We start from the raw sequence: 72,089 nt of genomic DNA, 5'->3' as shown, positions 1-72,089 counted from the left end.
TGTAGTTCCAATATAATTTGGCGGCCCTCTAGTCTGAAAGATATCCCGTCTCCCCCACCTCCCAGAATGCGGGATCCGAATCCGACAGTCCGACTACGATTACTTAAAAAGGATTCGAAACATTTCCGAAATGTGTTTGATAAAGATCCGAGTTCGGAACTTCGGATCCAAACTAGGAGTTTGAGTTAGATCCGAAAAAAAGTAATCGTCAGGGACTCATAGAGATCCGAATACCGAATCCTGGCGACTACTTTAAGAAGTAACCGATTACTCGATTACTAGTAATCGGATCTGCCCAGCACTACTGTGCAACAAGATGATAATAAACAAGACGGCCCAAGGGCTCGTAATAGTAGCCATATCGTACGAGTGAATAGCCCTTCTATACCCTACCCTAATGAGTGGATAACCCCTCTATACCTTACCCTAATAGCGCTATATTTTTCAATGCTTAAATGATTTACCGTGCATAAAATCAGAGTGAATAGCCCCTCGATTCCCTACTCTAAACAGTGATTAAATTATAACTGTATAAATTTACTTATGCTGTAATTCTAATATTCCGGCGAATCGAAGAACAGATAGTTTTTAGTGATAATCCCCTCGATGAGTTTACAACATAGACTTATGCCGATGCACACTTATTGCATCTTATAAATTTCTAACAAGGACTTATGCCCAGAAACTTTTGAAAGAGAAAGTTTAGTTATATTGATTACGCATTTTAGTGATTATCCCCTCGAATTACCTTTAGCAATGCTAAAATGATCAAACGCATAACACTCATTTAACGCTATGTTAGCTCTATCTAAACCCACATTTGAATTAACCGCCAAAACGTTCCAGTCAAACATAACATAGATGACGATAACTACCGAACGAGAACGAAACACATGAGAAGCGCGGTAGGAAACGGGGAAAATCGTTATCTATTTAATTAGCACATACATAAAAAGAAAATAAATATAAAAACCCCAAACATACAAATTCATAATTATCCGACCCCACAGATAAAAATTCAAAAGTTTCCGACCCCACAGATTAAGAGGTACCCAACCCCACATCACCCCGACATTTTAGAGATAAGAATAAGTAATAAAAAACTCGGAGTTTCTATCAAGTCTATATGGTTCAGTTGGTAGAATGTCTGCCTAATGCGCCAGCGACCCGGGTTCTAGTCCCGGGTCTGACCTGAAAAAATTTTAATTAAAATTAAATCTCTAACCGAGCCCAGTAACCCCTATGGGTGGGTTGTGGTAATATAAAGTTCCTTTTAAGCTAATCTGACGATAACGAAGCGACAACCCCGGCCACTACTACTACTACGACGGCTCGGGTCAAACTAAGAGCCTATCGTATACTACGATATGGCTAAAAAGGACCTCGTTAATTTTTCAACACCGTGTGATACACAAAAAGTGAAAATTGGACTTGGGTTAAGCATTTAATAAAAGCACTTTCGTCCAATAAAGCCTTTTTGTTCAAAATCAGGTTAGGTTAGTAATATTTTATAAATCATTAAACATTGTTACACCTTTTCCAAAATATTGATGTTTATCTTCATTGACTTCTCAAATAATATGCCTTTTCCAAAAAGTTGCTGTTCGGTTAGGTTTAGTTTGGTTAAGAGGACGTCTCGTCCTCTTTGGGGCGGTTATACACTTCAAGTACAGTAAAACGGCTGGCTTAAAGTATTTTCATAATGACATGAGTTAATAATATGTTAGCTCCCTATAAGTTACTCAGGCTCCATAGGCGTAATGTATCCAGCGATTTCTTCTCCTTTCGCCCGCGCGGGAAAAAATCCGAATGTTGCGCTCTCTCTTGTCGAAAAAAAATCCCGCTCGTACGGCTCCTCGACCTCGAGTCGTCGGCTGCTTTTTCACCAAGGGAGTGTTTTAGTCGTGAATGTTTATGTTTTAACAATTTAACATTTAATCATGGCGTTTGTGTCAGTACTGAGACCAAAAAATGCACGAACTCAATGCAATTTGCCGAAATTGATAAAGAATGCTAAAGATAAGAGTTGTTATTGTGACTTGAAACCAGAAAATTATACAACTGAGCTAAATCCAATCCACTGATGTCTTAACCGAGGCTACTGAGCGAAATATTCGGCTGCTTAAATAGCTCCGATATTATTGGCTAGCTTCCACTACACGCGCTTCTGGGGAAAAACCGGAAAGAAGAGTAAATAAGATTTTCGTTCACGTGGCGGCCGCAGAGCGTCGCATATAATTGGGAAGCCGGCGGCGCGGGAGAAAACGCTGGAGTATAAAAATGAATTGCCTGAGTAACTTATAGGGAGCTAACATATTATTAACTCATGATAATGAATATAACATAAAAAATAAATAAATATTAGCAATTGACTTTATTATGTCATATATTGCTGATTTATTACTATTTTGTTCTTATAATCCTTAGTTCTAAAATAATAATTTAGAAAATGTTTGGGTCTAGTGTTCATTTTACGTAGGCCGTAAATTGTTTTAAGTTAATTTAATTTAAATTCCATCAGGAAAAACCCGAAGTGCGGGTTATTCGGTGCAATGGGATTGTCCTATTGGACAGCATCGTAAATCCGCCAAAGTGTGGGTTTTCGGTCTAATGGGGTTGGTTCGGTTGAATGGGATTCGGCGCAATGCTACAGAAGCGTTGACGTTCAACGGAAATTTTGTTTTCCAACAAGAGGCGGCACGTGTTTTTCTGAAAACAATGTCTCTTATTTCGCAGGAATTAATTCAACCTATGTATTTAAACCGACACCATTCAAATATTTCAAGATAAACCTGCAAATATCTTTAAAACTAAGCTTATAAATCGTTAGTCATGTTTCAAACCTAAACATATAATCCTGAAAACATGTTATACAACTAGGCATATAATCGTGTAAACACGTCTTGTTACTAAGCATTATAATATAATAACATGACATATACCACCTTAAACATGTTTAAATACTAGATATGACAAGCGATCAACACATTTTGAAATTAAACATAAGGTGTTGCAAACCTAAATACCATTCCAACTTAAACATGAGTGTTTTTAAACATGATAAAATATCTGTTGCATTTTCGTGTTTAGGCAAGTGTTCAGTTTCTAAACACTTTTTTTTCTGTGCAGCGATTACAAGGGACTCTTCGTGAGCGACGCGTCGTTTGCGGGGAAATAGAGGGGAACCGTCGTAAGCAACTTCATTAAGCAACTGATTTAAAGACAGCGAATGTTAATTTTGCGCCTTTATAAAGCAACTAGCTGTTACCGGCGAATTCGATCGCGTGGAATTAGTATTATTTTTAATATTTCATCGAATTACCTTTATCTCTAACCTACGAAATGGTTCCCAGCTGCTTGACACACGACTTGTCTCTATAATTCCAGCGATGTTTGTGCCAAATTTGATCGCAATTAACTATATGTTTATATCAGATAAAGGATAAAGCGACACTGAGACGTTCAACGTGGCAATCATAGCTTAATTTTAAAGGAAAAACGCGTTCCAGAATTTTCGTTCTTTCATTTGAAAGAGCGTATCAAACAACGGATAGCTTAAATTGATGCTGTGAATTCGTCTACAATGTTAAAAATTAACGTTTGAATGTTTCTTTGACTTTTCCTTACGTGTTTCTCTTCAATTAATCCGATTGTTATGAAATTTTGGTGAGTTGTTGGGCCCAAGTCCGTCAAGGTTTTACAAGTCCTTTGGTTCACTTACTCTAGCGATGGGACGGAAGCGAACCCCTAGCCTTTAAGCCTCTAAAGATCGTCCTATTCCAGATGCGTAACATTTTAGCTTTAAGAATAACACCTAATTTAGCATCGTTTTACTCTATTTAAAAGTTATAAAAAATTTGTTTCTTAGAAAAATCAACATCATGCACATATTTGATTGGGCGTTGTTCCAAAGAGTATTTAGTGATTAGTGTCTTCATGGATAGGAAACCTCCCAGTTTGTACTCGTTTAAAAATTCTAGTCTACAATATTAAAGACGATACCAAATGAATTCGAGGTTGTTTCGTAAAATTATATGGGATGAAGTAAATATTACAACCAGTGGGGTGTCGGCCAGCTGTCTTGTTCGTGGTCAGCTTGTACCACGTGACGGGTCCATCACACTGAAGCCTAACGCGCGTACGCTCTTGTTGATATCCACTTTAATTTTGTTAGTGAATATTCATCACTTATTTTGGACCTTCATTTTGAAAAAAATCAAAATTAAACGATGAATTTTTCCTTTAATTGATAAGATACGAGGAATTGAACACTAATACTAGAAAATTTTAATTATATCGAAAGAGTTGCGCGTATCATTAAATATTTCCAAGGATTGAAACGAGAGACGATTCTACACAGAAAAAAAGTGTTTCGGTTTGCAACATCTGAACAGGTTATAAAGTTAAACATTGGTGTGAGGTAATGTTTATTGCTTCAATGTTGATGTCTAATTACATCTTTGTTTCTCTATAAGGATCCTTAAAATGTGTTGCAAATAGAAACACTTCTTATTTTATCACGTTTAAGAGGTAAACACAGAATAATCTTAACACTAAGCTAAACATCAACGTTTGCCAGGTGTTATTTAATGTAACATGTTTTTAATACGTTGGTATATGGTTTCAATTTTTAAAATCTTTATTTTATGAAGAATTATATTTTAGAAAAACAATTAAAAAGTGGAGGTATATTTTACCACAAGGTGAATAATCTAACAACTTGTGGCTATATACATTATGTAAGCCACAATGACTTTAATTTTATATTGAGAAAAGGACTTCCTTTACTCAAATTTTGAGCAAAATATATGTTTAAAGTGATGGTTCGACATGAAGAATAAATAAGCTTTCTTGGCTTTAATAATAGAACAACATTTCTAACAGGTCGGCTAGATTTGTTTAAATAGGCATATTCCCATTGCGCAGAATTCCATTAGACCGAATCCCGCCAAAGTTTCTAATGAATTTAGCCCAACCGCGGGTTTGATATTTACAATTCAAACGACGCCATTTGTCGAATTAAGAGACCTCAATGGTAATTCGCAATAGACAATTTCGATGGAACTAAGTTCAAACATTCGAAGTTTCAGTGATCAAAGAATCGCATTTTTAAAAATACAAAACGCACCTAACCAAACCAAACCAAACCTCACGAAACCTAACCTAACCTAACCTAACCTAAAATTTATGATTTAAGGTAATTTTTTATTAATTTTAACAAAATTCATTCCGCGTAAATTATTTATTTTTACATAATTTACACGTTATTTTAGGTTAGGTTTGGTTTGGTTAAGTGCGGCGCCGCTGCGTGTATCATCACAGAGAGTCCCGGCAAAGCCTTTGGGACTGCTATATATATAATTAGTTTTTTAATGCTAATTATTGTTTGCGCTTAGTATAATGGTGTGCAATAAATAGAGGAAGGCGTAAGCTTTCATTTGGTATATGAAGTTTGGAAGAGCAGGGGCTATTCTTAAATTTAGCCTAATAAATAAGAAAAAGGTAAAGCAACCGGGGCTAAAAGCGAGCATGAGGTAAAAATTTCTTTACTAGACGCCATACCTCCAGTTCTGAGCGAGTCTGACAAATATTAACCTAACAGTAGAACTCGCAGCAGACAGCTTAAGCCTTTAGAAGGAACGTTATCCCCTAGCACCATCCCTAAACCAAGGCACCATCGCGCACTTCGGAGGAGGCGGAGTCTATTTACAGGGAGCACTATTTTTGTGCTCACTGCTATTTACTATTTTTTGTGGCTTCAACTAGAGTTCGTTCTGGTGGAGTCACAAAATAAGTTTTTACTTTAAAAAACTCGAAATCGGAGTGATGGGGATAAAAAGCCCCGAATACACGGTATTCCTGTCAGCATACATTGCCAAAGCTAGGGTAGAGAGACCTTGAAAAGACGGCGCAATACTCGTACGAGGGGCGATTATCCCCCGCACGAATAAAAATTTCTTTGCGATTAAAAAGCGTTAAAAGTATGACAAGCAGAAAAATATTTACATACCTTGAATTTCCAAATTCCATTGTAATGATTAATACATCCGTATTTAAAGGGTCCCCGTTGTTTTGTCCTACGTCGAATGGTTGGAGATGTGGCTTCAAAGATTGCAATGCTCGAAAACTAATAACAGAAGTAATATAAGAAACCTCCCTACAGTATACAAGACGCCATAGGCATAACGTTAAAACACGCGAGACATCCTCGAACCGCCAAATACCATGTTCAGACACTATTGCTCATGGACAAGGTACGGTAGATGACCGTAGATCATAGTCCTTTGATATGGTCGTTGGAAAAAGAAAGAGGAAAAAGCGCTTCAACTAGTGTAGCCTGCTTAGCCGTCTGTCGTAAAGAAATAGAAGATTCCTGATTTTGCTAATAAATATTCACATACGGTTATTTCGAAACGAAAATCTAGTTTGTTGTGAAGCCAAGAAGATGCAAATTATGAATACAAGAACAAAATTTCGAGATATATAATAACACCATTATAAAATCTATCTATGTATAGTGTTAGTCACATACCTTGGCAAGGTAAGGGTTTAATTCAAATTTTATGCAAAGACCTGTGAAAATCCTATAATCGAGTCACTGCCTGTTTATTAATGATTGATTGTCATCAAAATCTAAAAATGCTGCATGAATTATTTTATTGGAAAAGTTTAAAATTACAATGAGTCTGTGAAATTGACTTAACTTAAGCAGCCGACGCAATCGCGAGATCAGAGAATGTATTCCTACGCTCTACGCGGCGCGGCCCTATTATTTAAACTTTGTTTACGGCCGTAACGCCGTATCTGTGCGCGGGGACATTCGCGGTACGAGGATGTATCGGGAAAAATTCGCCTTTGTATACTTTCCTCCCGAAGGGAGGTTTCTTATATTACTTTTGCTAATAATTTTCATGATTAATTATAGAATTAAAGTTTTAATTTTTTTAGCTTATTTGCCTAAAAAACCATTACAAATATCTGTTGGAACGAAAGGTAAGCTAGCAGTTCAAAATCTTCACCTTACACCTTGATAAGAAAACTTATCACCATCACGTCACTTTAAATGGACTCTTAAAAATATCCAAAGGTAAAGGGTCAATTAATAATACGTTCAGGCAGAATTCAGGAGAGTTCAAGGCTCTTATCGGGTGCTTAAATCGATTAAATAACGACAAATTAATGACGATTTAGTTAATCTGAACGAGATTTAAACCGTGTTTACACTTGAAATTTTGAAATAGCTTTTTAAACATTTTGGAAAGACCAAATGTAAAGTTTTCCGGTTAACTTTAATAATCACTCTTTGGAAAAATCAGTTTTTATTTTGAAAATGGGATTAGAGTTTAGACATTTGCTAAAACAGTCCAAACCCTTTGAAAGTGCTTCACGGAGCCCTAACTTAACACCACGGATAGTAATTAGTAGTGAGCAATGGTTAGAGCATTGGGATGATTTCCTAAGGTTGTTTGTTCAATTCCTTTCTGAGTGTGTTAAGTATTTGCTAAACGGAGCCTACTTTTTAATTATATCGTGTAAACCAGCTTCATTTCAATGTTAACTTTATAATAATCAAATCTAATCATTCTAAACAATATCTGAATATTTGGCAATTTAAACTTAATATAAAACTCATATCGAAATCAACATGGTTTGGAAACTGAGACCCTCGTTACACTTACAATTACAAGGAAATATAACGGTTCACCAAGGCTAGTAACGTACTTTTTTTTGGCAATTTAAACTTAATATAAAACTCATATCGAAATCAACATGGTTTGGAAACTGAGACCCTCGTTACACTTACAATTACAAGGAAATATAACGGTTCACCAAGGCTAGTAACGTACTTTTTTTAGTTGTGACAGAGATGATTTAGAGGTTTTGTAACTTGTTGCTCATAATATCATACAGTTATAATTGACGTTAAGACAATGTTTCCTCAAGATAAATATTTGGCAACAACAGTTGTACACAAACGTTAACATGTTTTTTGAATTGAAATCAATAAGCTTGTGTTTACTTCGGCGCCAAAAAAGTGTCCATTTTCCCATCTTAATTAACATTAAATGCGCGTTTGTTGCGCTCACATCGAAACAGGCCAAAATAATCAACAACGTCGCGTGCTGGAAAGGCGAAGACACTAATATTTGCCTTTATCGAACGCATATATATATTCATAAGCTATATATATATATATATATATATATATATATATAAATATATATATGAGGCATATATCTATCAAAGTTGGTCTATATTATATATAACCAGGAATAGACTTGGAATCTTTAACAGGCCATATTCTGGATCTTTCTGCTTGACTTAAAGGGGAGGAGGTGTAGAAATCGTCACCCCTGACGTCATGCATCATGTATTTGAACTTACAAACCACGTGATATTGACATTGCTAGCGACCCGCGTCGCGATTCCCGCGAGCTATGAGCGCCAACAGGCACGTAGGAACGTTTCGAATTTAGCGGGGTATAGTCTAAATATGGATTTGGGCGCCCCCTTCCCAAAGATAAGAAAAATGTCGAAAAATATATAGTATTTTAATTACAGTGACAAGTGAAACGGTGAATTCAAAAACTGGGGTCCGATAAGTGTTGTTGTTAAAAACCTTTTGCACATGAAATTTTTATCAATCCTCTCTGGACATGTTTTAGTCATTTTTGAGTCATTGTTGCCCGTAAGTCAGGGCACCAACTCTTTTTGAGAATCTTTTAATAGGAAAAATACCATTCGTTTTGCAAAAATATAGGATTTTATAGGGACGGATTCATAAAATTATAGGATTATATTGGACTCACAAATGAGAAGACCTAGAGTGTGGATAATTTTATTTTAATGAGGATGTAAGATGCCAAAAAGAGCGTTATAGCACCCAGATGGAATCAAAGGCTAAAGGGTTCACACAGAAGACACACTTTCAGATTTACTTGGGAATTGACCGATAATTAAAAAAAACAAAAGCAAAAAGATACTTAAAAGTGATTGAAAAGTTACCAAATCAAACTATTTAAAAGGGTCAGGTAGGCATCGGGGCTGGCAGGAACCAAGGGAAAACTAGAGAGTCCCCCCGTACTTATCAATATCAAAGGAGACATAGGTGTATAGTATGCAATCATAAAGTAACTTCACTCCAAGAAAATTACTCCATCCATGGAGTAATTACCATTGGCATATTCTAGAATGCCAATGGATAACGGCGTTAATTATCGCCTGTCGGTGCTATCTAATCGGTACCAATATTCGATCTTGGAATCTACGTTGGAGTATAGTATTTTTCAACATTTATCATAAACAGCCGGATAAAAACCGTTTTTTTTTTGGTCCAGTATTTTGGATCGGTTAAACAGGCCATTTAATTTAATCGGTTAACCGAAAACTGTATCTTTTTCGGGAACTTGACATCCCTAGTTTATGTAAACTAACTATATAAATCTCCAGAAAACTTTGTGTAAATCTTCTCTGTAAATGCGATCTCAGAACGTTTTACGGTGTAGCAGTTCTTAAGCGCTAAGCGAAGCTTGGCATATTTTTGCACCAACTGATGGGAAAAAATTAGGAATTGCAAAAATATTTATGATAGGATTGGAATGGATCGATTGAGATGAAGTTAGTCTTGCCTGACCAACTAGAGCAAGGGGAGTTCAGAAATTTAACCAACACAAACTCAAGTTAAATATTAGGGACAATATTTGGAAAAGGTGGAAACGTATTAGCAAGAAGCGATATCCAATTTACAAGTGAACTAGGTATCGCTTTTTGAGATTAGTAAATAGGTCTATACACGAATGCGAGATGATATGTTTCTTTTCCGTTCGCAATTGGATCATTATTATACATAATAAAATAATACACAAAATATTTTAGTAAAATTATTACTAAAGTAATTTATTTTAAAAGTAACCCAATTTCTTTTGAAAACCAACATTATTAACACATCAGTTCAATATTTACTTGTCGTTTACAAATGTAACGCAGTGTGCCTTAATGTTTAATTAATCGTTAAGGACTTGTACCTTTAGTGCCATTATTGATCACTCTTCAAGCGATGATCCTTTATGGAAGGGTATTTTCTACGCTTGTCTTTACGGTTTCGCCGGTGTTACGCAATCTCTGTTGAAAGAAGGTAGCGCCATTTTCCACACCAAACTAGGACTGCGACTCAAATCTGCCACTATGCACGTTCTTTACAAAAAGGTAAGTTAGTGTTTTCTCTCGGATGATAGTTCATTTATTACCTTCGTCGATGCAGACATTTCGACTATCGAGCAGCGATCGGCGTGATCTGACAACTGGGGAAATACTTAACACGATGTACGTTGACGCGAATCGATTTCAAATTCTGTCGCCGCAACTGAGTCTCTTGTGGTCGGTCCCGGTACAATTAGTTCTGTGCTTCGCCTTCATGTATCAAGAACTGGGTTATTCAGCCTTTGCAGGAATAGTACCCATAATTGCATTGGTTCCACTGTCTTCTCTTAGCACCAAGCAATACAAAGATTTGCAAGTAAATATTGTCCAATTTAACACTAGGGAACATAGTGGAATTTTATAAAGGCGCATTTTCAGAGAGCAATATCGGAAAAAACCGCTTCAGTTAGGCCTATAGTTAGACCATCTTTATTTATTATATAACACTGCGAGGGGTTAGTCAATTGAATAATTAGGTGTACAATACCGCAGAAATCGATTACCTGATCTAGAATTCTGAGAAAATCATCAGTAATCAAAATATTTTTCTGGGTAATCAGAAATCTCCGATAATCACTAGAAATCACGTGAAATCTTTAGAAAATCGGAGTTAATCACATGATTTACTAGTAATCTTTTGTAATCACCTCGGTAATCACAAATTTCGTGAAATAATCACACATAATCAATGGAGGAATTTGAAAATCCAAAATTAAAATCGTAATCAGTTGAAATAGAAATAATCACTGCACTCATTGCATAACTCACGAAGAATACAGTGGTAATCACGGTATTCCCCAAAAAATCACCGAATTTCATTGGAATTCAATTTTGCTTATCTGTTAGGGTTTAATTTTATACACAGCTAAGCCGATTTATTGAAAATCCCATATAGTCGATATATTTCGTCTATGTTCCGGTTCTTGAAGTAGGCGGGGGGGACGAGAAAAGCGGATACTGTGACTAAAATGAGAGAATCAATTTTAGGCAAAAAGGACAGTATTTGTAAAGGATAGGTCGGTGTTATTTAAATACAAAATTGTTGTTTAAACCTTTTCTTACCCTACAATATTATAAAAAGTTGTAATAGCTTCTTAGATACGAGTGTGAAAAATAACTAGCTTCTTCGATTGTGATCTGTGTGCCCTTTCGTGTTTTGTGTGTGGAGTTTCGATACACTGAAAGACGACTTTAACTAGGTGTGGTAAAAACTTAACGTATCCAACTGTTGGGCCATCTCGACTATTACATTAGTGAGTTAGATAACATGAGTACCGAGGGTTAGCACATACCCACCCGACCCACAACCACATCTAGCTAATTCGAAAACATTGATTTGGGTGACTTGTTTTAATGGTGTTTTCTTGAATTTCTCATTTATAAGATTGAACTGATGAAGCAGAAGGATAACAGGATGAAAATGATGAGCGAAATCTTGAACGGAATCCGCGTTTTGAAGTTGTACGCCTGGGAAAGTTCATTCCAAAGAATCATTCTTGAAATAAGGGAAAAAGAAATTACAATCTTGAAGAAACAATCATTCTTTCAAGGAATAAACGTTTTAATCGATTCTATAATACCGCTTTTGGTATGAAAATAATTGTATAATCAGAAAAGTATTGAAAAGAATCAATATGGTTATTTTTCTCAATGCTTAGATTACTTTACCGTGTTTCACCATGTACGTATTAATTGATGACGACAACGTTCTTACATCGAGGAAAGCCTTCGTGACATGGACGTTGGTACAATTATTAGCGATGTCAATGGTTGAATTTCCGGACTTAATGAACACGTTAGTTTTGGTAAGTTTAATGGCAAACAAATTGAAGGGGCGGGCGACCAAAAGATAAGCGGTAATTTAGGCCTACATATGGTTTAAAAAGTTTTAAATATTTGAAAATGTATAAAATTCAACATTATAATTCAGATTTAACAAGTTGAGAAAACCAAAATTTTACCCGCGGTTATCGGGTCGAACTTTCATTTACCCGTCGGGCCCTCCACAGAAAAAAAAGTGTTTAGGTTTGCAACATCTGAACATGTTATAAAGTTAAACATTGGTGTGAGGTAATGTTTATTGCTTCAATGTTGATGTCTAATTACATCTCTGTTTCTCTTTAAGGATCCTTAAAATGTGTTGCAGATAGAAACACTTCTTATTTTATCACGTTTAAGAGGTAAACACAGAATAATCTTAACACTAAGCTAAACATCAACGTTTGCCAGGTGTTATTTAATGTAACATGTTTTTAATACGGCTGGCTTAAAGTATTTTCATAAAGAATATAGCATAAAAAATAAATCAATATTAGCAATTGGTTTTATTATGTCATATTTTCCTGATTTATTAGTATTTCTTTCTTATAATCCATAGTTCTAAAATAATAATTTAAAAAATGTTTGGATCTAGTGTTCATTTTACGTAGGCCGGAAATTGTTTTAAGTTAATTTAATTTACATTCCATCGGGAAAAACCCAAAGCGCGGGTTTTTCGGAGTAATGGGATTGTCCCATTGGACAGCATCGTAAATCCGCCAAAGTGAGGGTTTTACGGTCGAATGGGATTCGGCGCAATGCTACTGAAGTGTTTAAATAAAGCTAATTAGAAGTTCAATGGAAATTTTCTGTTTACCCTCTAGAAGCGGCACGGTTTTTACTGAAAACAATGTATCTTATTTCGCAAGAATTATTTCAACCTATGTATTTAAACCGACGCACGTCGTAACACCATTCAAAAACCTGCAAAAATCTTTGAAACTAAGCTTATAAACCCTTAAACACGATAGGAAGCTAAGCTTATAAACCTTTAGTCATGTTTAAAACCTAAACATGTTATACAACTAGGCATATAAACGTGTAAACACGTCTTGTTACTAAGCATTATAATATAATAACATGACATATACCACCTTAAACATGTTTAATTCTAGATATTACAAGCGATCAACACATTTTGAATCTAAACACAAGGTGTTGCAAAACTAAACACCATTCTTATTTAAATATGAGTGTTTTTAAACATGATAAAATATCTGTTGCATTGTCGTGTTTAGGCAAGTGTTTAGTTTGTAAACACTTTTTTTTTCTGTGTCGAGTCCTGCAATATCCCCAAAATTAACTTTCGAGTCCAATTTGGACCCTTGTTTTCGCGTCGGGTCCAATTTGGACCCTTGTTTTCGCGTCGGGTCCAATTCGGATCTTAGTTTTTCCTTACAGTCCAATTGAAAGCTGAGCCATTGTCCCATTGAACAATATTAATTAATAACTTGTTAGTAATTAAACTATTTAATTGTGAAAGGCAGAAGTATTGAATTAAATTACTTTTTTCTTTTTGGCTTAACTATAGCAAAACAAATACATTCGTCACTCATGGCGCGTTTCGTTGCTTTTTACCTCTCCGAGTGACGATGACGTCACGGAGAGGTATTACACCGGACGTGTTTGTGTGTCTGTCTGTCTGTCTGTCACCGCGTTCGCAGTTGGTAAATCGGTGCAAAGGTGTTCGCCATTTCCGCACTGCCTTCGCAAGTCGCAGAAATTAATCAGACCAACAGCTACCTTTGTTGACGGCCCCCAATATTGCCGGTGGATGACGTCACTATACTACATAGTAGACCTCGTATACAGGGTTTAAATAAATATGTAGCATTGTTAACAAAAGAGATGGTTTAATATGGGACATGTCTGAAGGCTACCAGCCTCGGAACTACGTGAATTCATGACTTAACCCCAAGCAACCTTATTTAACAACGTTAATACTACGATATTCCCTTAACATAACCCCATAGGAAGACATAAAGTGGGGTAAGGCCAGGAGACCTTGCTGACCACAGAATTGGTCCACCTCTACCTATCTAACAGTTATGTAAAAGTTCTTTCAGCCATTAACGAACACTGACCGCCCAATGTGGTGGCAAAGCTCACGAATTACTGCTAATTACTGCTATCGCTTCATTAAACTCGTGACGCAGGACGTCCAAGTACGTTCCACCAGTAATGTTCTCGTCGAAGAAGAAGGATCTGTTAAGTCGGTATCCATGAATGCCAAGTCACACATTTACCTTAACAGATGGTAATGGTGTCGTAAACAATAGGCTTTTTGATGGGACCAGTAATGCATGATAAGACGGTTTACCGTACCATCCCTGTGAAATGTCGCCTAGTCAGAAAATACGTAGTGCCTTTTGCCGGAATAGTGGATCGGCTGCAATTAATAGTTCACGCATGGTAAGACAAATGTAATGCCGTCTTATTAAATCGTCCTCTTTTAAGGCTTAATGGCGGTGGATATGATAGGGTAGGAAATGGTGTCGATGTAATATGGCAAGAATATCTGTATGGCTTAGTCCAACCGATCTACCACTGTTACGAGGATTTTTTTCAAAAAACGTGCTAGAATATTCTCTTCTCTGTCTTCATTACCGATTACACGGATCTCCTACGTTCACGGTCCTGCACGACGAAATCATTACTGCTATGTTGTGTACATTATTTTATCTTTAACAGGGTGTTTGTTACAATAATACTATCACGGCCGACGTTGTATCTCTAAAGGGCTGGCTATACCTCGCCATTCAGTGTAACATTACACTAAAAAACATACCAGTAGATAAGACATCCATACGATGTTTCTTTAGAAAGGAGTACTGTAGATCAGAGTTACACAGGCAATTCTGACCTACAGTTCTCCACGGGTTATTTTAAAGATCCCACGTTTGGGATCCTTATCTACGGTAGGCCAAAACGCGGGCTATGTCTATGCCCATAGCCCGTAGTTTGGCCTACTGTACTGTAGATAAGGAGACATAGACACATTCTGTAATCACAAGTGCGCGAGTTACGATGCCGCTACTTTCTTATTAGTGTTATTCATTCTGTCACGTAGAAGAATACCAGCCTATTCTAACAGCGATAAACTGGACTTGATGTTTATCTTGGGTGAATGTCGTGGTAATGTGCAACAAGCGGCAGCATTGTATGCCGAACGCTTCCCTGACCGGCAACATCCGGTTCGTAGCACCTTCGTTAACATTAGAGACAATCTTCGTGATGTCGGTACTTTCGTCGTGCACGACCGTGCACGTAGACGAGACCGTATAGTCGGTGATGAAGGTAGAAAAGTGGACATCCTAGCACGGTTTGAAGGTAATCCTCACACAAGTAGTAGAGCGGTCGCATAAGAGGTCGGACATCGTCATCACTACCGGCCATATCATATCCACCTCCATCAAGCCTTAACGGACGATGATTACTTAAGACGGCAAGATTTGTGTCTGACCATGCGTGAATTAATTCAAGCCGATCCGTTATTCTTGCGTAAGGTCCTTTTCTCCGACGAGGCGACATTTCATAGGAATGGTACGGTTAACCGACATAACGTCCATTACTGGGCCCAACAAAATCCCCACTGGTTACGACAACATTACCATCAATTTCGATGGAAAGTAAATGTTTGGGTGGGCATTATTGGCACTAGAATTATCGGTCCGTTCTTTTTCGATGAGAACATCACCAGGAACACGTACTTGGACTTCCTGCGTCGCGAATTTACTGAAACGATTGACGAGTTACCATTAGCAGTGCTTCGAGACCTGTGGCTTCAGCAGGACGGAGCACCAGCACATTGGGCGGTTCAAGTTCGTCAATGGCTAGACGAACACTTTCACATTCGTTGGATCGGCAGTGGCGGACCAATTCCGTGGCCGGCAAGGTCTCCTGCCCTTACTCCACTTGATTTTTTCTTATGGGGTTATGTCAAGGGCGAGGTGTACAGCACCGAACCGTTAAATGTAGACGATTTGAAGAATCGGATTCGAGCGGAAATTAACAGTATCACACTACAAATGCTGTAAAATGTGTTGCAGGACCTGGACAGCCTCCTTGAAGAGTGCCTTCACCACGATGGAAGAAACGTTGAACATCTACGCTGATATGTTTGCAAAACAGATTGTACTGTACGTTTCAGTGTGCGGCCTAAGTTCATAGGCTAAAGTGTAGGGCTATGACAATTCAATGTGTGTAGCATTCAGACATACTCCCCATTATCACGTTTGTACTGTCTTACTTTTTAAAATGGTGTGAATCCCAAGGCGTTGTTATTTAATAGGTCTAAATGTAGTATATTCACGATATCTTTCGGCAGTTTTGGGGGTCGTCCACAAAGGTAGCTGTTGGTCTGATTTCTTCCACCCTGTATAACACATAGACGCCGTACTCTTCTTCCTGGCTCCTATACACCACCACCTTGTACTCTTTCGTGCATTACAAATGCAAACCAGCGTGTATTTACTGGCTTCTAAACACCACCATCTTCTGGTCTTTCGTGCATTCCACATACATGCCGATCTGTAGCTTCGTCTTCTACTCTATTATCATCGTTATGGTCAAGATAAACACGGCGATCAGCTAGGGTTACGAGAAACGTCTAGCCTCCCTAAGGTGGGATCGCCACAAAGTTTTTCGCAGTTGCGCTTTTTCTTATCCCGCACTGTTAATCAATCGCCTTATATACCCTAAATTTCCAAAAGTTCTGATATAGGTGTTCCCTAGGAGTATAACGTTAAAGATAGCTATGTTTAAAATTATTTTAGGAATTAAATTTCTTAAACCGACTTAACTATAATTAATGTAAAATACTGACGATTAAAATATTTAATATCAGTTATATTTATTTAATTATTTAAGATAAACTTCTTTCTATGTAATGAAACAAGAGAGTTTATAAAGAACGAGTAATGAAGATTGCATCTGAATCGAAACACTACACGCATATCAAAGTTAATGTAAAGCGAGTAGGATGAAAAGATCTCTTACAAAACGATAATATTTTCTTTTTGCAGAACGTTAAATGGAAACATTTTAAATATTTTTCGGCATTACGATTTTTTTAGTAGTTGTGTAGCTATAAAGCTTTGTTTCATCTCAATATTCCAAGAACATCTTTTGATATTAACATTTCAAATTTGAGTTTACATTTTAATTCAGCTTTACTACACTTATATATAGTTTAAACGTTAACTTTTAGCTGCATTAGATAATATGGATGTTAATACTTCATCTCTCCAAAAATGTTGAAACGATTGGGTCCATGAAATAAGATACTCTAGATTTAAACCGGAATTGACCTGGTTTCGTGTCCTCTTATAGGAGGTCTTAACGGTTCAGAGTGAGCCGAAAGTAAAATACACTTTTAATATTATTATATAATACTTTAGATATTAGGTCCTCATTAGAATTATAGAGGATACACACATTACAAAGTAAATTGTTAAACGCTTTAACCGTTATAAATGACCTTGGTAATATCTCGCCAATTTGAACTATGTATTTCTGGTTTTTCTCATTGGCTGATGAACACCGTGTTTAGAAAGTAAATATTTGTTTGGAAATGTAGGCCCTCGGCTCGGAGAGGTTTATTTTTGTTTCCCAACTTGTTTACTCATGTTTTAACTAATTTATAGCGTTTTCACTTAGCGTAGTTGCCACAAATAATGGTACAAAGGCTTACCAGATAAATTCTTAATTGCACCAATTTCGGCCAATCTATTGTGCATTATTTTTTTGGCCTTCGTAATTTTTGTGTCCCATATCATAAAGATGTGGATGGTTCCCAATCTCTAAATAAAAACTTTCAGCATTGAACTTCGGCATTCTCAATGATTTGTACTAGTAACTGAATCGATTTGGAACTAAATAAATAAAAACATTGCGGACAGAACATGTGTGGTCGAAAATTACGTCACGAGTCGAGCCTATTGCTGATTGGCTCGCGCAGAGCGTAAACGTAAAACGTAGAGATGGGCCGATACCAGTTTAACCCGATACCGATATATCGGTTTAGCCAAATATCGGTATCGGCCCATCTCTAGTAGAACGCAGCCGAAAAAATAGAAAGCTAATATCGCCACACTCAACATAATTTTGGTCCAGTGTAACTATGTTTTTATTCGGTTGTCGCTTGACGTCGGGAAAAAACGTCTGATTTACGCCAAGTGAAAACGATGCGTAAGTTATTCAATGTGATGGACCAACAAAAACCCCATGGATTTTCTACGGGAAATTTAGCGAAAAACTGTGATTTTTCTTTAACATTGCGGGAAGTTTTGGCTTTCTATCTAGGAGGGCCTTAAAAATTGCACATAATTCTAGAGTTATGTGCAATTTTTTAGCTCTGTCTAAGTTCGGATTATGCGTAATTTTGTAGCATTGTCATAGTTACTATTTTGACGATTATGCTTAATCCTTTAAAACCATCAAAGGTACCACGTGTACACCGATTACTCTGAGTTGCTAGCCCTGGGCATTGCTTCGTTAAATTCTCAAAATGAAAAAATTACCTGTGCAACGGAATTTGTTTCCAAAAGAATCCTTAAAGGGAGGGTGGAGAGGAAAATGAAGTGATTTTTTATCGATTCTTCCACTAATTATAAGACGAATATTTTGTTAAAAGGAAAGCAGGGCGTTACGCGATTGGTCGGAGGTCCTTTTTTCAAATTATCCATAAAATCTAAACCTAATTATATAAATACGTCTTGGTTTGGACCAAGGCCGAAAAAACAAACGATATGTGTGAGGTTTATCAATTGACTGAAGTTCAGATATTGAAATTTTTTTCTAGTTTTTTATCCACTCAATCCTTAATCAATATTTAATTCAATCAACTGATTTTACTGTTAATCGATCTAGTCCCTCTAAATTAATTGAAAAAATTACATATCTACGCTTTTTCAAGAACAATTACATTTTCGAAAACATTTTATCATGAAATTAATTGTTCTTGAAAAAGCGTAGATATGTAATTTTTTCAATTAATTTAGAGGGACTAGATCGATTAACAGTAAAATCAGTTGATTGAATTAAATATTGATTAAGGATTGAGTGGATAAAAAGAACTAGAAAAAAATTTCAATATCTGAAACTTCAGTCAATTGATAAACCACACACATATCGTTTGTTTTTTCGGCCTTGGTCCAAACCATGACGTTTTTATATAATATCTGTCACTTCAGTCTTAATGTAATTAAATTTTGAATAATTATGTTTGCTTTACCGTCATACATTTGCACTCTAAAATATAATGGTGCATTCAAACACCATATATACTGTTTTTTCCAGTGCCATAAAAGACATCATTTAGGGTGTACTTTAACCCCATTTCTATGATCAATTCACGCCATTTACTAATTAATCAAAACTGTCTTTGTACACAAAGACGCGAAAAAGTAAGAGATAAGTGTAGAAAATTAATTGTTTGAAGTAACAGATATTCAAATTTTCATTTTTGAAGACGTGATTATAAAACATCAATTATTTGAAAAAATTTCTTATCTTAGTTTTTTTCAACAAAATTCCTTAAGTAAAATATTTTATCCTTAAACATGTGCATCATTTTAAAAATAGAAAACGTATGCATTTTATTTTCTTTTTAAAATTTAGAGTTAGTTTGAATATTCGGGCCTATAAGGAGAATAAAATAGGCAGAAAATTGTAGATAGCAGACAAAATAAAACAAGCATGAAAACTTAACAAAACGTGTTCGTTTATTTTAAAGTTTTCGAGGTTTCAAAAATTGACGTTTTGTATATCTCTCAAAGCTACAGATCCTTTTGACTCTAATAACTACATCACAGTCAAAGGGCGAATGTAATTTTCGGTTCGCAATATTTTCAATTTTGAAATATAAAAATAAATACTTCTAGCTCTATTTTTCAGATATCCGAGTATTTGAACTTCCTCGAAGCAAATGTTTCTCGAATATAAACAGTAGTATCAAGGTAGTTTCTCTGAAATTTTTGTGAAAAAACTAAGATAAGAAATTTTTTCAAATAATTGATGTTTTATATTCACGTCTTCAAAAATGAAAATTTGAATATCTGTTACTTCAAACAATTAATTTTCTACACTTATCTCTTACTTTTTCGCGTCTTTGTGTACAAAGACAGTTTTGATTAATATCTGCCACTTCAGTCGTAATATGAATTAAAACTGTTCAGAAACTTTTTTTTTAAAACGTATACTGAAAAGCAGGCGCTCCATTAAGTCTTGTGGTGTTTCGCGTATATTAGTTACCACGTTTGAACTAACAAGGCCCTAACCATCTATTATAGAAGTATTACTCTTGATTGCTTCAACGCCCAGTCCAACTCAAATTGCCTTCTCGTCGTTTTCACGTGCAAAGCACAGTGGATGCAATAATACAAATAGATTCCGAAGACTTAGGCTAAAAAATTATTACGTAGACCTGTGTACAAAAACAATCTATACACCTGTGCACAAACATATTCCATAGACCTGCGCTGGGTGACCACATTTCCTAAATTTTATAATTTTTCCTATTTTCGGATGTCTTCCTATTAGTTCCTATAATTTCGATAATTTTCCTATATTTTCCTATTTTTTGAAATTGTAGATATTTTGTGGGCTCTCACTTTTGGTTTTGTTATATATCACCAAAGCTATGGAAGCCTCTAAAAATATTTGTCACGGAAGTCTGTGGTTTTAAAGTTATAGCATATGTTTCTAAGATTACGTTCCATAAGTATGACTCTTCCTATATTTCGAAATGCTAGAGACTTAATGAGAGCTAGTTCGAGAACGACGCGAGAATTGACTACACTCGATTTTCTACTCCATCTTCCTATTTAGTCTGTACTAAGCCTTTGACAGGGCCTCATCAGGCGTCGCTTTACGAGAATCTATGACGTTTCATTTACGTCACTTCGAGACAAGCTCTCAGGTTCCAGTGACAAATTTATGTAACATATCTTACGAACTTATGGTTATAATTAAACCGAAGCTCCTTTGTAAATCTTGTCTTATTACTTTCAAAGCATTTGCAACCTATATTTTGCTATTTTTTCAAGAGTAGTTCTCTTGTCTTTTCCTGTTTTTTTAATTATACATCTATATCTATATAAATCAAAGTCCTGACTGATAATCATCGCCCAGCCCAAACCGCTAGCCCCAGAAGGCTGAAAATTTGGAGGAACGTTTTTCGTAAGTAGTAGGCGCGTACTAAGAAAGATTTTTCCAATCCGCCCCCATCTTCATAAATGGCGCCCAGAAATGTAACAAATCTTCTCTTTGTAAGAAAGTCCGTGAGTTTCAACCGAATTCACAAATATTTAGTACACTGGATTCCTTTAACCTATAGACGGGCTATATGGTCTTTCGGGATCGATTTGTTGCCATATTTTAAATGGCGGCCAGATATTTAAAAACCTTTCTTTATAGAATGTCTGCGTGTAAAGTAATAAAAAATGTTTCGACGAGCTGATGGGCGACGCCGAGTGCCTTCGCTCCTAGGATGCTACAAAAATATTAGTCGAATCAGTAAAATGTACCCATACTTGATGGAAGTTCTTACTACACTCAAGCGATGCCGCGGGTAACAGCTAGTCTCCTATAATTTCCTGTAAATCAATTGTAAATTTCCTATTTTCCTATAACTATTACAAGGTTATTTGTGGTCACCCTGAGTGCACAAACATATTTCGTAGATAACATAGACTTGTGAAAACACATGTCATATAATTGTGTACAAACAGATCCCGTAGACTTGTGCACAAACAGATCCCTTAGAATTGTGCACAAACAGATCCCTTAGAATTGAGCACAAACTGATGTCATAGATTTGTTTCCATAAAGATTCCATAGCCATTCCACGGACTAGTGCACAAACAGAAGTCTTAGACTTGTTTACAAACAGAAGTCATAGACCTGTTTCCATAAAGATTCCATAACCATTTGCACAAAACAATTTCATACCCAATTGCACGAAACGATTCCATACCCATTTGCACAAAACGATTTCATAGACCTGTGCACAAAAATATTCCATAGACCTGTGCCCAAAGAGATTCCATAAAACTGTGCACAAAAGATTCCCTAGACCTGTGCTCAAAAAAAAAAGCCGTAGGCCTGTGCACAAACAGATGCCGTAGACCTGTAAAGAAACAGATTCCTTAAACCTGTGCACAAACAGATTCCGGAGATCTGTGCACAGATTCCGTAGCCATGTGCACAAAAAAATTGCGTAGACTTGTACACAAGTGGAAGTCACAGGCTTGTGCACAACAGATGTCATAGACATGTTGAAACCAGATTCCATAGTTTTGTGCACAAACAGAAGTCATAGACTTGTGCACAAACAGAAGTCATAGACATGTGCACAAAAACATTCTATAGACTTGTGCACACCAAGTTTCCATAGACCTGTGAACAAAAGATTTCATGGAGATGTAACCATTGCATAGAAATATTCCCTAGACCTGCGCACAAAATATTTCATAAAACTGTGCTGTGCACAAAAAGATTCCATTGACCTATGCACAAAATATTCTATTGGCTTTTGTATAAACATGTGACATAGACCTGTGTACAAAAATATTCCATGGACCTGTGCACAAAAACATGCCTTGGACCTGTTCAGAAACATTCCATACCCCTATATGCTCAAAAATATTCCACACCCATTTGCACAAACATTTTCCGTAGACTAGCGCATAAACAGATTCCATAGATTTGCGCACAAATATATTACGTAGACTCGTGCACAAATAGATTCCACAGACTTGTACACAAACAGAAGTCACACGGTTTTGCACAATCCGATGTTATAGACTTGTGCACAAACAGATGTCATATGCTTGTGTAAAAAACTGATTTCATAGACTTCCTCAAAAAGAGATGTCATCGACATTTGCACAAGAGATTCCGTAGACTTGTGCACATAAAGATTCTTCAGACTTGTGCACACAAAGATTCTTCAGACTTGTGCACAAACATATTTTGTAGACCTGTACACACAGATACCTTAGACTTGTGCATAAATAGATGTCAAATATTTGTGCAAAAACACATACCTTAGACCTTTGCACAATCATATGTCCTAGACCGGTGTACAAAACCTTCTATATATTTGTGCACAATCATATGTCCTAGACCGGTGTACAAAACATTCTATAGATTTGTGCACAAACATGAGTCATATACCTGTACACAAAAATATTCCACGGACTTCTGCACAAAAACATTCCATATACCTGTACACAAAAATAATCCATGGACCTCTGCACAAAAACATTCCATATCCCTATACTCAAAAATGTTCCTTACAAAAATATCACGTTCACCTGTGCACAAAACTTTCACGTACACCTGTGCACAAAAATATTCGGTATCCATTTTCACAAAAATATTCCGTACACCTGTTTACAAAAATATTCCAAATCCATTTTCACCATGATATTCCATACACCTATGCACAAAAATATTCCGTACACGTGTGAACAAACACAGTTCGTACACCTGTGCACAAAAATATGTCGTACAATTGTGCATAAAAATATTCCGTACACCAATGCATAAAAATATTTCGTACACTTGTGCACAAATAGAATCACAGGCTTGTGCACAAAGAAATGTCGCAGACTCGCGCAAAAAGAGATGTTATAGACATGTGCACATCAGATTCCATAGAGTTATGCACAAACATTTTCAATGCCCCTATGCTCAAACAGATTTCAAACCCTTATGCTCAAAAAGATTCCATACCCATTTGCACAAAAATAATACGTAGACCCGTGCTCAAAAATATTCCGTAGACCTTTGCTCAGACAGACGTCACTCGCGTGCGCACAAACAGATGTCATAGACTTGTGAATAAACAGATGTCATAGACTTGTGAATAAACAGATGTTAGAGACTTGTGCACAAAGAGATGTTATAGACTTGTTCACACACAGGTGTTATAGACTTGTTCACAAGCAGGTGTTATAGAATTGATCACAAACAGGTGTTATAGACTTGTTCACAAACAGATGATTTAGACTTGTGCACAAACAGATGGAATAGACTTGTGCACAAACAGATGGAATAGACTTCTGCACAAACAGATGTTTTAGCCTTGTGTACAAACAGATGTTTTAGACTTGAGCATAAACAAATGTTATTGACTTGCGCAAAAAGAGATGTCATAGAAATGAGCAAATCAGATTCCATAGACCTGTGCACAAACAGAGGTCGTAGACCTGTGAACAAACAGAAGTCGTAGACCTGTGCACAAACAGAAGTCGTAGACCTGTGCAAATAAAGATTTTTCACTTGGACACATAAAGATTCTTCAGACTTGTGTGTGCACATAATGATTCTTCAGACTTGTGTGCACATAAAGATTCTTCAGACTTGTGTGCACATAGATTCTTCACACTTGTGTGCACATAGATTCTTCACACTTGTGTGCACATAAAGATTTTTCAGACTTGTGTGCACATAATGATTCTTCAGACTTGTGTGCACATAAAGACTCTTCAGACTTGTGTGCCCATAATGATTCTTCAGACTTGTGCGCACATAAAGATTCTTCAGACTTGTGTGCACATAAAGATTCTTCAAACTTGTGCAAATAAAGATTCTTTAAACTTGTGCACATAAATATACCATAGACCCATGATCAAAAATACCATAGACCTGTGCACAGAAGATTCCATACTCCTATACTCAAAAGGATTCCATGCAGATTTGCACAAAAACATTCCGTAGACCTGTGTAAAACAATATTCCATAGGCCTGTGTAAAACAATATTCCAGAGGCCTGTGTAAAACAATATTCCATAGGCCTGTGCACGAAATGATTGCATAGGCCTCTGCACAAAGAGATTTTATACTCCTTTGCACAAAAATATTCTGTAGGTCTGCGCTTAAACAGATTCCGTAGACTTGTACACAAGCAGACTCGTGTAAAAATTTAATTACCTATATTTGGTAATTATCTTTAATTGCTTATTTTGTTTAATTATCTTTAATTGCTTATTTTGTTTAATTATCTTTAATTGCTTATTTTGTTTAATTATCTTTAATTGCTTATTTTGTTTAATTATCTTTAATTGCTTATTTTGTTTAATTAAGTTTAATCTGTACTTCGCAACTAAATTAGTTGGACGCGCAATAGTTATAATGACAATTAAGCTAGCTAATTGCCCTACCAATTTGATTATCCGCAGTAAAACGACGTATGTCCTAGAATGACTTTCTTTATTACTTAACCCAAGCAAAAAAGTCTTAAGTTCCACAGTTTAAAGGTAAACCACGTAATTCGGAGCAGGTACTTAAAACTATTAAAAACAATACTTAAACTTTGCTTTTCTTAATGAAACAAAAATTGGCGCCCACTTTAAAAATGGGGCTTTCATTTAAGACCGTTTTCAAATCTATCAAACGTATAGTTATTTTTGTAAGGGTAGTTACAAAATGGGTAAGTTTGGAAAATTTCCCATGTTATTTCTATGGAGATTCTCTAGTTTTTCGCCAAAATCTGTGATTAATTTTATGGAAATGAAAACCACCCTTAGCAACTTTATGCTTTATAAAATAAACTATTAGGTGGATCATCTTGAAATTTTTACCACATATTAAGGGCCCGGATTTTAGTTCAGTAGAAAAATTTCGAAACAATAAACTTAATACGATAAAAGTTAAAACCAATCCAAAAACCTTCCTTATACATTAAAGCCGTCATCAGGCCTTATCTAAGGGAGCTACCGCTCCCTTAGAATATTATTTGCAAGTATTAAGGAAATATTAAGCATTTATGCACCATTTACAGTGGCTTTTAACATCTTTTTTAGACAATCTATTGAACTTCTAATATTACTTAGTTTAATGGTTTTAAAAGTAGGGAAAAAGTACGCTACCTATGTCACCTTATTAAACCAAGTGAAGTGAAATAATTGTTAAATATATATTATAACCACTACACCACAGACACGTGGTAAGTCTAAGTTTTCCAAGAGATCTAGTTAATTATTATGTCCAATCAAGATGGTTAAAACATTTATCAACCTGGGCTCGAACGTGGGACTTTCCGCGTGTGAAGCGGACGTGATAACCACTACACCATAGATACGTGGTATTACTGAGTTTTCCAAGAGATCTAGCTAATTCTTTTGCCCAATCACGATGGTCAAAACATGCACCTACCAGGGCTTGAACCTGGGACCTTCCGCATGTGAAACGGACGTGATAACCACTGCACCATAGATACGTGGTAGCACTGAGTTTTCCTAGAGATCTAGCTAATTATTATGTCCAATCACGATGGTCAAAGCCGTACTTTTATAATTAAGTAAAATTAACATACTTAGACTTAATTGTTTTGATCAAGCTGGCCGATAGCACACCCTGAATACTTAATTGTTAATTTAAGATAATTCCGAAAAGTATCTTCGTTGTAGTTTTTAAGTTATCGGTGGGGAAAAATCACGAAAAACCCATGTTAATCTCCATAGGAAATTAGCAAAAGCGGGTGAATATTACTTTAATGTTACAAAACGGTATCAAGTCATATCTACAAAGGCCTACCGGCCCTGTAGAATTTGAATTTTAAAATAATGTGGAGATATTTCCTGGATGTTTTACTATGCAGAATGGTCTTATAATTTGTAGAAGAATCGATACAATATAATTTGATTTTCCTCTTCATCCTCCATTTAATGAATGTCCTGTTGACTGCCCTTTTGTCGAAAGATTTTCAAAATTAAACTAATGCTTTAAATGATTCTTTACAGTCGTACGTCTCTGTAAGAAGAATCGCAAACTTGTTAAGTCTTGTGGAAACCGAGGATTATGTTGAGCAGATGGATAGCAACGCCCAATATGGTATGTCATAGAAGGACTAGGATAAGTGTTTCCTTATATTTAAATACATACTAACGAAAGAGAGTGTTATTGGCTGAATCCATTCGGAGTGAAAGAAAAAATCTGCTTAATTAAGCGCGGAGCAGAGAGCCTTTAAAATTGGACGACTAAAGCCTGGTTCACACCTGGCGAATTGAGGATCGAACGGAGGAGCGAACTGAATTGAGGGGCGAACTCTTCAAAATGATAGCTTTAGGGGGTGCTATATTGGCGGGAAAATCAGAAAGCTTGGCTGGTTTGTCTTTTTGTCATCATTTCCAATGGATGATAGAATGATAGAAAGAAGGTGCTTGCAATGCATTGGGGTAGGATTTTTGTAGCTAGAAGATGAACTTAATCCACCGGCCAAGAAAAAAATCAAAAGGACTGTATGGGATTTTATTAAGCGTCGTAACCAATTCAGTATCTACAATCTATTGCGGCAATTACGAATGAATGATAGAGCCAATTATAAGAAGTGCTTGAGAATGACTCCGACAACATTTGAGAGTTTATTGCAAATGGTGGGTCCTTATATTCAGAAGAACGACACAATTTTGAGACAAAGCATTCCTCCAGGTGAACGTCTTGGTCATGTTTTAAGATAAGGCCAAGTACATTTGGATGAAAGAAAGAAAAAAATAGATTTTTGGGCGATAATAGATAAGAGCTGAGCAGCGAATAAAAGGCCTACTACCCACCCACATTTTATACGGGCAAAGCTGACCTATTCGCTCGTAAAAATAGTTTAGAAACTATTCCGGGCGAACGGGGTGAGCGAATGGCCAAAACTATGTCAGACTAGACGAACGGACGAGCGAACTGTTCATGACGGGCTATTCGCTCCTCAATTCTCCAGGTGTGAACCAGGCTTAAAGCGTGAACTCTTGTTGGGTTCTCCGCGGGGTTTATAAACTGATTAGATTAGTGGAGTTGTGTAAATGAGAATTCGAGTATTTTACTTAAAACATAACATTTATTATTTCTTTATCGTTATGATTAAAACACATCGTCATTTCTTTACGCGAACGTTCTGCCCCGTGGCTAGTGACCGACTCCCCCTTATTACCGGCAGGGCCTCGCTATTTATAGTGGCAAGTTAAGGTGGTGCCCTCTATCACTACAAACTGAATCAACTAATTAATTTCATGATTACAACAACTCTTCCTAGTCTAGAATGCGGTGCACCACCAAAAAGCCAAGCGTCTCAACGGCTAAATTTAAGAAAATAGTATGGCTCCGCGAGACCTCTCGTGAAACTCGCTGTGTTTTAAATTTTTAAATATTGGCACCACACCTTAAAGGGAGGGTGATGTGTAAAATCAAGTTTTTTTTATCGATTCCTCTATTAATTTTAAGACTATTCTGCATAGTGAAACATCCAGGAAATATCTCCGTGCATCAGAAATTTTATTAACAGAAAGGCAGGGCATTACGCGATAGGTCGGAGGTTCATTTTTTCAAATTATCCGTAAAATCTGAACCTAATTTGAATTTTAAAAACGTTCGAAGAAATTTCCTGGATGTTTCACTATGCATAATGGTCTTATAATTAGTAAAATAATCGATAAAAAATCACTTGATTTTCCTCTTCACTCTCCCTTTATATATATGCATCAGTGTCCGTCCGTGTCATTTACAAAAGAAATTCGTCCGCCACTAGAGCTAATTTTATTCCCTTGATGTGAAAAAGGAAAAATCTCATAATTTAGCATTAGATGTTTTAATTCGCAAAGGCAATACGTGAAAGTACAATATTTTTATCTAACTGCATGAGAGACATAATAATGCACCATTCCCTAGCATCTGCATTAACTATGCTGTTTTCCTGATACTGGGGTCTCACCCACACCTACAGAGGAAAACCGGACCTCTGGTATTTTTCCCTTGACGTCAATCTCATGCAGAAACACTCTTTCCCAAATAACAACGCTCTTTTTAGCCACATCGTACATCGTGAATATACGATGAGGCTATTAGTTTGTCCCGCGAGCCTGTGGTGGGTGTGGTAGTGGTAGTAGTTTTTCGCGATTTGGGATGTGGTCAGAGTTACCCAAAGAAATGGTTATGTCAGAGCTAACCGAAGAAATGGTTATTTTATGCCTTTGGCAGTATAAAATTTTTCGTTCGTCATTGAAGTGAGAGTGTATGTGAGAAAATTGTGGTGAGGTAATATTTTTCGTTCGTGTATTTTAAAAGGATGGGGATTAGAATAGTAAGTTTAAGCACTGCATTTAATTGTACATGTAAGGTTAAGCTTTGTGAATTGTGGTTTACGTTTGCTCGATATATTTAAAGTTAGAGAGAGAGGATTTTAGTATTGCCTTAATTTAAATTGGAGGTTTAATACTCCCTTTAAATTTCCTGTCACCCGCCAACAATAAGGGTTTCACACTTTTTATCTCGCCCCTCTATTTCAAAATTCAAAGAAATCGAGGGGAATTTTTAAAAGCAAAAGGAAATATATACCGACGTTATATTTGGAATGGTTTAAGGTGGTGTTTATTATTAGAAGTTACGTATATTTCTCCATAAATCGAGAAGAGTTTTAAAAGATGGTACTAGCTTGGGGCCCCAGATATTACAATTATAACGTAAGTAAATTTTTTGAAGCATAGTCCACTCGATCACGCGCGTCACGGCGCGAGCAGCTTGCGTCGTGACGCGCGTGATCGAGTGGGCAATGTTTGAAGGAAGGATAATTTTTTGTTAGGGCATCGAGGGGCTATTCACTGTGATTATCTGTATTTCTTTTAATGGGTATTTCGTTTTACCACTGTTAAAGGTTGCGCATCCTAGGGGTACTCACTCACGTTTTCCGTTCGTGTCACAATATAATTATAACTGAAGTAATAAAATTTCAGTAATAATTTTAAAACAGAAGCGCATCGAAGGGCTACTCACTCAAATTTTCTGTACCCCTGTTAAGTATGGTACGATGTGGCTGCTATTACAAGCCCTTGGATCGTCTTGTTCCTATCCCTTTTTTTGGTTGTGGACTCTCGACCTCAATTAACTCACGACTAGGGACGCCATTAGTCCTTTCATCAAAGAGGAGAGAAAGAGGGAGAGAGAATCAGTATAGGCCGCCGGGATCCATGCATGGTGAAAACGGGGGTAAATCTACGGTACACCGCGGCGCCTGAGCGCTGCTTTCTCGCGCACAGTTGACGAAGGGGGTGACAGAGATAAGGCGAGGAGATCAATCCCCCCATGCGCAAAGGATGTGCGTCCTAAAACTAAACGTACCGAAAATTGTTTTTACTACCCCCTATTTTCCCATTTTTCGGCGGATTTTATAAAGCGCGTTTATATCTCCCTCTCTCTCCTCTTTGCTTTCATATGCGCCTTTCACTTCACTGCATTTTTTTAAGTTTTGCAATCAGTTATGTACTACGTTATTCAACACTAAACTCAGTTATTAAACGAAACCTCCCTCATATGTCACATACTTCCAACCGAGACGTTTTGCAATATCTTCTTTCAGACATTATAATCTGATCTTGAGTGAAATACATTCGTTGACTTTACGCCATTCACATGTCAAAGGCATATTTTTTCGTACAAATAAAACTGCGAAATGCTATACCTGAGCTTTGATTTTTCTAGCAATTTCTTTTGACTTGTCATTTTCCAAGAACGATTGATACAAAAATTCATTACTTTGAAAATTTCAGCAATTGAGGTTAAGAATGGCATATTTTATTGGAACATGGACGATGAAGCAGCATCTCTGAATGACGTCAATTTCAAAGTATCCCGTGGTTCGTTGGTGGCCGTGGTGGGACCGGTGGGTTGTGGCAAGTCTTCGTTATTAGCCACTCTGGTTTCCGAGATTAAGAAAATGAAGGGGGAGGTGAGAGTTGCCGGGAGAGTGGGATACGTCACTCAACAACCCTGGATCCAGAACACTTCTTTCAAAAAGAATATACTCTTCGTCAACGACATGGACCTGGAAAGATATAACGACGTTATACGCGCATGCGCCTTACAAACAGATCTCAACGACCTACCCGCTTATGATGAAACAGAGATAGGAGAGAGGGTAAGTTTCAATGGAAACCTTTTGTGAGTGGAAGACCATTAAATTATCACCGACAGTCAAAATAGAAGTAACTTACAAAATTCGATTTTTTACTCTCTTTCGTGCCTAAATGTGCGCACAGGTATTAAAGCATAGCGTGGCTCCTGTGGATCCCCTACAAGGGGACTTTCCTCCTGAACTCCGGGTTTTGCTTGGCAAAGGCTAGTGGGCGGGATTTATTCATGCACGTATAAATCCCGCTAGCCTTCGCCAAGCCAAATCTGGAGTTCGTAAGGAAAGTCAACTTGTAGGGAGCCGCGCTATGCTTTAATTAGGGCAATGAAAAAGAAGAGGAAACCCGCTCTGAGAAGAGAGTCTTACTTTAGTTGCCCCGCAAAACTTTTAAGTCTTAGGTGATTTCGCAAAGTGCAACTTCTTTTCGAGACGTCACACAAAGTCATACTACTGTTAAGAAATTAGGTTTCGGTCGGCCGTATTTCTAGAGGATGATATTGTTATGTGTCGTCTGCTACAATTTGGCAGGCAATGCTAAAAGTTAAAGCATATCCTCCTGGATCACGCGACTCGCGGACGCAGGCTGCTCGCGCTGCCCGCCAAATAGGACCAAAAACGCGTATCAAATTATCAAGGATTTTAAGCCGAAAATCCAAGCCGTCAGCTTTTAACATGGTCGTCTATGGAAGAAACACAGTTTTTTGGCCCTAATTTGGCAAATACTGGCTCAAATCTCTTGAAATTTTAATGACATGTGTAAAATAAGGTTTGTGATTTTTGTGCAAAGTTTCAAAAGATGATATCCTTTAGTTTTTTTGTAAAAAGTTAAAACTTAGCCTAAATCAGAGCCGTCAGCTTTTAACATGGCCGTCTATGGGGGAACCACGTTTTTTGCCTCTAATTTAGCAAATACTGGCTCAAATCTCTTGAAATTTTATGAGAGGTGTACTGAAGGATTTTTAATGATCGTGCAAAGTTTTAAAGCTCTAAAACCAATAGTTTTTCCCCTGAAATTCAATAAAGCATTGTTTGTACATGAGCACAACCATTATTCGTTTTAAATTTCCCGGTAAGGTTTCGGCGCGAGATATTGGCGAGAAAAACTGGTTACTGGCTGTTGAAACCGGTTTTTAGCTGTTGAAACTGGTTTTCACTTTACCTCCCACTCTCCTTCCAATTCAATCCTCCATCCTTCCAGAGAGAATTTGTAACTTTCTAGTGATAAGTAAAAATTTCATAAGCACATACAATTTTTTATAATTCCTGAAATGTTAATTAGTATCCACAGTTAGAAGTTCCCTAGATTTATATTTGTATGGTTAAGCATTTAAATTTTAGAAATAGGTTAGTTTTCCCTTCAAATAGTTGGAAAATTTGAGTTAAAATAACTTTGTATCAGCTGTGAATTGTTCTTCTAAAATTAAACTGAACCACATCAGTTCATTGACAAACACCTGAATTCCGTATGTTAATTCCTATCTTTTCATTAGCATCTAGGAAGAAATGATTATCATATAGGTTTTTGATCAAACACGCTCAGAAAAAAGCTGACAACTGTCAAATTTCAACGGAAGTAATCTAGATCTTCTGGTTGTGCTCATGTACATACAAATCTTTATTGAATTTCAGGGAAAACCATTAGTTTTAGAGCTTTAAAACTTTGCCCGATCATTAAAAATCCTTCAGTACACCTATCTTTAAAATTTCAAGAGATTTGAGCCAGTATTTGCCAAATTAGGGGCAAAAAACGTGGTCCCCCCATAGACGGCCATGATAAAAGCTGACGGCTTTGATTTTCGGCTTAAAATGCTTGATTTTTCGAGCGTAAATCCCCGATACGCGCTTTAACATAGGAAAATAATTCTTTGGGCGGTCTTCTATAGCGCGAGCAGCCTGCGTCCGCGAGTCGCGTGATAAAGGAGGCTATGGTTAAATTCAAACAAAAGTGTTTACTACTTCATTCGACTTCATTACTTTGGTTACGAAATAAATATCAATATTATTATTGCTATTTTGATTGTTATTAAACAGGAAACAAACAATTTAGCGTCTAAATCCATATTCACAAAGCCCACTGTAATATTTGAACAAGTAGACAGTTTGAAAATTTAGATTTTTCACCCTGAATGATGTTTTCTCTGCAATGAACCTATGAAGTAATAGTGACGTCGCATAGACATTAAAACAAGCTGGACGGTGATGATATAGTTTGCGAAACCACCTATTTTTCTAATCTTTTCATGTACAAAAATTAGTATATGAACCTTCTTGGACACTGTCTGAACATTTTTTTTGAGTTATGATATGGAAATGGCTGTTTAATCGAACAATACTACAGAAATTGGTTAGTTAAAAGGATTGATTCACCCGTAATCAATCTCCCCTTCGGTCGCCATACCTTTAAATGAGTAATCAAATTTACAAAAGTGAAAGATTTCGTCAAAGAAGCCTTTCGAACTAAGAAGGCGCAACTTAATGGGCTACAAACGGTTGCTATTGTTCGTTCCATGAACAACGACATTTTTTATTCAATTAATGGGTATTGCAAGTATTTAAAATTTCTACTAGCGTGCGTATACCCCGTACAAATGATACCATAGGAATATCAATGTGTTAATAGAAACAGTAAGACTGTTAGCCAGAGAAGGTGGGCACCAGTTTTAAATTGTTTTAAACAGGTTTAGGTTTTTAAAGAAAATCTAGCATTCCATAGTGGTTCAGAAGCGTTTTAAAGCTTATATATTCAAGTTCTAGCGCACTTAATATAATAGTGAAAGGTGAGGCGTAAGAACTCCCAGTTTTAATAGGCTTTTTGGGTAACTTGCAAAACGACGATTTACCACCTCCTAGTATAGAGAGTGAAAAAGGGTGGACCTAGTATGAGCAGTTCTCGAAATAGCAACCGCGATTCCAAAAAAACAGCGACATTGTTCAAAACTGCTCTTTTAGAAATAGCGGCTGCTATTTTGGGAAATATTAGTCTTAGTGTTGAGTTTCGAGCATTTCTAAACAATAGAGATATGTACTCGTTGGTTTCAAAAACTACATTTTTCTCTGATCATTTAATCAGTTATGTAACCTACTAAAGGACCGTGCTTTTGAAAAAAATTTTAAAATACACTTCAATATTGTACTATGCTTCAGGCTGTATCAGTTTACATTTCTCATACCAGGATAGAAAAATAACTCGAGAAAGCTTATTTTAATTCGGAAGTAGATAATTGTAAACAGTAATTTTTTGGAAAAGAGATATTATTATTTGGAAAGTCAATGAAGATAAACAACAATATTGTAGAAAAGGCGTAACATTGTTACACTATTTCCAAAATATTACTGACCTAAGTCTCACTTAACGAAACAAAACCCAAAAAACTCAACCTAACCTGACCTAATACTATTTAGCTGAAATAATCAACTTTAACCTAACCAAATTATCCACATCCGACCTAGTTCTATTTGAGTTCATATAACTCAGATATAAACAACTAGGGTTTTTCGCATAATCTGTTTTTCTGCTCTTCAGAGAACTGCTTTAACGGTACGCCTCGTTTACGAGAACCGCTGTATCGGTAATTGCTCTAACGGGTAAACTGCCATTTCGGGAAACCGCTATTTAGGGAACTGCTGTTATGAGGACCGCTATTATGAGATCCGCTCATACCAGAACCGCTCATGGGAGGGCTTCCCGTGAAAAAAGGGGGAATTGGGGTGGTAGAGGGTTTTTGTAGGACTTGTTCTTATTTACTAAGTATTATAGAGTGTTACGCGAAAGTTTAGTTACTCGTATTGGGAGAGCTTAAATTGCTTTCAAACTCGACTGAAAAAAGTCCGAAAGTTTATAGATAATACTTTGAAGAATGTTCGTTCGACACGCGCGGATTTAAATTGAGGATAGTATAACCAACAAAAACAATGTCTTTAATAGCAGCTTAAAGTAGTCAGTTCCGAGTTACAATTCGATATTATCCATAAAGCGCACTCACAGAAGCATCCCTAACTTGTTAGGTTGAATAAAAACACTGTAACTGAAGTTTTAAGATTATCTTTTCTAGAGGTAAAAACAGTAAGAGTTCAAAGATCAAAATTGTCATTGGCCAAATAACGATAAAAAAGGTTGACATGAATATTTTTAGTTATACATTTTTTTAAACAGGGTCGCTTAAGAATTTAATTTAAAAAGAGAACTAGATTTTTGATTAACATAGGGTATCAACTTAAGTGGCGGTCAAAAGCAAAGGGTCAACTTGGCCAGAGCAATTTATCGGAATGACGATATTTATCTATTTGATGACCCATTGGGAGCGGTTGATTCTCACGTGGCTAAATACCTCTTCAACGAAGTCATCGGACCAAAAGGGTTGCTTAGAGACAAAGTAAGTGGCGTTAGACTTTTCTTCACATGTAAGGTCATACACTCTAAGAAATGGAAGTGTTAAAAAGGTGTTAAAACGGTGTAAACACCGTAAAAACACCCAAAAGAGTGTTTTATTACCTTGAGTTTTTAGGGGCCAATTTAAAGTGTAAATTCGGTGTAAAATAACACTATTAAAACACCGTTCGAAATTAAACATGAAAAATTATAATACTGCTGGTTTCTTAAATAAGGTCTTTCATTTATTTTTCATTAATGTTTTAATATTAGAGTCAATACAAACAGTAAAAAATTATTGAAAAACGTACTTGTTAAACCTTTTTTTAAAGATGATATTCATGAATGAAAACAGTTTTATCCTTTAAATAAAATTAACAAAGAAATTGGTAATCTGGCGGTGTTGTACCTTCATAAAACTATGCTAAACGTGTTAGGCGACACTCTTACAGGTGTTAAGCGATACTCTTAAAAAACGAGACTAAGTTAGATACTGGTCTCACAGTAGGGCCAGCTTGAGAAGCCAAAGTGGGGCACTTGCTTTTGTGACATGTTTTATCATTATTTTGAGAAAAATTAGAGTACTAAATGGATTTTTTTTTGTAAAATCTGTAGTGCAAATTAGATTAAACGCGTTTCTGGTGCTCGAAAAACTTTTAGTGAAAAGAGATTATTAAATTTAACAAGAACGTCTATATCTACTGCTTGAATATTATAGCCTCCAAATCTAATTTAATACCCTATGCATTTGTACGAATTGAAAACTTTCTGCCTTTTTCAGAAGTTTTTAAACCCGTATAAATGACTTTATACGCAACAACCCTCGCTCAAAGAGGCATGTGAGAACTTTCCTCCCTATAGGTGATGAAGTTCTCTCAAGATGGAACCCTGCTAAGAATATAGCATTGATTGCTAATAATACTGCGGAATGGCGGATAATCAAAATTTAATTAAACCGGAAAACCATACTCGATATTTGAGTTATGCCTCATGAGTGGTCAAAATGTAGCTACTATAGTGTTTTTCACGTCATCGGTTTTGCTCTTAAGTCTAGGAAAAGTACTTTAGAATTTCTACTACTATCCTACCAAAAATCTCCCAGTCTTAAAGGTGTTACGCGACACTCTTAAAGGTGTGAAGCGACACTCTGAAAGGTGTTGCACAACACTAATATGAGAGTAAAAATTCACTTTCAGTGCGATATAAGAGTTAAAAAGGTGTTACACTGCACCTCTGTTGCACAATTTTATACTTATCTTTGCCACCAATTGCTCAAATAAGTGTTATTAAACCCTTTCAGGGGTGTAAATGAACACCTGTAACGGTGTCAAATTTTGACCCTAATAAACTACTTTTAAAGGTGTTAAAGCACACCCCATTTTCTTAGAGTGTAAGTGTGATTAAATCCCTTCAGGGGTGTAAATGTACACCTGTAACGGTGTCAAATTTGGACCCATATAAAGTACTTATAAAGGTGTTAAATCACACTCCAATTTCTTAGAGTGTAGCCACCCTAGACTGAGCAGAATATTATCCATTACGTTCCTTTTAGCACTTTTGCATTAAAGGTATACTTCACGATAAAATTTTCTTCTTTACATTCGAAAGAACTTATAAAATTATGAATATACCGATTAGCACATTTCAATGTGCAATATTCAAGAATATTCAAGAATATTCAAGCATTCAAGTTTCCACTAGTCCTCAGTCTGGCTCGATAGGCCCATTAATAGAAACTTAATTGCTTGTACCTACGGTACCTTCTTTAAAATTGCAGATAAAACCGTGCTTCCAATTGACCCAGTCATTATTTTATACGCTCTATCGATAAAAAGGAGAAAATTGTATCGTATAGTTTTACTTTAATGGAATGATAATCATTTAAACTCTCCCTCGTGCTTGAAAGTTTGCTTGACTGGTAATTTTTTTAAGACGAGAGTTTTGGTTACGCATAACTTGAGCTTCATAAGACAAGTGGATGAGATCCTTTTCATGAACGATGGACGAGTAATCGAGATGGGAACTTACGACGAGATCATGAGCCGTCAGGGAGTGGCCAGAGATTATTTTGCACAACACATAAACATTGAAGGCAAAGTGGAACCATCGTGAGTAAATAGTGTGTGGGTTTTCATAAATATAAAAAAAAATTGTTCTATGATTTGATTAATAAGAATGGTTTTTGTGGTCAAAATCTTAAAAACCTAATAGATACGGGACTGTAATTCAGAAATGAAAATACATGACTTTAAAACACCAATAATTTCAAAAAAATATATATCTTAATACTTTTAGACAAAAATTTCAATTTCCAGAAAATATTTCGTCATGAAGTATCGCATTATTTTTAAAGATCGTATTTTTAATAATAATATAGTAATATAAGCTTTGTCTATGAAGGGATTTCCACACTAAGCCTGTGGCTTATTTACAGGTGGGTCCCTTTACAATGCATAGAGGGGTGGTGGCTAGCCCCTATGCTAACGACAGCACCCTATACTAACTACTGCCGTTAGCCTCGGCAAGTTTTTAATTTTTTATGGAAAGGAGAAATCGTGTTATACCGCGGAGGAAAACTCCTTTTATCTAGGAGGTTCGAGTATCCATTTTATAATCTCTTATTATAATTGACTTTGATCTGTTAATTAAAAACATTGCGGAATCTTAGCCATCCCAAGGAAACATTACCACATTAAACTTAGATTTGAAGAGCCTTAGCAAAATAAAGAATGATCCGTTGCAGTTATTTACTGTTTACCAAGTTCTACAAGTACACACTGTTGTAATTACCTTTTATTCAGTGTTGTGGATTAAAAATAAATTCAAAGTATGTACGTGCTAGCGTACATATAAGTTGCAAATATGTGACAAGTCAACTGTAGCGAGGCATTCTTCATTACACCAATAAGTAAACTTTTATTGGACACGCTGTATTTACCTTAACTAAAACGTTTTGGTTGTTTATTACAAAACAATGGGAAACGTAACTTTTCGAAATATCTTTACATTTATACATTGCAGCTATACAGTACTGCATATTGTTTTAATATGTCTAAAAACGCTCCACGAAGTAATCAAATAATTTTGACCAGCAATATAATAAATAATATATGAAATCCCATTTATCCCCTTAAATTCGAAGCGAAAACCTTTCAAGCAATCGGTTTATGTTCGCATTGTTCATAGAAGCAAGTTAGGAACTGTGTTGAAGACCCAAATAGTGTGTCCTATAGCCAATAAGCGGAAGCATTTTTTGTTCCCCCTTTTTATCCAAAAAGTAGAACCATGACTTAGTTTTTGACCTATTGACTGAAATGAACTTAACAATAGTTATTTTGTCACAAAATCCAAGAAATGTTCCATAATTTTTAGGATGGCCCAACATAATGCAACCCATTCTAAATAATTGAACTGCTATCTACTTTATTACGTTGCGTGAAACTTTGATATTAATTTGAAAAAGAAAACTGATAATGTTTTGTGTTGAATAGGAATCCGCAAAGATCTTTTGTGTAAAACCCTAATCACCGTGAATATTAATAAGTGAATATAAAAGGGACTAGCTGTTACCCGCGGCGTCGCTCGCGTGTAATAAGAACTTCCATCAAAATATATAATATTTAATCAAAATTCACTTGTAGTGCTTACTGTTCACACTACGCACACCGTCGGGTGTGTGAATTCCGTCGGTTTTTATCGTGCTTTAAGATAGACCCCCATATAAAAATATGTAAAGGTTTGAGGTCGCTAGATAGTTTAATTTCATTGGCTAAGACACCGTCTTAAAGCCGAACATGACGTAAAAAAAAAGAACACATGTTACGCCCAGCCGAACGGAACTTCCGTCGAGCTCGACATCAAAACAATTCGGTCAAACCCCTTTCTGCCGGATTTCCGTCGTGATTTCGGTCGAGTTGGAATCTAACTTACTCAATTGTCTAGGGAATATTTACGGTAGGAAAAGTGTCAGCATTTAAGATACACAAAAGTCATAGAACTGGCAATAATCAATTTTAATTCAACACTTTAAAGAAACTAACTAACTTAACATAAAAATCATTACTTGAAACTATAGCTAAACATAAACACAAATGAAATACTTATTAAACCTAAACATAAACACAAATTAACTACTTCGCTAACTAAACATAAGAATCATATTACTGTGGGTTGGCTGGTAGCCATTAATTAATTTAATTTAGTACGGTACCGTATTTGTGGAGTCCGTTAGTTTTCGATGTCGTAACGGCGGCATTCGATCACTTCCATTAGCACACATTCGCGCACGTTTTCACGGTCCGCTTCTTTATTGCCGGGAACATCGGCTTGACCGTAAGGGTACCCGCTTTTTAAAATTAGTCTCTGAGTTTTGGCATGGTCGCGTGCTCCAAGAGTCGACTCTCTTCAGCTATAATTCTCGTACGCACTTATACACACACTTCTCTCCTTTGTTTGTCACCAAGGAGCTGGTCCTCGTTCACCTCTTTGCCGAAGAGGGTAGGGACGAATCGTTCACCTTTTTGGGTAGAGCCCATGGAAAGTTTTCTTGATATTGGGCTTTCAACCCTTGGAAAGTTTTAAGGATGTTGAACCCTCGGCTTTACTTTGCACGTGTTTCAAAGATTGTCGAAGGGAACCAGCGCATTGGGAAAACCAGCCATTGTAATTTATACATGCATTTTATTCGTAACCAAGACCTTTTGTTAGCCTATCCAAAAATATCTATTTTAAAGTTTAAAGGGATATTGAACGTACACTAAATTTAAAGGGGTACTGAACATATTGTTATAAAAGTGACTGATAATGACTATATCAAGCTATTTTAAAGGGTCAGGTAGGAAGAGATGTTTTCAGAGATGACAGATTTTCAAAACTCTTTTTAATACTTGAACATATTTTAAAGGTATGTGCTACACAGAAAAAAAAGTGTTTAGGTTTGCAACATCTGAACATGTTATAAAGTTAAACATTGTGTGAGGTAATATTTATTTCTTCAATGTTGATGTCTAATTACATCTTTGTTTCTCTATAAGGATCCTTAAAATGTGTTCCAAATAGAAACACTTCTTATTTTATCACGTTTAAGAGGTAAACACAGAATAATCTTAACACTAAGCTAATCATCAACGCTTACCAGGTGTTATTTAACGTAACATGTTTTTAATACGTTGGTATATAATCACAAATGTTAAGACTTCATGCCGTTCGTTAATCGTCATATAATTTAGCAACGGTAGATTATACGCACAATTAATAGTTCTATAAAGGAATAGTAAACTTGAAATATCTCTAAGTTGATACATAGGTAGCAACTGCAAAGTGTTAAGACGGTCTGAGTAAGAAACCCTAGTCCTGGTATTGTACATTGGAATATCATAGTAACTCTGGCCAACTATAAAAGATGTAAAATGTCTTAAAACTCTTTCAATACATGCAATGTCCTTTTTCAAATACGGCGCCCAAACCTCGCATGCGTACTGCAAGACTGGCGTGACTAAAGGTTTGAAAGTTATAACAGACGCCTTGGATTTACCAAAAGTTCTCATAATTAGTCCTGAGAGACGGCGAGATTTGGCGCAAATGGTGTTTATATGATAGTTAAACTTCAAGTCACTAGAAATGAACACGCCTAAGATTTTAGTGACTTGTACACGAGCTAAGATATCTTTCCTTATTTTATAGTCATAACTAAATGGATTTTTGCGCCTGCTTATTTCCATATAAGAACATTTCTGAGCATTAAGACGTAGGTGATTGACAGTACCCCATTCAATTATTGCATCTACATCCTTCTGTAATTCTAAGGCTTGAGGTAAATCATTCACAGGACGGGATAAATACGAATCGTCCGCATATTGCCACATCATTGTCCCCGAGCTAATTTTCGCCGAAAGGTCATAAAGATATAAATTAAAGAGTAGGGGTCCCAGCACGGAGCCCTGAGGAACATCAGACGTGACTGGTAGGTAACCAGAGGGCTGCCCCTGAAACAAGACTCTTTGCGAGCGAAGCGAGGTCCGCGATTTTTTAATCTCACCATTCTGACCAAATGAGATATCACTAATTCTTGCGTTTAAAACGTCATACAGCGGGGATCATAAATTATTTCTTTTGGAATCACTAAATTATAGGACTTTATTGGACGAGTTGTGAAATTGTAGGGCACTTTATAAAATATGGGACAATCAGTCTTTAAGGAAAATTTCGAAAGGGCCCCCAAAAGCCATGGGCCCGCCCGCAGTTGCGGGCTCTGCTCCCCTGTAGTTACGCCACTGGTGGCTGCAATTACGTACTTTGAGCCACTTAATCTCTAGAACGAACTAAAGCAACAAGACGTGTACTGCCTGCAAATATAGTACTCATTTTATTTTTTCAAAGTGCGTTTTTTTTTCTAGTATTTTAAATAAAGAACTTGGGAAATTGCACCTTAAAACGTCCAAAGGAAATGTGTCGCTCCAAGAAGAGGCTAAACTCATGACTAAAGAGACTCTCAAAGAAGGCAATGTATGTATTTTTTGATTTCTTTAGAAATTTCCCATTTTCAAAATATTTGCTTTCGTTTTGGTTTCTGCTTTTCAAGATATCTTTTTCAGCATATAAAAAATATTTCAAAGCTTTTGGAAGAATATGGTGTTTAATCTGTGTAATAATAGTCAGCGGATATCCGATCTTTACTTTGGCGTCTGTGTATTGGTTGGCACTGTGGTGCGAGGACACGAAAGAAGACTTTAAAGCCAATCCTTATTTAGAGACAACCCGTATAGCAGTCTTAGTCGCTATTGGTCTTAGCCAAGCCACTGCGTCATTTGTGGGCGTAATCATTACCTTTTCGTGCTGTCTACGAGCGGCAAAGTGTTTGCACGAGAAAATGCTAGTCACCGTATGTCGTTCTCCCATGTTGTTCTTCGACACGACCCCAGTTGGAAGGCTACTCAATCGCTTCTCTCAGGACATTGACACTCTCGACCAGCAATTACCATCAGCCTTAAGAAGAACCGTTATGTTATTGATAACTTTAGTACTTTTCACTTTGACTAATGCAATTGTTTTACCGATATTCGTCATTCCCTTCATAACTGTTTTTGCTGGATACATATTGCTTCAGGTAGGATATGTATTTCTGTCTCTTGTTTAGAGAAATTTTTCAGTATTATGTCAACCTTTAATTTGAAGTTGTTATATACAAAGAAATCTTTTTGAGAGCGATATGGATTGCCTTTTTGTAGGGCTTAGCATAAAAAAAAGACAACATTATTAAATATGAAGGGTTGCGAAGATAAAATTAATCTAAGAGTCTATGCGTGCAACTTAAGCACAAAAATCCCTTCATTAAATAGGGCTGTTTTTCATAGAACTATAATAAAATGTTAGAACTTCTGAATGTGCGTTTGGGGGGGAGGAACCAGCTGGCATATATGCCTCCCTCACTATGATATTTTAATACTACCGAAAGCCCTTAAGTTGGGGCTTTCAAGAAATTTTTTGCAGTTGTTTGGGGGTTTCTACAGCCGCGTTTACACAATAGATTTTGAAACCGTTTTCAAGCCTTTTGGATAGGTTGGAATGTAAAATTTCGTTTTCAGTCATTGAGATCTTTCAAACGGTTCAGAGTGAGGTGAAAGCTCATTAGTCAATGAAATTAATAGTTTTGTCTTCTAATAGAAAACAAGAGTTATGACCGCGCATTTAGAACGCCATAGTTCTAGGTCTTCCATTTCTCTGGGCTTATTCCCTGCTTTGTTTCTATATGACGAGAAAACGGTGTAGTAAACCTAGTTGTGAAATGTGAATATACCCTTTTAAAACGATATAACCCAGTCATCTGCCTTTTTTAATATCTTGTTTGGCCCATCCTCCTTTTACCCCAGACATCACTTGAGAAACTGCCCCAATTATCCCTTCAATGAGGGGTACGACTTCCTGGTGAAACTTATAATTCATGACATTCCAACTCGAAATATTCTTAAACCAAATGATAAAAAATGTAATAATGTCCTCTCCTGAAAAACAAATTCACGTATTACAAGAAGGGATTAAGAAAACGAAGCCTTATCAATCCGGAGAACTTATGTGAGCCCAACAAAGCTTAAAAAGACCCTAAAAATTCGCGCAACTGCACAGCATAAAACCAACTTACACGAAAAATAGTCCCTATTAAACACCACTTTACCTTTCTCACGTTGTTTGCTACTATGTGAATTCTGGGAAACTATTTCTATAAAACCATTATATGCTTAATTAAAGGAAAGTTCTAGAAATTAACGAATGAATCAGATAGGTCAGCTCATCAACGATTCCGTGAAACCGATAGTTCATGAAAACTTTAATCGAAAAGACTCTCTTAGGTGCTATAACCAAAAGCAGATTAGGCTTTACACATAAGTACGTAAGTCCAACTTTAACATAGTTTTCGCCAAGGGTTTTATTATATTCCCGAAGTTAAATCTAAGCAAACGAATAAAAAACCTTTTAACCAATCATAAGCCTCTAACCGTAGATAACCTCTTTAATGCCAGACCAATCGGCGACGGCTCCAGTACTATTTTTTGCATCGGACCTCGAGTCGACCTAACCAAGAAGCTCGTAAGGCAAATTTGCGGCATTGTTCGCAAGTCGTTATAAAATATTCAACGTTTTATAGCTCAAGTTTCGAAAATTTTCGAGTCATTCAAAAAGTCTTCAACAATGTATTATAAGATTTTTTTTTTAATTTCAACCGAAAAATCGCTCTGCGAATAATATTAGGCTTGAGAACAACCCTAAGCCTTGGCTAGGTATAAGCGGCTGAGCGTGAGAGGCCCATCCCGAGCCGCCGGGCCAGCCGCAGCCGCGAGAAGCAAAAGATACCCAGATTGATAAGATCTTGGTGCCTTACTCACAAATATTTTTGGTATTGTGCATAGTTTTACCAAGAAGTGATATCCAGTTTATTAGGGAGAAGGTATAAGATGCCCGAGTATTCGCGCGCCATAGTCCCAGTCCCCCTTTCAAAATACAAGGGGGGACGTAAAAGGAGGCTAGGCTACTTCGCCTCTCCTCAGTCGGAAAATACGTCATTCGCGTCGCGCTGACGTGAGTTTTCAAGAACCAATGAGATGCTGGTTGTAATTTAGAGGCGGGGGCTGAACTCCGGACCTACGTTTGGACTGGAGATAAAGCTAGAAATGTGTAAATTTATACCTTCTCCCTAATAAACTAGATATCACTTCTTGGTTTTACCTAAAGAATATTTAGGTCTTTATAGTAGTTCTCAAATTGACCCAAAGAACACACCCTTTAATTTATGACATGCTTATCAGAAACACCCTGTATCTATTTAGACATGTAGAATTTGGATGTCAAGTTTTCGTTGCTGCTAAAAATTTTAAGAAAATCCAGGGTATTTTTTAAAATGGAAAAAACCAGTCTTATAAATTTTGTGTGTATTCTTTAAAAAAAAACGAATTAGTCCCTTTTCCGAAACAAAAATTCACTTATTATTTTTTGTTTATTAACACCGTCGATTGAACGGAATCTCTTTTGTAACTCGCTTCAACGTGTTTTTCTTTGTCACGGAAATACATTTCTCATAAACTGCCAATTAGTTATTCTTAAACGACGAAAAGAAAAGCCAACATCGAATTAAAATAATACTAGGTTTTTCCATTTCTTTCCGACTCTCAGCCTTGCTTGGTCACGTGGATTAGTTCTAGTTTTAGTTCCCGACTAGGAATTTAATATCCAATTTATTTAGCAAAACACTGCACTTCACACTCACAATAATAAACCCAGAAATCAAAAACAGACGAAGTTTAGCCTTTGTTCGAATTTCCCGCTACAATCTATCATCTATGCATGAGCGTGCCATCTCAAATGACTCCGAAATATTTTAAAATTGAAAATAATTTGATGTTTCAGGGATAATTTTAAATTAGCACCTCCGATCAATCGTGTATCGCCCTGCCTTTTTGTTAACAAATTTCTCGTGGAAGTGAAAATAGAGTTTGATCTAGAAAAAAATAGAGATGTTAGGCCATCACGAGATACCAACGTGGGTGTTCTGATAAAAGGATGAAATTGACGAAAGGATTTTTTTCGTCGGGGTTTGTGTAATAACATTTGGGGGTGACGAGCTAGGGTTTGAGAAGCCTTAGAGCTCCATAGGGAGGAGATAAACAACAAAATTTTGGAAAAGGTGTAAAATTATTTGGGAAGTAAATGAAGATAAACTACAAAATTTTGGAAAAGGTGTAATACTATTTGGGAAGTAAATGAAGATAAACAACAAAATTTTGGAAAAGGTGTAATATTATTTGGGAAGTAAATGCAGATAAACACAAAATTTTGGAAAAGGTGTAATATTATTTGGGAAGTAAATGAAGGCAAACAACAACTTTTTGGAAAAGGCGTAATATTATTTGGGAAGTAAATGAACTTAAGATAAACACAAAATTTTGGAAAAGGTGTAATATTATTTGGGAAGTAAATGAAGATAAACAACAACATTTTGAAAAGACGTAATATTATTTGGGAAGTAGATGAAGATAAAAAAACAACATTTTGGAAAAGGCATAATATTATTTGGGAAGTAAATGAAGATAAACACAAAATTTTGGAAAATGTGTAATATTATTTGGGAAGAAAAAGGTAAACAACAACATTTTGGAAAAGGCGCAATATTATTTGGGAAGTAAATGAACTTAAGATAAACACAAAATTTTGGAAAAGGTGTAATATTATTTGGGAAGTAAATGAAGATAAACAACAACATTTTGGAAAAGGTGTAATATTATTTGGGAAGTAAATGAAGATAAACAACAACATTTTGGAAAAGGTGTAATATTATTTGGGAAGTAGATGAAGATAACAACAACATTTTGGAAAAGGCATAATATTATTTAAGCAGTAAATGATGATAAACAACAATATTTTGGAAAAGGCGTAACAAGTAAAATCCTACCAAATGGACTGAATACCAAAACCTAACCTAACCTAACCCTACCTTTAATAACTTTGAAATATGTGGTATTTTCACGATTAGTTTTTTTTTAGATTTTTGGTTGTGTTTTGTGGGTTTTTTAGGTTTTATTTTTTTCTTTTGGTTTTATAGTTTTTTTTTGCTTTTTATATTTTTTTTTGGTGTTTTTGGCTTTTTAAATTTTTTTTTTGGGTTTTTTGACTTTTTATATTTTTTTGGGTTTTTTGACTTTTTATATTTTTTGGGTTTTTTGACTTTTTATATTTTTTTGGGTTTTTTGGCTTTTTATATTTTTTGGGTTTTTTTTGGTTTTTTATAATTTTTTTGGGGTTTTTTTGGCTTTTATTATTTTTTTGTTTCTTTTTTACTTTTTTATGAGAAATGCTTTCGTTTTGCTACCCCATCTCTTTAGAGTTCCTTTAAAATTATTTACTCCCCTTCGCCAAAAGCATTCTCATCATTCGTATCAGCCACTAAGGCTCCATCTTCAACTCTAATGAACAGTTCCTCCAAAGCCATTTCAGGAGCACCAATTTCTACTAGCCCTAAACCTTCGCGACCAGGCCCGGGGTAAACTTTGGAGATGTCTCTCAAAATTGTTTTAAAAATTTCCCCAATGGGAAGCCATTGGCACGCTTGATCTTTGCAAAACATTGTTAAATAGCAATATTCCGATAAATATTGCGCCAAAAACTTCTCATTTTTGATGGATTTAATGTTTTCCTTAGACCATCTGTTGTTTATCTCTGCCGTGTTAATGTGGGCATCGGCGTCGTGTCTATTAACAAACTCAATGGAGTGATTAACTTTTAGGTGCTCCTTAAATGGCAGAAATTTCTCGCAATTAAGATACGACGCCATACAATCTGAGACGATAATAGAGTTGTCAGCTATGTAACGCCTCATCTGGGACCATAGGACAACCCGCGATTTGTTTTTCACTTGAAAAATTAGTTTTTGCTTAGTTTTCCGACAAACCATCGTGAAAATCACGATGGTTTCTCCGGGTAACTGTCTCCCACGATTGTATTTGCGACGAGTTTTAAATGACTCGTCCACCTCCACGTGAAAACCCTCCCCGCCAAGCTTATTTTCGTGGTTTTCAAAATGCTACGAAACAATTACTTCGCATACTTCACGAAGCATGCTGTAATAAACCACTGCTGTATTTGGACTACAGTCCGTAGCTCTAACCGCGCATGTTACGGGAAGACGGTTTGCCCAACAAAAAACCAAAAAAAGGGAGTCGTTAATGCTCAAATTCTGACCACTAAACCAAGTATTGTCTAAAATTGACAAGCTTCCATTACACCCAATACGTTTCCTCTTTGATTTACTCTGTTTAGGGTCAGAAACGAGGGCATATGATGAACAGCGAAGTCTTAAACCCCACGGCCTAGAGTTATCAACCACAACACCCATGGAATGTCCGCAAGATGGACAAGAAACATTTTCAGGGCATTCGTTAACTAACCCAGTTACAAAAGCAAAAGTTTTCCCCATCCACTCATTTTCTTCATCGAAAAACGAACCCCAATTTTTCAGTTTGATTTTACTAAAAATAGTCAGCACAGATTGATTCCACAATCCCTTTCCAAAGCGATCCCTGGCTTTGACCTTTTCTTCATTCATTTTGTTATTGAAATATATAAGATATTTCCCGATGACACAAACCAAAGCGAGCTCTTAAAAGTCTGAATAAAGAATGACTAACCTTTTTGCCTAAACGCGTTTGAAAGCGCGCGCTATGGTCTACGCCTGCGCAGTGTGCACTGTTGCTTAAACACGTTTGAAAGCGCGCGCCATGGTCCACGCTTGCGTAGTGTGTACAACTCAATAGATGCAGGCCGCTCGACCAACGTAAGCCTAATTATTAAGAAAGAAAATTTAATTATTATTATTATTTTTTTTTTGAGACATTTTTTCCGGAAGTCCCCGAGGTCTGATATATACTGTAAAAATAGTTTCCGCTTAATACTCGGCGTTTTACGTCAGTTATGGCTGATTACCCACAAACTATAATCTTACCTGTAGGGTAGGACTAGAGAGCTGTACAAGTCTACTATTCTGAGAGAGCGGTAGCTCTCTTAGATATGACTTCATACTGCTCTTAATGTATAAGGAGGGTTTTTTGTTTGGATGTAGATTTTTTGTATTGCATTAACTGTTTTGAAAAAATTCCACAGAACTACAATTCTGGCCCAAAATATGTGGTTAAAATTTCAAAGAGATCCATTAATTAGTTAATTTTATAAAAAATAAAGTTGCTAAGGGTGGTTTTCATTTCCATGAAATTTTTCACACCTTTTTATGAAAAACAGGAATTTTTCCCTTAGAAATAACATGGGAAATTTTAAGAAAAAAACATTCCGGTTACTCCGATTATAGAAAAACTATACGTTTGTTAGACTTGAAAACGGTTTTAAATGGAAGGTACAACACTTATCGTGGCGCTAAGCAATTTTCATTGACTATAATTAAGTCTAAGTATGTTTAAATTTAAATTTTCAAAACCATTCCAATCTGCGATATTTAAGCAGTGTAAAGAGTCAGTTTATGATGTTAGCACTTTTAAAGCTATTTGGTCCATATTTCGTGGTGGTTGAAAAACAAGGGGACCTAGCTTTGTGTGAGCTAACAAGTTAAGTTGGAAAAGATCCCCCTCACTAATAAATTATGTAACCAACTGCCTTTGGTACTTGTGGGTACTTGTAGGTACTTGTGGGTGCTTGTAGGTACTTGTGGGTGCTTGTAGGTACTTGTGGGTGCTTGTAGGTACTTTTGGATGCTTGTAGGTACTTGTGGGTGCTTGTAGGTACTTGTGGGTGCTTGTAGGTATTTATGGATGCTTGTAGGTGCTTGTGGGTGCTTGTAGGTGCTTGTAGGTACTTGTGGGTGCTTGTAGGTACTAGTTGGTGCTTGTAGGTACTTGTGGGTGCTTGTAGGTACTTGTGGGTGCTTGTAGGTACTTGTAGGTACTTGTAGGTACTTGTAGGTGCTTGTAGGTACTTGTTGGTACTTGTGGGTGCTTGTGGGTACTTGTGGGTGCTTCTAGGTACTTGTGGGTGCTTGTAGGTACTTGTGGGTGCTTGTAGGTACTTGTGGGTGCTTCTAGGTACTTGTGGGTGCTTGTGAGTGCTTCTAGGTACTTGTGGGTGCTTGTGAGTGCTTCTAGGTACTTGTGGGTACTTGTGGGTGCTTGTAGGTACTTGTGGGTGCTTGTGGGTACTTGTGGGTGCTTGTAGGTACTTGTGGGTGCTTGTAGGTACTTGTGGGTGCTTGTAGGTACTTGTGGGTGCTTGTAGGTACTTGTGGGTGCTTGTAGGTGCTTGTGGGTGCTTGTGGGTGCTTGTTGGTGCTTGTAGGTATTTGTGGGTGCTTGTAGGTACTAGTTGGTGCTTGTAGGTGCTTGTGGGTGCTTGTGGGTGCTTGTTGGTGCTTGTAGGTACTTGTGGGTGCTTGTAGGTACTAGTTGGTGCTTGTAGGTACTTGTGGGTGCTTGTAGGTACTTGTGGGTGCTTGTAGGTACTTGTAGGTACTTGTAGGTACTTGTAGGTACTTGTGGGTGCTTGTAGGTACTTGTTGGTACTTGTGGGTACTTGTGGGTGCTTGTAGGTACTTGTGGGTGCTTCTAGGTACTTGTGGGTGCTTCTAGGTACTTGTGGGTGCTTCTAGGTACTTGTGGGTGCTTGTGAGTGCTTCTAGGTACTTGTGGGTGCTTGTAGGTACTTGTGGGTGCTTGTGGGTACTTGTGGGTGCTTGTGGGTACTTGTGGGTGCTTGTAGGTACTTGTGGGTGCTTGTAGGTACTTGTGGGTGCTTGTGGGTGCTTGTAGGTGCTTGTAGGTACTTGTGGGTGCTTGTAGGTGCTTGTGGGTGCTTGTGGGTGCTTGTAGGTGCTTGTAGGTACTTGTGGGTGCTTGTGGGTGCTTGTAGGTGCTTGTGGGTGCTTGTGGGTGCTTGTGGTTGCTTGTGGGTACTTGTGGATGCTTGTAGGTAATTCGGGCACGCTCAGACTCAACCTGGATCCGTTCGGTCAACAAGACGACCAGCAACTGTGGGCTGCCCTGGAACACTCGCACCTGAAATCTTTCGTGACATCACTAGAGCATGGGCTAGACCATTACGTGGCTGATGGAGGACAGAATCTGAGCGTCGGGCAGCGTCAGTTAGTATGCTTGGCTCGTGCCTTGTTAAGGAACACTAAGATCCTTATCTTGGACGAAGCGACTGCATCGGTTGATATGGACACCGACGAGCTTATTCAAGAAACCATCAGGACGGAATTCGCCAACTCCACCATCATCACCATAGCGCACAGAATTAAAACCATATTGGACTGTGACAAGTTAGTATACCCACTATAGGTATTAACATAAGTCTATCATGCCTCTAAGTAGAGAAATGGCTGCTACTCGTATTCTAGGAGAGCGATAGCTCTCTTAGATAAGACTTCATACCGACTTTAATGTATAAGGATGGTTTTTTGATTGGTTATAACTTTTTTTGTATCGTATTAACTGCTTTGAAAAAATTCCACAGAACTACAATTCGGGCCCTCAATATGTGGTTAAAATTTCAAAAAGATCCACTCATTAGTTTATTTTATAAAAAATAAAGTTGCTAAGGGTGGTTTTCATTTGCATAAATTTGTCAGTGTTTTTGGTGAAAAAGTTAAATTTTCCCATAGAAATAACATGGAGTTTTTTTCAAATTTAGCCATTTTGTGGCCACCTTTTTGACATGAAATATTCGTTTGTTACGTTTGGGAACGGTTTGATATCAAAACTTAAACCTTTTTCTAGGACCATTTTTAAGGTTTTTGCGAAAAATTAATTTTAAGTATGTTTAATTTTAAATTTTAAAAACTACCCCAATCTGCGATATTTAGCATGGATACGCTGTTTTATTGGTAAATATCAGCGCGACCAATATTGGCCTTTTTCTACGTATAGTTGCGTCATAATAATCCGATTGTTTTTTCTTAATGCCTTTTGGTTGAAATGGCCTATCGATAGTGAGATAAGACTGCTTTAACGATTACAGGTAATTAAGCTAGATTAACGATTACAGGTAATTAAGCTAAATTAACGCTTACAGGTAATTAAGCTAGATTACCGGTGGCGGGTAAATAAGCTAGATTACCGGTGGCGGGTAATTAAGCTAGATTACCGTTGGCGCCTAATTAAGCTAGATTACCGTTGGCGCCTAATTAAGCTAGATTACCGTTGGCGCCTAATTAAGCTAGATTACCGTTGGCGCCTAATTAAGCTAGATTACCGTTGGCGCCTAATTAAGCTAGATTACCGTTGGCGCCTAATTAAGCTAGATTACCGTTGGCGCCTAATTAAGCTAGATTACCGTTGGCGCCTAATTAAGCTAGATTACCGTTGGCGCCTAATTAAGCTAGATTACCGTTGGCGCCTAATTAAGCTAGATTACCGTTGGCGGGCAATAGGGCTAGATTACCGTTGGCGCCTAATTAAGCTAGATTACCGATGGCGGGTAATTAAGCTAGATTACCGATGGCGGGTAATTAAGCTAGATTACCGGTGGCGGGTAATTAAGCTAGATTACCGGTGGCGGGTAATTAAGCTAGATTACCGGTGGCGGGTAATTAAGCTAGATTACCGGTGGCGGGTAATTAAGCTAGATTACCGGTGGCGGGTAATTAAGCTAGATTACCTGTGACGGGTAATTAAGCTAGAATACCGGTGGCGGGTAATTAAGCTAGATTACCGGTGGCGGGTAATTAAGCTAGATTACCTGTGCCGGGTAATTAAGCTAGATTACCTGTGGCGGGTAATTAAGCTAGATTACCGATGGCGGGTAATTAAGCTAGATTACCGATGGCGGGTAATTAAGCTAGATTACCGATGGCGGGTAATTATGCTAGATTACCGATGGCGGGTAATTAAGCTAGATTACCGATGGCGGGTAATTAAGCTAGATTACCGATGGCGGGTAATTAAGCTAGATTACCGATGGCGGGTAATTAAGCTAGATTACCGATGGCGGGTAATTAAGCTAGATTACCGGTGGCGGGCAATTAAGCTTGATTACCGGTGGCGGGCAATTAAGCTTGATTACCGTTGGCGCCAAATTAAGCTAGATTACCGTTGGCGCCAAATTAAGCTAGATTACCGTTGGCGCCAAATTAAGCTAGATTACCGTTGGCGCCAAATTAAGCTAGATTACCGTTGGCGCCTAATTAAGCTAGATTACCGTTGGCGCCAAATTAAGCTAGATTACCGTTGGCGCCTAATTAAGCTAGATTACCGTTGGCGCCTAATTAAGCTAGATTACCGTTGGCGCCTAATTAAGCTAGATTACCGTTGGCGCCTAATTAAGCTCGATTACCGTTGGCGGGTAATTAAGTTAGATTCTGTAATAGATAATTGGTCAGTTCAAAAGCTTTAACTAATGTAAGTGCAACGCCCTCAAACGTTTTCTCTCCGAAGGTTTCCAAACTATTTTAATTAATATTAAGACTGAAGTAACAGATATTAATAAAAACTGTCTTTGTAGACAAAGACGAGAAAAAGTAAGAGATAAGTGTAGAAAATTAAATGCCTGAAGTAACAGATATTAAATTTGCACTTTTGAACACATGATTATAAAACATCAATTATTTGAAAAAATTCTTATCTTAGTTTTTTTCACCAAAATTTCATATGCGGAAAAATTTTTTAACATTATTTACCTAGTATTTTGCTCCCAATATTAGCTCTAGAAAAAGGCTTCTTCAAGAATTTTTTAAAGGATACTAGCTTGATACTACGTTTTACCAGGGAGGAGAGACTGACATGGTCTTTAAGAAGGTTCAAATACTTTCATATCTGAAAAAATTGAGATTTACGAGTTTAATTTTTATATTTTTAAATGAGAAATATTGCGAAGCGGAAAGTAACATAGGCAGTTTTATTGTGATGTTGATATTAGTGTCGAAAAGATTTGTAGATTGATCGTGATCTTTAGAGAGCTATACATTACGTCAATTTTTGAAACTTGGAAAACTTTGAAATTAACGAACACTTCTTGTTTTAATACGGTTTTTACTTTATCAGCTATTAACCGTTTTCTGTTCATTTTATTCTCCTTATAGGGCTCAACCTGATTGGAATATTTGAGAGAAAAATGGAAAACGCCTATTATTTTTAAAATGATATATAAGTGTCATATTAAAATATTTTTACTTAAGTAATTTTGGTGAAAAAAACTAAGATAAGAATTTTTTAAAATAATTGATGTTTTATAATCATGTGTTCAAAAGTGCAAATTTAATATCTGTTACTTCAGGCATTTAATTTTCTACACTTATCTCTTACTTTTTCCCGTCTTTGTCTACAAAGACAGTTTTTATTAATGGGAATAGTGGTTTGTCTAGTTCCCTTTAATGAAACCCTATACTCTCTCCGTATCATTTATCACCTCAACTTCAATACAAAATTTTACTGCCTAGCCTAGCGTTTCTTTTATCCTTTTTACAACGTTTCAGAACTGAAACCGCCTCTATCTCACGAGAGAGAGAGAGGGATTTGGAGTTAAATTCGTTCCCTCCCAATGCCTGCCTATACGGAACGTAAAAATCTCCTTTATTCCATTGGATAATTTTTTTCATGTGACCCATTTAGTAATCGTCTCGACCGCTTGGTGGCTGCACCGCGACAGAAATTTCTAAATTTTCTCTCTTCGGATCTTAGCGCTATACGAGTTCCGACGTCACAGTAGCCTGCGGAATATGCCCAATTGCAACCCATTTTGTGTACTTCGTGCATGATAAACTTTTGATATTAACCATGCGGCAAAGTAATTACCTATTTTGTCTTTTAACTTTCAATAGAGTGATGGTTCTTGATCATGGTCAGATTGTAGAATTCGACTCGCCGCAGGCTCTCTTGAATAATGATCAATCATTGTTCCATGCTTTGGCCAAAGATGCTAATCTTCCGTAGAAGCTTTAATTTGTTTTAACCTTGGAAATCAATGATGACTGATAATTACCGGTCTACCTGATAAACTGAATAAAAAAAATTCTGAGAGAGCGGTAGCTCTCTTATATAAGACTTCATACTGCCCTTAATGTATAAGGGTGGGTTTTTGATTGGATGTAAATTTTTTGTATTATGTTTACTGTTTTGAAAATATTCCACAGAATTACAATTCGGGCCCTTAATGTGTCGTTAAAATTTCAAATTATCCATCCATTAGTTTATTTTATGAAATATAAAGTTGCTAAGGGTGGTTTTCATTAATCACCCCTATTGATGAAAAACAGGGATTTTTCCCATAGAAATAACATGGGAAATGTTTTGAAAAAAAAAAAACAATCCGGTTACTCGGATTTTAGAAAAACTTTACGTTTGTTAGTTCTGGGAACGGTCTTAAATGAAAGGTACATTTCTCATTGCGCTAAGCGATTTTCATGGACAATAATTAAGTTGAAGTATTAATTTTGATAAAATTTAGAGCATAACTCGATTTTCAGTTTTTACAATGTAGTCGTGTTCTTTAGTACGTGCTTTTATCCGTTACCGCTATTTCGACATCTCCATCGTACTATTTAAAAAATGACAATTCTACCCAAATGATTAAAATTTTTAATTAGGTAATGCTTTGTGAAAGACCACGCTTAATAAGGAAGATATCCACATATTCCTCACCAACGTAACATATTTTTTTACCTTGTAAACTATTAAGCAGTAGTCTAATCATGTTGACACTAGAAAAGAATTAAATGCATAAGCGAGTGTAGTTTGAAAGTCAACCCGCCATATTTCTGATATTAGTTTACTTTTGTACTTATCAATTTTAACTTTCACTTGCTCGCCCGAGAAATTTACCCGCATGATTTGGAAATAGGTTTTATCTTTGGTATATTGGTTTGAAATTTTTGTGTTTAGGAAATGTATTTTCCATCTTTATTATTTGCCGTCAATCTATACCTTTAGAAAGTTTAAACATTTGTTCATATCCTCGGGGAAATTTGTAGAGGAAATTTCATTGCCATATTTTTTTATTTGCTGTCAGTTCATACTTTTAAGATCAAATATTCGTCCAGTTCCTCGGGATGTGATAGAATTTTATCAATCGGTGTACTTCTTAAAAATATAGCCCACCGACACATTTATTACACCTTATGAATTCTTACCTTTTAAAAACAAAATTCTTAAAGATATTCTTAAAGTGTTTGTATGTTCTTCTATAATCTTCAAATGGCGTGAATTTGAGTTACTGAAGTAGGAAATAGTGCTGAAAAGGCGTGAAATATTGTAGGATAGCGTGATTTTATTTCACTTTGACATCTATACCACACCGCGCTACTCTCAAAAAAAGGTGCTATGTACAATTTTTAACTCTACACACTCAACATATGGAGTGTGTTTTAACACATTTAAAAGTGGTTTTTAATGGTTCAAATTTGACACAGACCGAAACTAAAATTGGGAGGTCCCATTCGATCGAACTCCGCACCTTTGGTAAAGTGGTAAATAGCCTCAACAGACTGCACTTAAGGAAAGTGTTCATTGCTAATGTTTCTCCGATAATAACGGAGTTGCAAGGACATACATTTTCAAACGATTTCAAGGGTTATCTAAATATAAGGGAAAGGTGAAATAAGCCATAATCCATAAAATATCCTTAGCAATAATTGTGAAGTGATGCTTGAAAAAACCAATTTACGTTTAAATTAGGGTAAATAAACATGTTCCAGAAAATTGTTGAATAGTGATGGCTTTTTAATGAATGTTTTGTGTGTAGTTCAAATTTAAGTCAGCAGAATCAAGAAATTTAAGTGCAGGATAAATTTTGTTATTTTTACCTCTCCGAGTGACGTATGTCACGGAGAGGTATTACACCGGCCGTGTCTGTGTGTCTGTCTGTCTGTCTGCCAGACCCCACGTGACCGCGTTCGCAGTTTGCGTATCGGAGCAAACAAATACCCGATTTCCGGAACGCGTTCGCGGTTCACGGATATTTGGCCATTCATCTACCAACACCAGTCTTTAACTAACTGGCTTCTAAGGACCACAATCTGCTAGTCTTTGTCCATCCCACATGGACACTAGTCTGTACTTGCAAGCTTCCAAGCACAACCATCTTCTGTTCTTCCTCAATTTCACCTTGACACCAGCTTCTATGCACCAGCATCTTCTGTTCTTCGTCAATTCCACATTGACACCAGCTTCTATGCACCACCATCTTCAGGTCTTTGTCCATTCCACATGGACGCCAGTCAGTCCATTCTGGCTTCTTTTCCTTCGTCATCGTTTGGTTTCAAGATATACGCGGCGATCGGCTAGGGTTACGAGAAACGTCTAGCCTCCCAATGGCAGGGCTTCCACCATCGGTTCACGCGAATGCGTTTTTATCTATTATTATAATGGAAACGAATCGTATATATACCCCAAAATTTGAAGAAAGCGGGCAAGAGGGGTACCCTTCACTTTAAACGTCAATATTAGGAAAGTTTCGAAAGATAATAGGAACAACTTTATTTTAAACGATTTAACTATTTTTAAAGTTATTTACAGCGATTAAAATAATTAATATCATTTATATTTAATTAATTATTTAAGATAAACTTATTTCTTTGAAGTGACACAAGTGAGAGTTTATATAGAACGAGTAATGAAGATTGCATCTGAATCGAAACACTACACGCATATCAAAGTTAATATAAAGCGAGTAGGATGATAAGATCTCTTACAAAACGATGACATTTCCTTTTTGCAGAATATTAAATGGAAATATTTTAAATAATTTTCGCCATTACGATTCTTTTAGTAGTTGTGTAGCTATAAAGCTCTGTTTCATCTCAATATTCCAAGAACATCTTTTGATATTAACATTTCAAATTTGGTGTTTACTTTTTAATTCATCTTTACTACATTTATATATAGTGTAAACGTAACTTTTAGCTTCTTTAAATAATAAGGATGTTAATACTTCATCTCTCCATACGTGTTGAAACGACTGGGTCTATGAGATAAGATAACCTAGATTTTAACCAGAATCGACCTTGTCCTCTTATAGGAGGTCTTAACGGTTCAGAGTGAGCCGAAAGTTAAATACACATTTAAGTGATAGATATTAGGTCCTCATTAGAATTATTGAGAATACGCAGGAAATTATTAAACGCTTTAAACTTTACAAATGATCATGGATATATCTCGCCGATTAGAACTATGTATTTCCGGTTTGTCTCGTTGGCTGGCGGACCTGTGTTTGGAAAGTAAATTCGTCTCGGCTCGGAGAGGTTTATTTTGGTTTCCCAACTTGTTTGAGTTTTCTAAACTTTGAATTCCACCGTAACCCAACACTTTGGGCCGTTTACAAATAATGTGGGCGTCTTGAGCACTTAACAGTAAATTAACCTTGTTTATTTGAATTAAAAATAAATTCTATTGAATTAATATGGCGTAAAAATTGGAGAATTTTGACGTTTTAAAGGATTGTTGTACAATTTGCCATCGCCTTTGGGATTTACAAGCCATGCTTTAAGTGGAGACCAAAATGGCGCTGGGTCCAAAAACAGCACCATTAATATAGTTGATTGACACCTCTGAAAGCGTAAAATGACCCATTTTCAAACCTTTGCATCATAAAAATAATAACCTTGCTTGATTGAATTAAGAACAAGTTGTACTTCGAAACAGTTCATTAGATATTAAGCTTTAATGATGATTGAGACGAACGTGTATTCTCCGCAAAGAAGTTTAATGAAGACAACCGTTGATCTTTCCTTGGTTTGCACATTAAATCTTCATTATAAAAATAATTAAGGCAAACACCACCAGTCTATCAAGCAAAGACAGGACCGAAAATTTTCTATTTTTATTTTCTAAATTTTTTTGGTATATGCTAACCTAGCCTCCGTATCTTTTATTTTTAAAAGTGTTTATATTTTTACTTTGAGTTACATAACCTTAAATAATTTGACCCAACCAACCCTAGCCTAGGAAAAGGCGTCATATTACTGGGGAATAAACTTAATTTAAGCAAAGATATTTTAAAAAATACATCAAATTATTGCGGAAGTAGCTAATTGTAAGCAACAATATTTTGGAAAAGGCATCAAAATATTCTGCACTCTCAGAAAATGGAGTGTGTTTTATCATCTTTAAAAGTTGTTTTATGGGTCCAAATTTGACACTGTTTCAAGTGTTCATTTTCAGTCCTGAATGGATTTAATCATACTTATATGAAAATAAAAATAAAAATAAAAATTGTGCAACCTTTTTAACTGTTATATCGGAATAAAAGTTAGTTTTTACTCTGTTAGGAGTGATGTGAAATTCCTCAAAGGGCACGGCTAGCGCCTCTCCGAGTTTAAATAAAACTTTTAATATGTCGCATAACACTTTTAAGAGTGTCGTATAACACTGTTAAGAGTGTCGTAAACCACCTTTAAGAGTGTCGTATACCATCTTTAAGAGTGTCGTATACCATCTTTAAGAGTGTCGCATACCACCTTTAAGAGTGTCGCATACCACCTTTAAAAGTGTCGCATACCACCTTTAAGAGTGTCGCATACCACCTTTCAGAGTGTCGCATACCACCTTTAAGAGTGTCGCATAACACTTTTAAGAGTGTCGCATAACACTGTTAAGAGTGTCGTAAACATCCTTTAAGCATGGATTTATAATAGAAGCTTACGCTTCCTGGATATTCCACTCGCCTTAAAACGCGCACAACATTTATTCCTCATCTGAACTGGCGCGAGCTAGTACCAGCCTGGCAGGCGCGTTTGTGACGTAGAATTTGAGGCAAATTCAGAGGGGGGTGGAAGTTTTTCACGCGCTTGAGTTTTAACTTTTAATAGCGCGCGCGAAACAACTTTTAGAAAAGCGCGCGTGCACGAGCGCCGAGAGAAAAAAGTTTGCCTCAATTTCTACGTCATCAGCCTCCCAGTACCCACATATGACATAAATGTGTTTAAAATCAAAATGCCTTACTGAAGGCTACAGTGGAATATCCAGGAAGCGTAAGCTTCTAATATAAATCCATGCTTAAAGAGTGTCGTATACCACCTTTAAGAGTGTCGTTTACCACCTTTAAGAGTGTCGCATACCAGCTTTCAGAGTGTCGCATAACACCTTTAATTGTCGAATAACACATTTAGCAAGGTTTAATAAAGGAACCGTAACGTTTGATTACCAATTTCTTACTTAATTATATTGGAGGGACCAAAATATTTTATTATTAATCAAAATTAATTTAAAGACTACTGCGTGTAATATATTTTAAAATAAGACTCGCGAAATTCTTCCGAGTTTTTATTGCGTAAATAAAGTTGTCTTATTTTAAAATCCAGTATCAAAACATTTTCTTTCGTGAATATCATCTTTAAAAAAATGTTGTTAGTTTTCATTTAATCTGAACAACTAAGCTTTTTCATTGATTTAATAATTAATAAATATAGAAAACCTTATTTAAGAAAGCCGCATTCTTATAATTTTACATTTTTAATTTCAAACGGTGTTTTAAAAGTTTTATTTTACACCGAATTTACACCTTAAATTGTCAGCAAAAACTCCAGCTAATAAAACTCTCTTTTGGGTGTTTTTACGGTGTAAAAAAGTGTTTTCTTAAATTACACCCTGGTAACACATTTTTAACACTTCCATTTTTTAGAGTGTATCTTTTATAATTTCAAAATCATGATTGCTTCTATTATCAGTTCACTGGTCTGATTTTATATTTAATATCATGTATATTTCCTCACCGACCACGACGCCGAATGTTAACATGACGCGTGAATTTCTTAATTCTAATTTCCCCAGCCACGCCATGGCATTTACCCTATAAATTTCCAACCCAGTCACAAAGTCAACATGGTGTCAAGGGGCCACTGCTTCCCCCGGGTTTTTCCCCGCCAAAAAAATAATCTGGCGCCAAGTTTGAGGACGCCATCTTGGTGTCAGGCGCCAACTCGGTGTCAGGCGTCAACTGGGTGTCACTGCCGCCCAAGTTTCTTTTCTGTACTACTGGAATCTCAAAACTCATAAGGGGGTGCAAAGTTGCAAAGGCATTGAAACGATCAGTGGTTAATGCCAAAGGCGTTAGTGAAATATCTCCCTCCTATGTATTTAAAACGTTTCATCACTAATTATTGAAAGAAGTTGACCAAGAACTAACTCGTATGGCTATAAGAATATGACAAAATTCAGATTCTAAAACGAAAGACTCCATGTCTTCCGAATCAAGTAGGCCCTAATTATTTCCATGAAAATTAAACCTTAAAATGACAAATACAAAAAAATCATGAAATTTCATTACAAGGAAGCTAAAGCCATGTTAAAATAATTTTAGTATCGAGAATGAATTCTTGGCTCAGAATATATTTGGAATTATACATTTCTTTGAAGCATTCCATTCCACGAATTTTTAACTTTCGCTCCCCAAAACTGATCAGGTTTCGGGATAACAGTAACGCTGAGAAAGATATCAACTGGGCTCATTATTTTAACTACATCGTAACGAATAGAAAATTTCAGTGAATAGCTCCTCGATGCGCTACCTTTAAGTGTGATATAATGATTACTATTAATCCTAACTTCAACTCATTTTCTTCTGTTATAATTATAACGGTGCGACACAAAATTTGAAACTTGAGTTAGTAGCCCCTCAATAACGCATACCTAAACCTTAATTGAAGTACAGAAAATCCAAGTGATTAGCCCCTCGTTTACCAGACTTAAAAAATAATTACCTGGGCCGTAATCCTTACGTTCATAAATTTACTTACGTTCAAATTGTAATACACTATATTAAATATATAAAGATACTATATACTTACTTTTGCTTTTAAAATTTTTTTCACTTTCTGGAGAAATGCACGTAAATTCTGGGATCGTGATAAACACCGCCTTAAGACTATTCAAAAAATATACCATCAGTATATACTTGCTTTTGCATTTAAAGTTAACCTCGATTTCCTTGAATGTTTAAATAGAGGAGCGGGATTCAATTCGTGAAATCCTTATTGTCGACGGGTGACAGAAATTTTAAAGGGAGAGTTTAAAGGGACTCTATAGAGGTCGGCGGACCGTTGGAAATATTTTTTGAAAACGTCGTTATTGACGTCACAATCCCGGGGGTGAGCAAAACGAAAGTCTTTCCTTCTAGCAAACGCAGCGGGGGTCTCGGACTCTCGCGGGTCAGAACTGGGGAAACGCTGAAGCAGGGCGGATCACAACCAATCACAAGAGAGGGGAGGATGGGTCGGGTGAGTTTTTTTAAAAAAATAATTTCAACGGTACGTCGGCCTCTTTACAGTCCCTTTAACATTATAATAAGGCAATCCAATAATCGTTTCTTTCGCTTTAGATATATCGAAAAAACGTAAAAAACAATTCACAATCATTAACCTCACTTGTACAATCAAGTGAAATGCTTAAACTTACTATTACAATCCCCATTCATGTAAAAAGAGGAATGAAAAATATCACACGTTTCCGCACAATTTAAATGAGATCATAGTGTTTAGCAGACGGCATAATGAATTTTAAACTTTTTAGGACGGTCTGAGACAAGGACTAGGCAATATCCCCGTCGGCGTTACAGCGTCACTTTCGGCGAAAATGAGCCAAATAACGATGAAACCGAATTAAAAATAACGATGAAACCGAATTAAAAAATTAAACACCGTTAGCGGAATGCAGTGAGCAACAAAAAATGTCGAGTCCGCACGTTTAATTACCGAAATTCAAAAAATAACAGCGAAAACATGAGAGTGGAGGTATTTTTAGTAAGGTCTCAAACACAGTTATAGAAAAGCCCCGTCATGAGTCCCGAGGAACAAACAATACGAGCTTTTCCAAGACCTATGGCAAAACGCTGCCAGTAGATAAAACCAAAAGACGGCGATAACACGAAAAATAGTTTAAATCACTGAAAATTAAGTTTGATTACCGTTAACGGAAGGCTTTAGAAGTCGTTATGTGCAAAAATCAAACGAAGCCAACTCGATCACGCGCTCAGCAAAAAAAATCCTTATTTCTCAGCCTGTTACGGCTACAATGCGGCTCTGGAGCAATGAGTTAGATCTCTATGAGATAGATAGAGTTACAATTCAAATACTCGCGTATGCGTATTTTATTTAACACGTTTAAAAACTATCTTGACAGCTTGTTACACAGATTATAGCAGCAGACGTTAATAAAAAAAGTTCTTAGGGTGGCGCCACCCGTATTTGATAAAGATTCATGCTCGATAAAAGGTGTATTGCGAAACGTCGATCTCGAGATCTCACGTTGTGACTCTAGGTTTCATATATATATATTCTATCTCATTGCTCTGGAGTAGTTTAAAGAGAGCGAAGGCGAGACGACGACGAAGGCGGAGCTGACGACGAAGGCGGAGCTAATCTTCCGTTTTTATGTCTTTTATGTCTCCGTAATATTTTTTCTCCATCATAGATGGCGACAAAATAAAAATGATAATATGTTGTGGAGTTTGCTTATATTTGATTCCATTAAATTCGAAATCGTTATTTCTTAAGCAAATTTCTGTAACCGTTAAATATACAAAGGTTATGTTAAGTATATCATATTTTTCTTAATTTCCCGTAAAGTTGTCTTTGCATATCGGTATTTCCGGTACGGTCTATTTATTCAGTAATTTTATTTCAATATATATTTTAATGCAAGTTTCTTTTTGTTAACTACTCACAGACTTCGATCTCAGAGTTATATAACTTTTGTTTTCAATCACATATCTGTCTAACAATTCGTAAGAAACTAGGGAATCTGGGTTTATTCTAATCCAATTTTCGAAATTCACAATTGCATAAGCAAATATCTTTCGATTAAATTCAGCCACTTGAAACAAAACACCGCACAACAACAAAGACTTGTTAATACAAAAAATGTGCTTAATTTGTAAAAAAGACTTGATTTCATTTCTCCGAATTTCGTGTTTTAAAAAGGATCCCACGCAAAAGGTCATATTATCATATGTTGCTTTTTTGACAGAGTAAAGGTTATCGGGGCACCCACCAAGAAGTAATTGTACAGCATCAGGCAAGCAATTTTTTTGTAAAAATGATCCCGATGACGTGTCTTGTATTTTGTATTGCCTCTCGTATAAGTTGTTGTAGCACTGAAATAATTGATGCCGCGAAGCTAACGTTTTAGTGATATTTTTGAAGTTTTTGGAAGCGAGAGCAATTTTTTTAAAATAGCTATGTTTTGCCTCAAAGCGAATGCATGACATGGCCCGTAAGGGGCCGTATTTTCTATAAGCGTCAGCATAATGTATCATATAATGGTATTTCGGCGTCATAGATTCAGACCCAAATACATTTGCAACTAATTTTAGAAAATCTTCAATTAATTGTTCAAGAATGTCGAGAAATGATACATGTAGATGAGATGCATATATGAACTCGACAATTTCTCTGAGTTTCAAATACACAAGCCAGTGTTGATCTCCCTCATTTGGCAAGTAGTGAAAGGGAGAAGCCTAAACAAACAAAGTAATTCGCTTGCCGACCCTTTAATATGGCCTTTACCACATATAGCATTGTGTATTTGAGTCTCAGGAATGCTTGATTCTGTTTTTCCAAAGGGAAATTTTGAAATATTATTGTTAAATTCGTCCAAGGTCAGATAATTATTTGAAATCATATGGTTTAGAACTCGTTTCAAAACACTTGGAATAACTCCTTCTAAGATATCGTGCATAGGGTCAGGGGGCAATTGTTGCGTCACGTCAAAGTTATTGATAGTCATTAATGGACTGGTACTCAGTACTCCATATGATGCACGGAAGCTTTTCGATGTACCCATTCCGTCTAAGTGGTACATATGCAGGGCTAGTGTGCGTTCTCGAACTTGGTTCTTATTTGTTTTGATCGAAATTTCTAAATAATCTACCATACAAAATCTACATATTCTACCATTATTGAAATTACAATTAAAACCACCAAGTTTGTGTTGCCCGAGGTTATCTCCAGAGAAAATCGAAATTGTAACGGTGTGATGAACCCCTGTCTTTTCCACAAACAGTCCTTCCTCAGATAAAGCGTTCAAATCATAAATCAGTGGTTTCATTAACTCACGAAAACCGAAACTGTTAATGTCAACAGATTTAGCCAAAAATACTAAATTTATATCACTTAGCTGGGCTCGGTATTTGCCATCGAGGTTTAAAATCGAAAAGTAACACCCCAAGGTTTTGTGTTTTCCTCTTTTCGAACCCAGGGGGTTAACTAACTCCATTTCGTCGAGATAAATTTGTAATTGTATAGTTTGAATCAAATATTCCGGTTGACTCCCTATTATATTTTTAGCTATGTCACCCTGCAAATAATGTCCAATGCAGTTGGAAGAGATTTTTCCTAATTTCACATGCTTCTTAATCATTTGATTTGAGGAATAAAGTTTCTCAAGAACTTTAATTATTGGAACATACTGAAAAACCTTTTTCTTGGCGTCATCAGCTGTTTCAGAAAATGTGTACTGGATGGGTTCAATCAGACCATATTCATTTTTACACAACGTTGAAATTTTGTAGGTCGAGTTCAATGAAACAAAAGTTTATTTCACTTCCGTACTTTTTGAAAACAAAATATTTTCATCTACGTCAAGTCCTTTTGCTTTTAATTTTTTTGTGACATTTTCCTTCACTGAATCCAAGAGATGCTCACAAAAACCCAGTAAATCGTTAATCATAGATTGAACTACCGTATGTGGCAGATGGTGTGCTTCTTTGTATTTAAGAATAAGCTTCAGAAGTGATTCGCGGATCTCAAGCGGATTTAAATCATTTTCCAGTCCCGTTTCACCATATTCAATTTCCTCATTAACTGGAACGTCAGGAACTTCAGGCTCCACGTTAATCTCCATTTGGACATTATTTTCATTTTCATGATTTTGAGTATCGTTTTGGCTTTTGTAAACTAGTGGATGTTTAATTTTAACGTGACGTCGAAAAGAATCCACTTTTTTGTAACACCTTCCACATCCATCTATCCCACAGACAACGTTAAAATTAGGGTCATTTCCATGAGCATTTTGTAAGTGATTTAATAAGTTAGTAAATCTTTTTGCAAAATATGTACACTTACCACAGCTATAAAATTGGGCACTCATCATAAATTACATTTAGATCGAGCTTGGTAAAATGCTAAACTAAACTACCTTAACGTTCTTTGATATAAGAACTGTGGCGAGAATTGGAAATTTTTCAATATTGACATGATAATCCCTAAAGAGGGATTTTCATGTCACTTGGCCAAAATGCTAGAACATATAGCTTTAAAATATAACGTCGCGCGTGCGGTCCTTCGAGAAAGGTGACCACTGAAGGGGGGCAGGTCGATGAAAGGGCAATCCGGTAAAGGGGTGTGAGGGTGTGACTCGGGTTTTTCTCTTTTCTCAATAGGAGAGGACTCAGAGGAAAGTTTTTTTCAATTCGGTTTTCGCTTTTCCCCTCCGGGCCCCCAAATACGGTGCCTAATAGGCGCGCCTATACGCGCACATTTCTAGACAAAGTACTGGACAAAGAAGTTTCGCTTGGTGAGGTTAAAGTTTTGAGATGGCTAGTGAAGAAATATTACTGCTTCTAATTTTTGGCGACAAAAAGAAAATATTGTTGAAGAATCCTTCAATTAAAAGTTTTCGAGATAAACTTGAATCAGACGTTTCCTTACAAGAATATAATGGAAATGGTTTTATATACCAGGTAAGTGCCTTTTTTATTAAACTTAACAACTTCAAAGTATTAAATCAAGAATGAAACTTGTATAATCTGGTGTTCAAAATTTATCCCAGTGATTTTCCACTCGGTAGTATAGCAACATGGTGTATAATTCCATTGTTTCAGACTCAGTAATGGCAGTGGCCTGGCTTTTGCTGTGTTAGGCTCGATGGGAAGTTAACATGGGTTGCCAACTTGCCATTACTCGATCTGGTCTTAGAATTCAAAGATTGAAATTTTAAACTACTATAAAAATATTTAGTTATATACTCTTGAGAATATAGGGAGCGGGCGAACAGTTCTTTCTACGTCATAGCTTATATAGATAGTTTTCACACATGGAGTATTCATACCATTTACACCAGGAAGCCGGGCTATCTGGAGGACAAAAGCAGACGGGTTTTTGTCCTCCAGATAGACCGGCCTCCTGGTGTAAATGGTATGAATCCTCCATGTGTGAAAACTATCTATAGGGAATTGGCAGTTCCCTGCCTTTGGCTGTATTAGCGTCTATGGGAAGATAATCCGGAGTGCCAACTCCCTATCTCTTACCTCGGTGTCATCCCCAGGGCCGGAAATAAGCACAGGACACTGGACATTGTCCAATAAAATTTTAAAATGTCCTATATTTTTTTTAAAACTAAGGTGGTCACAGGACGGTTGACCAGTAAATTTTTCCGAAGTTTTTATAGCTTGACTATGAAGGCACGACACAATTTTTTCGCACTGCAGTGGACAATGTCCTATAAATTTTCCTGTCAAAGGGGGCATCACTGGACACATGTCCTATTAGAAATTTTTCTTATTTCCGGCCCTGGTCATCCCCCCTAACTGTGGAATTTCAGTATTTCCCGTACATGTAGAGGCAGAGAGAATTAAGTAGGGAGGGAGCGGAAGCTAGGGCAGAAAATGTCGCGTGAAAAGTCACGTGATCTGGGTAGAGCGGTTTCCGGTTCATCGCTACTAGAAGCTAGCTCTAGACCGGAAATTAGCCTACCTAGTTACGCCTCCTTAGCTTTAAGAGTACGCGTCATCTCGCTTAGCACTATCAAAGGCTATACTTCCGCTCGATACTCAGTTTAATCAGGACTCTGTCGGGTTACTATCCGCTCGTCACTAACGGGGTAGAGAAATTTCCTTCCCTCTTTCCTACCTCTAACTGCACTTCAGGGTTGCCAGTAATTTTTGAGTGCGCCTCAGGCTCAGAAGCTATTTGAACTGAACTGAACTTCATGCCATTCGGCAGAATGTTTGTTGTGCTTGAATTGCGCTCACAAAGGACTGGCAACACTTGTCTGCAAACTAAGTACAGTTATTTTCTTTGATCTTGATAATATTAAAAATTTTGAAGTTTTATGATCATGACTTTGACGAGTTCGTGGAGCTTGACGATGAAACTGTATTTGCAAACAAGATGAAGACTAAAGTTGTAACGGTAAGCTTATTTATCCTTGAACCATAATTTTAAAAGATGTTCCATAAGATTGATACTGGTTACTGAGAGCAAGCCGTGTAGTGAAGTCATAGATCTATTTCAGTGGGGGAAAAATTTCGTCTGCTACGAAAATTGGGCCTGCCTTTGAGTGTAGGGCGGCCATTTTTTGAGGGTTTTCTCTATGGGCAAATAGCATTGGTGACGTAGCCATTACCCCCTCTGAAATAGCTCTATACGTCATAGGCAGTTCTTTGATTGGTGAAAGGCTCTGTCAAAGGCTTACTAGTACTGACTAGTTGAGTATATGAACTGCAAAACCAAATACGTCTATCCTCGCGTCGATCATCCTTGAACATAAAAAGAGTATTGAAAATATTCTTCATATAACTGTTTTTAAATTTATCCACACAGAAAAAAAGAGAAAATATGGAAGGAAAATGTTCACCTCGAAAGAAAGCTCACCTAATGATAGCAAAGGAAACAGAAAATGAAGGATCAGAAGTAGTAAATGAAGGGTCAGAAGCAGTAAATGAATTATCAGAAGCAGTAAATGAATTATCAGAAGCAGAAAATGAAGTGCCACAAGCAACATGTACTTCATGGTAATATAATATACAACTGTTATTTGTTATTAATCTGAAGTAGTACTTTCAAGTACGTTCGATAGAGATGAATATGAATTATTAATTACAGGATTGTAAATACTCAAAAGGAGAGCGTTGGCAACGGATCACGTACAAATTTTTCACTAACCTACACTTTGCCAGATCTTTCTGAGACATATACGAAGGCAGAGCTCTACGCTGCAATTCCTAAGGAAAATAAAGGCTTGATAAATAGGGAACTTATCAACATTCTTTTTCATGATATCCTTAAAAAATATTCTCTGTAAGTTGAATAACATACTGTTATTGCTCTTTCTTAGCCTATGTATTTATATCGCACGAAATAATCATTTTTAAAGGTATCCCCCATCACATATGCTCGTGGCTCAAAAATTAGTTTCTGTATATCCACATTTGAAACAGAATCCTAATGAAACATATGTAAGTAGTCCTTTGTTTCGTGTATTCAAAGGTATAATGAACCAAGTCTTTAGGATTATGTTTAATTGAATAAGCTTGTTTTTATAGGAGCCATGGTACAAGCAGCTTCGAGCCAAGTATAAGAACTTTCGTTTCAGTTTGAAAGGAGTTCCGGCAGTTCAAAATGCGAAAAAGAAGTATGGGAAAAGCTCATATAAAATCCACGCTCCTGGAAACCTGACATCAAAGGTGCCATTAATTGCTGAGGCAAATAACCAACAACGACTTGGTCCTCCAACTGATAGCTCTAATAAAGATGAAGATTCAAGTCTAACAATGACACGAAAAAATACAGCTTCGTCAGACTTAGATTCAATAACATCAAAAACCGTAGAGAAAGATTCTACTTTCTCGACCACCCCTGAGAAAGGTTCTGCATTGCCGAAAACCCCAGACAAAGAATCTACCACATCGAAGGCTCCGGATAAAGAATCTTTGCACTTGGGAACATCGGAAATTGGGTCTGAAACTTTGGAAACATGTGTTATTGAACGTCTAGCATCTGAAAATGCAGAATCATTAAACAAAGAATCTGAAGCCTTGACAATTTCACGAAAATCATTTTCACCCGTATCAGGAAAAACAGCAGAACTAACTAGAAAGTCAGCAAACCATTCAAAAGAAATACCATCTCCACCAATTCCAGTAAGTAAAATAAAAATAATTATCTTTACTTAAAGGGTTAGTGTCGCCAAAAATCGAAACTCTTAAAATAAAACCATTATAATCCTATCTGATAGAACAGATCTAATTGATTCAGTCCATTATAATTTTTAAGTCTTGTTGAAAAGCCCGTATTCAAAGCTTGGAAATTTAATTTTTTCCAACTTTTCTATCAGTTTAAAGTTACGGTCCCCTGGTGACGTCATGATCGAGAGCGCACGAGCACGTTCCCCAAACTCTTTATCGGCAGCTTTTTCGCTACTTTAATAATTAGGCTTAATAACAAATGGTACCCTTATTGACGTCCCCAGGGGTACAAATGAATTTATTTTTTGTTGAAGTATGTTCAAATGTGCGTTTGTTTTTCATATTACAAAAAGAATAACTTTCTTCGACTATACTTTACTACTTTTACTTAGGAAAACCAAAACTAGAAATTTTCAATAAACGAGTCACTAACCCTTTAAAGTAAAAACTGGGAAAACTATATATATTTACTTTAAAACTGGGAAAACTATTTATCTTTACTTAAAAATGAGAAAAACAAATATCTTTACTTAAAAAATGAGAAAAACAAATATCTTTACTAATGGAACTGTTATTTAAGGTTTTGGAAGATATGGAAGACGGGATTAGTGTTAAACAACACATTAAATATATGCAGTTAGAAATGCGTAAAAATAATAAAGATTGGGTGGCCATTGACAAAATGATGGATCGGACATACTCTCGTAGGCGAGATCTTATTGAAAACCAGTCGTTACAATGCCTTTTAGAAACGTACCCATCACTGTGTAATATTAGACAGGTAATTCGGTGTATTTTTTAGTTAAAACATTATACATAAGAGTAATTACACTTTTTTTTCAGATAAATTTGGAATTTCAAAGGGTAACTGGGATTAATATAGAGAAAAGATTAGCAGAATCCCTCCAATTGTATTCAGGGAAAATTTGGAATTTAAATCAAAAAGAATCTGTTGATTTAAGATCAGTATTAATGGAAGAAGTCGACAGTTTGTCAGACAAGCAATCTCAGCAAAGTAAAATATATTTCACTATCAAAATATTAATGAAATTTACAGAGTATTTTATTTAATCACTTTACACGTGGTTTCTCTCTGTGTAAATTTAATTTATATTTTAATCTAAATCTCCGTGATAAATAATTTTCATTAAAGAGTTTTATAAAATATTTCATTATCGTTACCAATTAAAAAAAACTAAATTTCAATTTAGGTGCCAAAGCTAAATTAAGCCTTATGCTAATACCTGGGATATTAAAGGAATGCCATCAATCGATGTTTTCCAAAAGGAGCGAAGTCTCAAAAGTTCTAGTGTCACAGGGTGCTGTACTTGTATATTCTGGAAATAATATCTTCTGTTCCGAAGAATGGGAGCTGCATGTGGATAGGAAAAGTGTGGCTAGCACCGAGGATTTTTTTCAGCACTGTGCGCTTATTTTGCAAGCTATTGGGTGTTTAATGTTCATTATCCAATTAATTTGCTAAAAACTTTAACGTTTGTTGAAAATTGTTGTCTGGGCTTAAATGCCACAAAAATTTGCGCCCAAGTAAAACAGTTAGGAAAAAAATGCAATAAGTTAACTTAATTAAAACTCTAAACTGGAATTAAATCAAAGTAATTTTGATCGCAACCAATGTGTACATAATATTTTAAATTAAAAAGCACACAATATTTAAGGGCCTATAATGTAGTGATGCCACGAATATTCGGTTACTATTCGGTATTCGGCCTATTCGGCCATTTTTTTCGTATTCGGTATTCGGCCGAATATTTCGTAATATTCGGCCGAATACCGAATCTCCAATCATGAAGGAAAAAAACGGAAAAATAACTCAAAAATTAATTATTTCAATAACAATTTTTACTTTAATATTTATAATCTAATATTTATAATCATAATATTTCCAAACAAGCGATTTTTTGTTTGCCGATGACATTTTGTAAAGCATATAGTGACACGATCTGCTCGCAAATGAACCAAAAACCTAAAGTGGCTATAGACGGGTCCTATAGAGTAATGTCAGTTCTACTATGCAAACGTCATACCATATAGTAGTGTCGGTAGACGGGGGAGTAGACTGTGTATCCCTCCCTCTAGGCGCGCTTTTGTAAGAGGGGATACTGTACGCGCCTGGTAGGGGGGATGACACTTAGCTAAAAGATAGAAGGGTATGACGTTTGCATAAGTAGAACTGACATCTAGCTCTAGCTCAATGTCATCCCCCTACCAGGCGCGTACAGTATCCCCTCTTACCAAAGCGCGCCTAGAGGGAGGGATAAACAGTCTAATCCCCTCTCTACCGACACTACTCTATAGTGTTGAAGAGAGCGCGTTGAAAAATCGTAACTTCCCCCTTTTCATTCCCTCCTTCCCGAGTTTATCACCAACGTTGAAAGCTTCCGCGCAGGCGCGCTGTAGCAGAGGCGGTAGAGAGCGGATCTAAACAGTGTATCCCTCTCTCTGCTTGCGCGCCAATATTGCGCAGACCAGTAATCGCGTTACAGCTAGTGCCGAGAGGTAAGGAGAGTTTTCCCACGTGACCCTACATTTCGCGTAGCCGTCTGACTATTCACCTCACCATTCCATACCCTTCTTCTTCCATGATGAGACCTGTCCCATTGCGGTCCGTGCGGGGGATGTACGATACAGCTCATAACCGGTTTCGCGCGAGTTGCACATATCTCACGCCCGAATATTCGGTGGCCGAATATTCGGTGCTTCGGCCGGGAGCATGACCGAATATTCGGTATTCGGTATTCGGCAAAATCAATATTCGCGGCATCACTACTATAATGCATGATTTTAAGTTAATCTATAGTCAAACCAGCGAGAGAATAGCGCTGAGATACATGTTAACCAATGGGGCTCAGCGCTATTCTCTCGTTGGTTTGACTATAGCTTATGCAACCTTTAAGGGTTGGGGTAGTAAGG

The 72,089-nt window shown here is 36.6% G+C and overlaps 3 protein-coding genes and 1 non-coding gene across 4 annotated transcripts; 3 read left to right on the top strand and 1 right to left on the bottom strand.

Annotated features, from left to right (window-relative positions):
- Window positions 1–26,172: 26,172 nt before the first annotated feature.
- On the bottom strand, window positions 26,173–26,245 carry TRNAV-CAC (transfer RNA valine (anticodon CAC)). Its single transcript has one exon. It is a non-coding gene; the product is annotated as a tRNA-Val (tRNA).
- Window positions 26,246–30,482: 4,237 nt separating this feature from the next.
- On the top strand, window positions 30,483–43,052 carry LOC149720073 (multidrug resistance protein mrp-7-like). The gene is made up of 6 exons (XM_089863893.1): window positions 30,483–30,922; window positions 35,122–35,322; window positions 37,218–37,393; window positions 41,681–41,789; window positions 41,866–42,390; window positions 42,948–43,052. The coding sequence occupies exons 1-6, from the start codon at window positions 30,590–30,592 to the stop codon at window positions 43,050–43,052; spliced, it is 1,449 nt and encodes a 482-aa protein (XP_089720019.1). The 5' UTR covers window positions 30,483–30,589.
- A 7,175-nt stretch (window positions 43,053–50,227) lies between these two features.
- Window positions 50,228–54,196, top strand: LOC149720072 (ATP-binding cassette sub-family C member 1-like). Its single transcript, XM_089863882.1, has 2 exons — window positions 50,228–50,589; window positions 54,085–54,196. The coding sequence occupies exons 1-2, from the start codon at window positions 50,228–50,230 to the stop codon at window positions 54,194–54,196; spliced, it is 474 nt and encodes a 157-aa protein (XP_089720008.1).
- Window positions 54,197–65,701: 11,505 nt separating this feature from the next.
- LOC149720071 (uncharacterized) lies at window positions 65,702–70,753 on the top strand. The gene is made up of 9 exons (XM_089864971.1): window positions 65,702–65,933; window positions 67,300–67,383; window positions 67,795–67,985; window positions 68,077–68,271; window positions 68,348–68,429; window positions 68,517–69,113; window positions 69,739–69,939; window positions 70,002–70,173; window positions 70,370–70,753. The coding sequence occupies exons 1-9, from the start codon at window positions 65,787–65,789 to the stop codon at window positions 70,639–70,641; spliced, it is 1,941 nt and encodes a 646-aa protein (XP_089721097.1). The 5' UTR covers window positions 65,702–65,786; the 3' UTR covers window positions 70,642–70,753.
- The last annotated feature ends 1,336 nt before the right edge of the window (window positions 70,754–72,089 follow it).

This window comes from Phalangium opilio, unplaced genomic scaffold (genome assembly GCF_054372755.1).
Source record: "Phalangium opilio isolate 3A_F unplaced genomic scaffold, DU_Popi_V2 ptg000002l_1, whole genome shotgun sequence".
Taxonomy (NCBI): Eukaryota; Metazoa; Arthropoda; class Arachnida; order Opiliones; family Phalangiidae; genus Phalangium; species Phalangium opilio.
Note: the sequence above shows the minus strand (reverse complement) of the source record. Positions and strands in the feature narration are given on the sequence as shown.

What these genes read in the sequence shown, in the direction of transcription:
- LOC149720072 (XM_089863882.1), top strand. Translation starts at nt 50,228, where the DNA reads ATGCTTGTAGGTAATTCGGGCACGCTCAGACTCAACCTGGATCCGTTC. An exon ending in ACCATATTGGACTGTGACAA is followed by an intron (nt 50,590 to 54,084) that starts GTTAGTATACCC and finishes AACTTTCAATAG; the next exon opens with AGTGATGGTTCTTGATCATG.
- LOC149720071 (XM_089864971.1), top strand. Translation starts at nt 65,787, where the DNA reads ATGGCTAGTGAAGAAATATTACTGCTTCTAATTTTTGGCGACAAAAAG. An exon ending in ATCCTTAAAAAATATTCTCT is followed by an intron (nt 68,272 to 68,347) that starts GTAAGTTGAATA and finishes TCATTTTTAAAG; the next exon opens with GTATCCCCCATCACATATGC. An exon ending in AGACAAGCAATCTCAGCAAA is followed by an intron (nt 70,174 to 70,369) that starts GTAAAATATATT and finishes ATTTCAATTTAG; the next exon opens with GTGCCAAAGCTAAATTAAGC.
- LOC149720073 (XM_089863893.1), top strand. Translation starts at nt 30,590, where the DNA reads ATGGACGATGAAGCAGCATCTCTGAATGACGTCAATTTCAAAGTATCC. An exon ending in GACTTTTCTTCACATGTAAG is followed by an intron (nt 35,323 to 37,217) that starts GTCATACACTCT and finishes AATTTTTTTAAG; the next exon opens with ACGAGAGTTTTGGTTACGCA. An exon ending in CTGGATACATATTGCTTCAG is followed by an intron (nt 42,391 to 42,947) that starts GTAGGATATGTA and finishes GTCTTCTAATAG; the next exon opens with AAAACAAGAGTTATGACCGC.